Source organism: Somniosus microcephalus, chromosome 8 (assembly GCF_052327205.1).
Source record: "Somniosus microcephalus isolate GS21.2 chromosome 8, FLI_Smic_1.0, whole genome shotgun sequence".
Taxonomy (NCBI): Eukaryota; Metazoa; Chordata; class Chondrichthyes; order Squaliformes; family Somniosidae; genus Somniosus; species Somniosus microcephalus.
Window position 1 is genome coordinate 233277091 of NC_140994.1, and position 72089 is coordinate 233349179.

General features: G+C 46.7%; 1 long non-coding RNA gene across 1 annotated transcript; it reads right to left on the reverse strand.

Annotated features, from left to right (window-relative positions):
- Positions 1-8044: 8044 nt before the first annotated feature.
- On the reverse strand, positions 8045-36106 carry LOC147114151 (uncharacterized). Its single transcript, XR_015079361.1, has 4 exons — positions 34359-36106; positions 29538-29748; positions 26964-27104; positions 8045-8363 (listed from the first exon to the last, which is right to left on the reverse strand). It is a non-coding gene; the product is annotated as an uncharacterized LOC147114151 (long non-coding RNA).
- Positions 36107-72089: the final 35983 nt, after the last annotated feature.

The following is a 72089-nucleotide window of genomic DNA, read 5'->3' on the forward strand; positions in this document are numbered from 1 at the left end:
GATTTCAAGCAGATGGCATTTAGCTGTTATTTCTTCAGAGTTTCTTTACTCTTTTTTTAACTCGAGGTGTTTTTGGCTTCCATGTTTTATCCTACTGTTGTAGGTAAACCCCAGCTCACTATGTCCCAGAAAAAAGTGTTTGCACTTGCCCAGATAGTTAGATAGGTTTGTGGCATGCGCACGGAACAAACAGAGAACCCCCTTGAGTTTATTTCGACTACTGGTTTCATCCTGTGCTTTCAAATGATCTTTCAAGTCCTCAGAAGGCAGCACAATAATACTGCACTAGACTTTGACATCAGCTTTAATTGCCAAATGAATTTGTTAATTTTTCTGAGTCAGAAAGTTGTGGGTTCAAGTCGCACTCCAGAGACTTGAGCGCAATAATCTAGGCTGACACTCCAGTGCAGTACTGAGGGAGTGCTGCACTGTCAGAGGTGCCGTCTTTCGGGTGAGACGTTAAACCGAGGTCCTGTCTGTCCTCTCAGGTGGACGTAAAAGCTCCCACGGCACTATTTAGAAGAAGAACAGGGGAGTTATCCCCAGTGTGCTGGCCAATATTTATCCCTCAATCAACATCACAAAAACAGATTTTCTGGCCATTATCCCATTGCTGTTTGTGGGAGCTTGCTGTGTGCAAATTAGCTTCATTTCCTACATTACAACAGTGAATACACTTCAAAAAGTACGTAATTGGCTGTAAAGCGCTTTGGAATGTCCGGTGGTCGTGCAAGGTGCATTGTAAATGCAAGTCTTTCTTTTTTAAACAGTAAATGAATAAAGTGAATAGTACCAGTGATATATATTTTTTTTTACAGTAGTTAAGCTTAACTAGATCCTTATGTGGTAAAAAATAGTTTGCAACTGCTATGCTAACCTATAAATAATGGTTACAAATTTTGGGTCTGCTCTAGATATTCTCTCAGGTTCAGTGCCAAGGATTGGACAGTCAAGCTGTCAATCAAGCCTGCTTTATCTCTCCTGAGCTTCTGGCAGCTACTCCCTTCCCCTTCACTGGACTCAAATGAACGAAACTGTTCCAACATATTAATGTATGAGCATTACTAGAGATCTGAACAGACCCCTCAAGCTTATGTGGTATGCGAGAAACACCTTTCCTCCAGTCACTTCATCTGGATCTAATCTACATCCCCGAAGCTTGTGTGTTGAGTGGATTTGACCTCTTGTGAGCTGAATCTCAAAATGTTATTATAAACTAATCCGAGCTCCCTCCTAAGCCAAATAGTCAAAAGTCCTCAAATATGACAATAGTATTCCTGTGTGAGGATTCTTTTCCTTTTCTCACCATCTACAAACGTTACCTGGTCTCACTATTTCTCTCCAATTTGAAGAAGACAGGCTGAGAAATACTTTCAAGAAAGGACCAGGAATGAGCTAATTCTAAATAACTGTTCAATTCAAAAAATGCTGCTCATCAAGCATATTTGAACAAGTGCCAAAGTATGTTTTTATTTGCAGTGAATGGCTTGGTACCTCGCATAGACAAATTGTTGCAACAATCTTGTGATGAATTAAGCCGGGAGATGACGTTTGCAGGTGTAGCTATTTCTTTAACACTGTGACAGAATTGAAGAAGCCAGTGCCAAACTACTGTAAATATTACACAAACGTGCTTTCGTTTTTGTCGTAGTAATGTTTGTGCAAGTGAAGGAAGAAATTGAATTACACTCACTGGTTGATGCAAACTGCAAATTGAACAGTCTGCATCAAGTGTTTCCTTTTCAAACTGATTAATGTAACTGTTTTAGGCATTTGATGGTCTGGTGTTTAGATCCCAGTAGCAATTCTGACGTTTGGGACTGAAAGTATGGCGAGTGACACTTTGCCAATAAATGAGGTTGTCAAGGAACAATTTTCACTCAACAGTAAGACTGTCGTATGCTGCGAATGTCATTGTACGGCCAGCATGCAGAAACATGCCAGCATTAGTTCCCCACTGACCTAAAATGAAATTGAGCAATTATGTTTGAAATCAAGCCAGTAGCAACCACTATAAAATAAAATGCATTTGGATTTTGATGTATTAGCCCTCGGGAGGATTTATGGGGGGTGGAAAAGAACAATGCTGATAGAAATTTGATAGAACCTATTGTCTGACGTTAAAATCAAAAAAGAAATTAAGCTGGCAGGCTCAATAGTGCAGCTTATTGGCATAGCAACTACTGTGGCATGGTCTGCCACAGGTTCTTGTCTACAGTTGTGTTACACATATTGAGGTCTCTGGTAGCCTATCAGAAAGACATGAGAGAGGAAGGTTCCTAAGGTGATTCAACCAACATTGCCCTAACTTGGGCCTCATAACTTTCCAGTTCAAGAGCAGCATTGGTACAGGTCAGTTAGCAAGTTACTAAAAGGCAATAGGTGGAGAGTTTACTCATGTTTACATGAAAAGGATAACGAGGAAAAATAGAAAAGCCGAGTATTTTTTAAATGGTGAGAGATTGGGAAATGTTGGTGTTCAGAGGGACCTGCGTGTCCTTGTACACGAATCACTGAAAGTTAACATGCAAGTACAGCAAGCAATTAGGAAAGCAAATGGTATGTTGGCCTTTATTACAAGAGGATTTGAATATAAGAGTAAAGACATCTTACTGCAATTATATAGGGACCTGGTGAGACCACACCTGGAGTATTGTGTACAGTTTTGATCTCCTTACCTAAGGAAGGATATACTTGCTGTAGAGGGAGTGCAACGAAGGTTCAGCAGACTAATTCCTGGGATGGGGGGATTGTCCTATGAGGACAGATTGAGTAGATTAGGCCTATATTCTCTAGAGTTTAGAGGAATGAGAGGTGATCTCATTGAAACATACAAAATTCTTACAGGGCTTGACAGGGTAGATGCAGGGAGGATGTTTCCCCTGGCTGGGGAGTCTAGAACCAAGGGTCACAGTTTCAGAATAAGGGGTCGACCATTTAGGACTGAGGTGAGGAGAAATTTCTTCACTCAGAGGGTGGTGAATCTTTGGAATTCTCTACCCCAGAGGGCTGTGGAGGCTCAGTCATTGAGTATATTCAAGACAGAGATCGATAGATTTTTGGATGTTAAGGGAATCGAGGGATATGGGGATAGTGCAGAAAAGTGGAGATGAGGTAGAAGATCAGCCATGATCTTATTGAATGGCAGAGCAGGCTCGAGGGGCTGAATGGCCTACTCCTGCTCCTATTTCTTATGTTCTTATGAGGAAGAAGGGAACAACGAGGAAGAATAGAGTAATGAGGAAGAACAAGGAGCAAGAAGATGAAGAAGTAGATGATGACAAGGAAGGTTAGAAAGATCTTAAGAGAATATCTCATGAGATAAGTACTATGAATCATGATGGTGATTCAGAATACTTTTCCCATGATTTTTTCTTTTTAATTAAGATCTTTTCAACCTTCCTTGTCCTCTTTTTCTTCAAATCCTCTTCCTCAACTAATCTATTTCAATCAGACGTGCCAACGTTAACATACTGCTGAAAAAAACAGAAGCAATCGGTCAAATTTCACCTAATTTGCTGGTTCAATACCAAGCTGTCTTCCTACCACGAACAATAACCCTCATGTAAATAAGGGAGGATTGAGGTTTCTAAATAGAGCAGATGGGGCCTGTGTTGCTAATTAGAGGAGGTAGTCGGACTGAGTTTGTCAATAAAGGTGTTTTCATACCGCTGCTAATAAAAATCCAGTTTCACTAGAGCTGGATTTATACCAACCTCACAGCTCCACTCTCACCTGTTTATTTTATCTAACTTGCCACATGGTCCCATCGGACACTGATTGTAAATATATTTCCTGCGCATTCACACAGAGAAAGGGCACCATAGGGGGTCAACCGTAGCATTTTAATTGGGCAGCTTGATCCTACAGATATTAGACACATTAAACCAGTACTGTGCATTTAGTGGGCCAGAAGTATCGCCAGTGAATCCAGTGACAGCTCATCAAAACACCAAAATAAGTGAAACTCCATTGCCACCAGGCGAACAAAGGTCAATCTTTATATTTATACGTGTACCAGCAGTGGGAGAACCACCTTTATGGTAGGTGGTAGGGTTAAGTTTGTAGAGTGGGTGGCATGTGCGCGTGTTGCCACGTCAATCCAGGATGTGGTTAATCACCGGCAGTTGAACAATCCTGTGCTTACAAAGTTAGAACAAACGGTAGGCACAATGTTAGAACAGCTGAAGCTGACAGAACAAACCAAAAATTACTGCAAGAGCACATGTTAATCAGTGTCATTGTTCAGCAGAACAGCGGTAATCAACACAAAGCTGTCATCAGAATACACGAATGATTCTGAACTATAAACACAAACTGATGCATACGTTTCTTTGAAGATCCGAAGCAATCAGAGATTATCACAAACTGCAGTATGCACTATCAATGGGGTGGGTGTTGATGGCACGGTGGTGAGGTGTGGGGAGAAGGATAGAATAATGCATTGGCAAGGGGAATGTTGCAGTGAAGGAGCAGTATTGTGCAAAGGGACAAAAGAAAATCTTTGTAGATAATAAATATTAGTCCCAATTAACTTAAAGCAGGACTTGAGGACATCATCTAAGCTGGCACAGCAGCGTAGCACTGAAGGAGTGCTGCATTATTGGAGTTGCCTCCTTTTGCATGAAACATTAAACTGAGGCCCCATTTGCCTGTTCAGATGCAGCTAAAAAGATTGCATGGCCAATATTCATTATCTCAGCCAACATCACCAAAACACATTGCTGTTTGTGGGAACTTGCTGTGCACAAATTGGGTACTGTGTTCCAATGGGTTTTTGTTCAATTATTTAATGGGGAAGAAGCCATCAATCTGAGGCCAAGTGTTGTCCCACAGGGTGGGAGCAAGAGGGAGGGTCACTCACCCTAGGATGATCTCAAGTACCATCTTGGGGTTAGTTCCAAAGTAAGAATCAACAGAGGCCTGGAATTTTGGACAAATTCAAGCTGGACGGAACTTAGTTTAAAGGGAAAAAAATTCAAGTAGAAAAGATGCAAATAATAATAAATGAGTAAAAGCCAATTCATGGGGCTAAAAATTCGGTGGCGCCGTGTTTGGGGCGCCAAGCTCGCCTGGGTGCCGGAATTTGCGCTCCGGCCAGAGCCGCTTGCGCCCTCCCGATATTCAGTGGGAGCGCCCCAAGAGGGATTCGGGGCGCTGCTCGAGGCTCCCCACGTCCCGCTTGGGGCGCTCAAACTGAATATCGCCGCGCTACGTGCCACAGCGCCACATGCTGTGGCATGGCGCGCTGCTGTACTGCAGGCCTTCCTCCCCTTCTTAAGGGGGAGGGGCCTGCACCAGCGCGATCACCGATCGTGAGTGCCAGCAAAAGAGCCCAACACCAAGGAGAAGTGCCGGGCTTTTGGGACACAGCCGGCACTGCCCGGGGGGTGGATCAGGAGGCCGGGGAGGGCGGCGCGAGGAGGTGCTGGCAGGCGGCCACCGGAAAAAATGGCCGCCCCGCACCTCCACCTTAATTTGCGCCACTACCGCCACAGGTAGGCCCTGTGAACCGGTCATGATTTGCGACCGGTGTTACAGAGGCGGGCGCGACCAAATATCGCGATCGGGGCGGGAGTGGGGCGCTGCGCACACCAATGACGTCATCGGTGGCGGCGCAGCGCTACAAGCAAACGCCGCCATTAGCGCCCCGCTAAATATCGCGGGAGGCGTGGCCAGTGGCGCTAAAGCCACTGAGTGCCCTCTTTGGGTGCTAACTGGTGGCGCAGCCCACTGAATTTCTAGGCCATGGTGTTTTAATTTGAAAGAAACACTTATTGGACACATTACTAAAATTATAATCTACAGACTCTTGGCGATGCTATAACCTGCCAGCAGCCTAATCCAGGAGTTCTAGATCCCAAGTTTACTGCTCCACTTAATTCAAAAAAACAGTAAGGTGAGAAAGGTGGGATGTGGCAGGTTCTCTGGATATGTAGGCTTCGCAAAATTGGACTTTATATTAATAAGGGTCAAGTGGCAGAAGAGGCCATGATTTTAAAGACTGTTTTAAAAGAAGCCCAGAAAAAGGGGCATACAAAATGGCCGCCATACCATGTGACCAGCTTATTGGGACATTTTAAAATGGTTCCTGCGCAACCTCAGACAGATTTGTGGATTCAACCCACAGTAAGTTCTGGAAGCCGTTTCTGAGAGAACGAAACCAGACCCACACGTATGCATATGGATTAGATGCAGATCTAGTCAAGATCGGCCTGGAGACAGAGGCCATCTAAATGTTGCCCCAGACAAAAGGGACAATTTCATATTTATGAGAACAGCACCCAGGACTAGATAACGAGATCAGCAGGACATTAAAAACAATGAAGGTAATTCCAGACCAGAGATGGGCCTTTTACCAGCCGTTTAGGACATTTTAAAATATAATAACTACCCCGCTGTGCTCCCAGCCCGCCAAAAATAAAACAAAGACTAACCTGATTTTGGGCGGGAGATGGAGGTTGCTGGAAGAAAGTATATCTGGAAGACTTTTCGGCAGTTGGGGCAAGCGAGTTGGAACGCAGACAGTTGCAAGCCTGCAGCTTGAGCTCAGACACACAGCTTGAATCCGGACAGCCAGAAGAAGAAGCAGGCAATTGCAGGAGGAAGAAGAAAGCCAACATCGAGAAGGCCGTATTGAAACCGGCGTTCCACCCCGGGGAAGCACATCGGGAGATCATCGACCGTCCCCGGGCCGTTGCCGGAACGAGAGGCCATCGACCCAGCTTGGGAGAAGAGACAAAAAAAATAAAGGTCCCAAGAGGAGAAACCTTCCAGCCACCCCGGCTCAGGAGAAGAGAAAAGAAACTGAAGAAGCGATGGGAGCCAGCCCAAGGCTTCTCTAACTAGGGTTGAGCCGACGATCCTCGACCCCGCCGACATCCAGGCCCGCCGGTGTCCAGCCGCCCCCGACCCCCACCTCAGGAGAGAGGTGTGGCGCAGCTCACAGGGATCCCATGATCCACGTGGAGACGAAACGCCTGAAAGGACCAAACACAGACTCGATTTCAAAACCTTGCACTTCCTAGTGGGATTGGTGAGCATGTTTCTGGCCCTTCACAATCAGATCTAGATAGGTTTAATAAGGGGGTGGATTTAAGGGTACAATTAACATGAGTTGTTGTCCCTCGATGTTCCGTGTGTTTCCTTATTTCATGATGATCTTTGTCGAGTATAAGATGCCTGTATTTGCTTTAGTTAGTACTGTGTCGTTATGATTTGTTTGTGTGTTTTTCCCTCCCATGTACTATCTTATCTGCTTGCATTTGATTTGATATTTTTCCTTATGCAATAAAATTTCATTTTGTTTCATCAAACTTGGTCTACAAGAGTTTTCTCTACATTGTAGTTCCTGCGCCTAAGTCCAGAGTATAGAATCTAAGGGGCGAGTGGGTCAAACCACTCAAGGTTTTACTGTGCAAGAGAGAGGCCTCTAGAGAGAGAAACCTCAGGGAAATCTCTCAAGGAAAACCCCTTACTGATATTGTGCAGTTTCTTATTATACACATATAAATAATGCATCCTTGGAGAGCTACAAAAAAATCAGGGTGACTTAGAACAAAAAGAAATGGAGTTAGAAACCCTCCATAGGAAACACTGAACAAAGAGCACTGAAAGGGGTCTGATATGCCACTCAGGGGAACTAAACAGACAGTTCTGACGAAAGGTCATCGACCTGAAACATTAACTCTGTTTCTCGCTCCATAGATGCTGCCTGACCTGCTGAGTGTTTCCAGCATTTTCTGTTTTTATTCATGATTTCCAGCATCTGTAGTATTTTTCTTCTGTTATCAGTGAATGCTGAAAAGCTCCTCCAGTACTTCAAAGGCAAATACTGTAAACAGGGAAAGTCAGGGAAGTATCTCACACACAACCCGACAGCAACAAATGCAAAAAATGGAACTGTTCCATCAATGAAAACTGATGGCAACTGTTAAGTCCATGAATGATTGAGACACGGACCAGCAGGAGTGAAAACAAACAAGTCTTTACTGGTGGAAGTCAATAGTGAAAGTAACAAACAGAGGCTCTCTAGCGCCTTTTATACAGGGGTGGTCACTGCCGGTACTGCAGTCTGAGACCAGTTATTCTCTTAAAGGTACATACACAACAATTCCTCCCCTTTTAGATAAACAGTACATAACATTCATTTAACAACTAAATGATAACGAATTACAATCACAATTACTGTTGCTAGATACATTGGTTAAGTTTAAGCAATTATAAGTTCAGTCTTTGAGGAGGCTTCCTGATTCTGTCTGGATAACGCCTCTTTGGGGTATCAGGTTCTTCTTGCAATGTTGCGTCGGGATCAATGTCTTTGTTTGGTTCATCTGCTTCCAATATTACCGGTTCTGCGGTAGCTGCAATTGGAACGTCAATTTCATTACCAGGTGTATCAGATCGTGGTGTGGAGTTGACGTTTTCCAGTGACTCTAGAATCTGGTCAGCATGGCGTCTTACAATGCTCTCCCCAATGTCCACGGTATACATGAGAGGTCCTTGTCGTGTACAAATCGTTCCTGGCTGCCATTTCTCAGTGCGGTAGTCCCGGGCCAAAACTGGTTGACCTATCTTAAAACTCCTGGTCGGCCTTTCATTCATATTCTGAAACTGCCTGTTCTCCACATCTCTTCGGACATTTGGCTTAACCAAATCCAAGCGGCATCGTAGTCTTCGATTGAAGAACATCATGGCTGGAGTTTGGTTGGTAACCGCATGTGTCGCATTCCGGTAGGCAAACAAGAAGTTGTCCACCTTGTGTTGTAGGGGTATATCTTCATTACACATTGCCTTGATAGCCTTCTTGAATGTTTGGACAAACCTCTCGGCCAATCCATTAGTGGCTGGATGATATGGGGCAGATGTGTAATGCTTAACGCCATTGTTCTTTAAGTACCTCCGGAACTCTTCAGACACAAACTGTGGTCCATTGTCAGAGCAAATCTGTTCAGGCAGCTCATTCCTGGCGAATATGGTTCGCAAAACTGTGATAATTTTTTCCGTGGTGGTTGAGGACATTTTTATTACCTCTGGCCACTTTGAATGTGCATCCACCGCAATTAAAAACATCGAGTCCATGAAGGGACCAGCAAAATCAATGTGCACCCGTTGCCATGGAGATGAGGGCCACCCCCATGGATGCAGAGGAGCTTGTGGTGGGGCGTTTTGGACCTTCTGGCATCCTGCACAGCTCTTGGTCATCTCTTTGATTTCTCTATCGATTCCCGGCCACCACACAAACGCTTTGGCTAAGTTCTTCATTTTTAGCCCACCCAGATGACCCTCATGAAGCTCATTGAGTACTCTATCCGTCAACTTAGGTGGAATTACTACTCTGGATCCACACATCAAGGTTCCTCTGCACACTGACAGCTGTTCTCTTCTCGGCGAGAATGCTGGCAGTAGTGGTTTGCCATGTGCTGGCCATCCCTTCACCGTTAAATCATAGACCCGTGATAGTGTCGGGTCATTCCGTGTTTCCTTTTCTATGTTTGCATTCGTCACAGGGAGACATTCGACTATGGTCGAGTGGAATAGCTCCATTGGATCCACTGCAAGGTCTTCTTCTTCCACCGTCGGCAACGGTAGGCGTGACAATCCATCAGCATTTCCATGCTGTTTAGTTCCTTTGTACTCGATGTCATATTGGTGTGCCCCTAGGAAAAGGGACCATCTCTGCAGCCGTTGTGCTGTCATTATTGGTACGCCCTTCTGAGGGTTGAAAATGGAAACAAGAGGTTGATGATCGGTTAGTAGAGTAAATTTTTGACTGAGCAGGTAGTGATTGAACTTCTTCACCCCCCACACTAGGCTGAGGGCCTCTCTGTCAATCTGGGCGTAGTTACGCTCGGCAGAAGTTAACGAGCGTGACGCAAAAGCTATCGGCCTCTCTAAACCATCAAGGAATTTATGTGACAGTACCGCCCCAATGCCGTAGGGAGACGCATCACACGCCAGCCTGATTGGCAGTGCTGGGTTGTAGTGAGCCAATACTTCCCTTGAAGTGATTAAGTCCTTACTCTTCTGAAAAGCACGCATACAATCATCGTTCCATTTCCATGCTACCCCCATTCGTAGCAGGGTGTTCAGTGGGTGCAGAATTGTCGACAAATTCGGCAAAAACTTATGATAGCAATTCACCAACCCGAGGAATGACCTCAGTTGCAACACATTTTCAGGCGCTGGGGCCTTAACAACAGCTTCAATTTTGTCAGGGGACTTATGTAACCCCGCTTCATCAATCACGTCGCCACAATACAATATCTGTTTCTTAAAAAATTCGTACTTGGGGCGGTTGTCTCGCAGTCCATGTTCCCGTAGTCTAGTGAGCACCTGTTCTAGGTTGTTAAGGTGTTCATTGTCATCTTCACCTGTTACAAGGATGTCGTCCAAGTAAGACTGAGTCCCCGGAATCCCTTGCAGGACTTGTTCCATCGCTCTTTGCCATATCGCTAGAGCCGATGCTACTCCGAATACCAATCGATGATACTGGTAAAGACCTTTGTGAGTGTTTATCGTGAGATACTTCCTAGAGGACTCTTCAACCTCCATCTGCAAATATGCTTGTGCTAGGTCAATTTTTGAAAAACGCTTCCCTCCAGACAGTGAGGCGAAGATGTCTTCTATCCTTGGAAGAAGATATTGTACTGTGTGAAGGACAGGGTTCACCGTCACCTTGAAATCCCCACAGATGCAAATCTTCCTTGGCTCTCCGGACTTATTGCTTAACGTTTTCTTCATGACAGGAATGATGGGTGTTGCCCACTCGCTCCAGTCGACCTTAGACAACACGCCCGCCTTCTCCAGATTCTCCAGCTCTGCCTCGACGGCTGGGCGAATTGCATATGGTACCGGTCTTGCTTTGAAAAACTTGGGAACTGCATTCTCTTCTATTTTTATCGAGGCGGTTACGCCTTTAAGCGTGCCCAGTTCTTGTTGAAATACCTCTTTGGCGTTAGCTAAGATTGTTGACAATCGTCCAGGAGTGACGTCTTCATCTTTTTTACCATCCACCGTCATTGCATGAATGGAATGCCAATCTAAGTTTATCTTCCTGATCCATTCCCGTCCCAATAACGGTGGTCCACCATTTGGCAGTATGTAGAGATGCCATTTCCGTATTTTCGTGCCATTGCATTCGACAGGCACCCTTATTTTTCCTCTGGGGTATACTTTTTGCCCCGTATACATCGTCAAGACGATGGATGTCTCTCTCAAGGGTATGTGTGAAAATAGCCGCTCGTAGTCTCGTCGATTCATGACGGTTAGCGCTGATCCTGTATCCAATTCCATTTTAACTTGGGACCCTGCTATCGTGAGGGTGACCCAAATGGTTCGGTGATCCTCTTTTGCGATTACATTGTGAAGTTTGAGACAGCTTAGTCTCCTGTTTCCGGATTCACTATCGCTCATCTGGTCTTCGGAACTACTGTCCGTCATCTTTTGTACTTTCTTGTACGGTTCCTTAGTAGCCTTTTTGTTGTCGCTGGTCTTCTTCCTAGACCTGCAAACTCGTGCAATGTGTCCAATCTTCCCGCATTGTCTGCATATCTTGTCTTTGGACCAGCGGCCCTTCTGGTCATGGTTAGTTCTGCCGCAGCGATAACATTTTGCAAATCCCCGTGTCATTTCGTGGGTGCCGTATTCCTGTGGTTTTTGTTGAATTTCTGCAGCTCCCCTGGCTGCTGCTTCATACGATACTGCCACGCTGAAAGCCTTATCTAGCGTCAGCTCTTTTTCTGAGAGTAACTTCTTCTGTGTTCCTTCACTCAGGAGTCCACAGACAAATTTGTCCCGTAGGGTATCTGCCAGTCCTGCTCCGAACTGGCAGTGCTTTGATAGCTTGCGTAGTTCCGTAAGATACTCAGCATTGCTCTCAACTTTGTGCTGAGTTCTCCTGTGGAATTTAAATCTTTCTGCTATCAACAGCGGTGCAGGGTTTAGGTGTTCCTGTAGGACAGCAACAATTTCGTTAAAACTCTTCGCCTTCGGTTTGGCTGGAGTAATCAGGTCCCGCAATAGGACGTACGTTCTAGCGCCCATTAAGTTTAGCAATATCGATGCCTTTTTCCCCTCCGCTATTTTGTTTGCCTCGAAATATACCTCGACTCTTTCCACATACGTGGTCCAGTCCTCTATTGTATTATCAAAAGCAATGATACAGCCAGTCTTCGGCATCTTGCAAATCTAAAATGGCACCTCCCGCGCTTTGCCTTCTTCCCCGATTTAACAAAATGGCGCCTCCCGCGCTTTGCCTTCTTCCCTGCTGTTGTTAGCGCTGCTTTCCACGGTTTCTTGCGCGTTAAATATTGATTCTTTTTCTTTTATTATTTTCCCATCGTGGAGCGGACCCTCTGGGACACTTCCCTCCCTCTTCTTAGGTCCGAACGCTGCCCGGCTTCGAAGCACCGGCCGCGCCCTGTGTGCTCCACCCTCTCTCTCTCTCTTTGCTTCCCGACTCACTGCCCGGCCCCGTTGAAAAGCCATCCGATCGAGCTTCAGCCCGCCGCAGCCCAGGAAGGATCAGAGCACTACCTGCCACCAGCCCGATTAGATGGGAAACCACAGACCGAGGAACCCAGCCTGGCTCTGGAAAGTCTCTCCTGCAAGTTTTCAAACCGATGATTGATGGTCGACGCCCGTTTCTCGAGTTTCTTTGGACTCTATTTTTTTTTTTTCTTTCTTCTGGCTCCGACCTTCAACAACGTCATCTGAGGTGCTGCCGAGTTGCAGGTAAGTTCGTTTCTTACTCGTCGCCAGTGTTAAGTCCGTGAATGATTGAGACACGGACCAGCAGGAGTGAAAACAAACAAGTCTTTACTGGTGGAAGTCAATAGTGAAACTAACAAACAGAGGCTCTCTCGCGCCTTTTATACAGGGGTGGTCACTGCTGGCACTGCAGTCTGAGACCAGTTATTCTCTTAAAGGTACATACACAACAGCAACCTCAGTAATGTCACTGAGATAAGCAGAGCATTAACAAACTACTATACCTTGCCTCATATCTCTGAGCCCTAGGCCATAGAATAAGAAACTGCACAATATCCAGAGAACCTGCCCCATCCCACCTTTCTCATAAAGACCCACAGGGGTTTGATGCCTCAATCTCGGCTGGACAGATTCAGCATGCAGCAAAAAGACTCCAATCTGGAAAAGCCCCGGGACCCAATGGCTATCCTGCTGAATTTTACAAGGCTGTATTCCCTGACCTCAGCCACTTCTGCTGAAATAGGTTCATCTTGAGTTGGAAACAAGCTCCATCCCAAAAAAACAAAACTTCCAGCCACAATCATGCTAATACATGAAAAAGCAACTCGTGTGACACAAAGATCCACATCCATCCTCAATGCTGACCACAAACTATTGGACAAGTTCTTGGGTTCCAGGTTAGATGTACTTTTCAGATGTGGGTTCAGGAGGTGTAATTTTCAGATGTGGGTTCAGGAGGTGTAATTTTCAGATGTGGGTTCAGGAGGTGTAATTTTCAGATGTGGGGTCAGGAGGTGTAATTTTCAGATGTGGGTTCAGGAGGTGTAATTTTCAGATGTGCGTTCAGGAGGTGTAATTTTCAGATGTGCGTTCAGGAGGTGTAATTTTCAGATGTGGGTTCAGGAGCTGTAATTTTCAGATGTGGGTTCAGGAGCTGTAATTTTCAGATGAGGGTTTAGGAGGTGTAATTTTCAGATGTGGGTTCAGGAGGTGTAATTTTCAGATGTGGGTTCAGGAGGTGTAATTTTCAGATGTGGGATCAGGAGGTGTAATTTTCAGATGTGGGTTCAGGAGGTGTAATTTTCAGATGTGGGATCAGGAGGTGTAATTTTCAGATGTGGGTTCAGGAGGTGTAATTTTCAGATGTGGGTTCAGGAGGTGTAATTTTCAGATGTGGGTTCAGGAGGTGTAATTTTCAGATGTGGGTTCAGGAGGTGTAATTTTCAGATGTGCGTTCAGGAGGTGTAATTTTCAGATGTGCGTTCAGGAGGTGTAATTTTCAGATGTGGGTTCAGGAGCTGTAATTTTCAGATGTGGGTTCAGGAGCTGTAATTTTCAGATGAGGGTTTAGGAGGTGTAATTTTCAGATGTGGGTTCAGGAGGTGTAATTTTCAGATGTGGGATCAGGAGGTGTAATTTTCAGATGTGGGTTCAGGAGGTGTAATTTTCAGATGTGGGTTCAGGAGGTGTAATTTTCAGATGTGGGTTCAGGAGGTGTAATTTTCAGATGTGGGTTCAGTTGGTGTAATTTTCAGATGTGGGTTCAGGAGGTGTAATTTTCAGATGTGGGTTCAGGAGATGTAATTTTCAGATGTGGGTTCAGGAGGTGTAATTTTCAGATGTGGGTTCAGGAGCTGTAATTTTCAGATGAGGGTTTAGGAGGTGTAATTTTCAGATGTGGGTTCAGGAGGTGTAATTTTCAGATGTGCGTTCAGGAGGTGTAATTTTCAGATCTGCGTTCAGGAGGTGTAATTTTCAGATGTGGGTTCAGGAGCTGTAATTTTCAGATGTGGGTTCAGGAGCTGTAATTTTCAGATGAGGGTTTAGGAGGTGTAATTTTCAGATGTGGGTTCAGGAGGTGTAATTTTCAGATGTGGGTTCAGGAGGTGTAATTTTCAGATGTGGGTTCAGGAGGTGTAATTTTCAGATGTGGGTTCAGGAGGTGTAATTTTCAGATGTGGGATCAGGAGGTGTAATTTTCAGATGTGGGATCAGGAGGTGTAATTTTCAGATGTGGGTTCAGGAGGTGTAATTTTCAGATGTGGGTTCAGGAGGTGTAATTTTCAGATGTGGGATCAGGAGGTGTAATTTTCAGATGTGGGTTCAGTTGGTGTAATTTTCAGATGTGGGTTCAGGAGGTGTAATTTTCAGATGTGGGTTCAGTTGGTGTAATTTTCAGATGTGGGTTCAGGAGGTGTAATTTTCAGATGTGGGTTCAGGAGGTGTAATTTTCAGATGTAGGTTCAGGAGGTGTAATTTTCAGATGTGGGTTCAGGAGGTGTAATTTTCAGATGTGGGTTCAGGAGGTGTAATTTTCAGATGTGGGTTCAGGAGGTGTAATTTTCAGATGTAGGTTCAGGAGGTGTAATTTTCAGATGTGGGTTCAGGAGGTGTAATTTTCAGATGTGGGTTCAGGAGGTGTAATTTTCAGATGTGGGTTCAGGAGCTGTAATTTTCAGATGTGGGTTCAGGAGCTGTAATTTTCAGATGTGGGTTCAGGAGCTGTAATTTTCAGATGTGGGTTCAGGAGGTGTAATTTTCAGATGAGGGTTCAGGAGGTGTAATTTTCAGATGTGGGTTCAGGAGGTGTAATTTTCAGATGTGGTTCAGGAGGTGTAATTTTCAGATGTGGGTTCAGGAGGTGTAATTTTCAGATGTGGGATCAGGAGGTGTAATTTTCAGATGTGGGATCAGGAGGTGTAATTTTCAGATGTGGGATCAGGAGGTGTAATTTTCAGATGTGGGATCAGGAGGTGTAATTTTCAGATGTGGGATCAGGAGGTGTAATTTTCAGATGTGGGTTCAGGAGGTGTAATTTTCAGATGTGGGTTCAGGATCTGTAATTTTCAGATGTGGGTTCAGTTGGTGTAATTTTCAGATGTGGGTTCAGTTGGTGTAATTTTCAGATGTGGGTTCAGGAGGTGTAATTTTCAGATGTGGGTTCAGGAGGTGTAATTTTCAGATGTGGGTTCAGGAGGTGTAATTTTCAGATGTGGGTTGAGGAGGTGTAATTTTCAGATGTGGGTTCAGGAGGTGTAATTTTCAGATGTGGGTTCAGGAGGTGTAATTTTCAGATGTAGGTTCAGGAGGTGTAATTTTCAGATGTGGGTTCAGGAGGTGTAATTTTCAGATGTGGGTTCAGGAGGTGTAATTTTCAGATGTGGGTTCAGGAGGTGTAATTTTCAGATGTGGGTTCAGGAGATGTAATTTTCAGATGTGGGTTCAGGAGGTGTAATTTTCAGATGTGGGTTCAGGAGGTGTAATTTTCAGATGTGGGTTCAGGAGGTGTAATTTTCAGATGTGGGTTCAGGAGATGTAATTTTCAGATGTGGATTCAGGATCTGTAATTTCCAGATGAGGGTTCAGGAGGTGTAATTTTCAGATGTGGGTTCAGGAGGTGTAATTTTCAGATGTGGGTTCAGGAGGTGTAATTTTCAGATGTGGGTTCAGTTGGTGTAATTTTCAGATGTGGGTTCAGGAGGTGTAATTTTCAGATGTGGGTTCAGGAGGTGTAATTTTCAGATGTGGGTTCAGGAGGTGTAATTTTCAGATGTGGGTTCAGGAGGTGTAATTTTCAGATGTGGGTTCAGTAGGTGTAATTTTCAGATGTGGGTTCAGGAGGTGTAATTTTCAGATGTGGGTTCAGGAGGTGTAATTTTCAGATGTGGGTTCAGGAGGTGTGATTTTCAGATGTGGTTCAGGAGGTGTAATTTTCAGATGTGGGTTCAGGAGGTGTAATTTTCAGATGTGGGATCAGGAGGTGTAATTTTCAGATGTGGGATCAGGAGGTGTAATTTTCAGATGTGGGATCAGGAGGTGTAATTTTCAGATGTGGGATCAGGAGGTGTAATTTTCAGATGTGGGATCAGGAGGTGTAATTTTCAGATGTGGGTTCAGTTGGTGTAATTTTCAGATGTGGGTTCAGGAGGTGTAATTTTCAGATGTGGGTTCAGGAGGTGTAATTTTCAGATGTGGGTTCAGGAGGTGTAGTTTTCAGATGTGGGTTCAGGAGGTGTAATTTTCAGATGTGGGTTCAGTTGGTGTAATTTTCAGATGTGGGTTCAGGAGATGTAATTTTCAGATGTAGGTTCAGGAGGTGTAATTTTCAGATGTGGGTTCAGTTGGTGTAATTTTCAGATGTGGTTCAGGAGGTGTAATTTTCAGATGTGGGTTCAGGAGGTGTAATTTTCAGATGTGGGTTCAGGAGGTGTAATTTTCAGATGTGGGTTCAGGAGGTGTAATTTTCAGATGTGGGTTCAGGATCTGTAATTTCCAGATGAGGGTTCAGGAGGTGTAATTTTCAGATGTGGGTTCAGGAGGTGTAATTTTCAGATGTGGGTTCAGGAGGTGTAATTTTCAGATGTGGGTTCAGGAGGTCTAATTTTCAGATGTGGGTTCAGGAGGTGTAATTTTCAGATGTGGGTTCAGGAGGTGTAATTTTCAGATGTGGGTTCAGGAGGTGTAATTTTCAGATGTGGGTTCAGGAGGTGTAATTTTCAGATGTGGGTTCAGGAGGTGTAATTTTCAGATGTGGGTTCAGGAGGTGTAATTTTCAGATGTGGGTTCAGGAGGTGTAATTTTCAGATGTGGGTTCAGGATCTGTAATTTTCAGATGTGGGTTCAGGAGGTGTAATATTCAGATGTGGGTTCAGGAGGTGTAATTTTCAGATGTGGGTTCAGGAGGTGTAATTTTCAGATGTGGGATCAGGAGGTGTAATTTTCAGATGTGGGTTCAGGAGGTGTAATTTTCAGATGTGGGTTCAGGAGCTGTAATTTTCAGATGTGGGATCAGGAGGTGTAATTTTCAGATGTGGGTTCAGGATCTGTAATTTTCAGATGTGGGTTCAGGAGGTGTAATTTTCAGATGTGGGTTCAGGAGGTGTAATTTTCAGATGTGGGTTCAGTAGGTGTAATTTTCAGATGTGGGTTCAGGAGGTGTAATTTTCAGATGTGGGTTCAGGAGGTCTAATTTTCAGATGTGGGTTCAGGAGGTGTAATTTTCAGATGTGGGTTCAGGAGGTGTAATTTTCAGATGTGGGTTCAGGAGGTGTAATTTTCAGATGTGGTTCAGGAGGTGTAATTTTCAGATGTGTGTTCAGTAGGTGTAATTTTCAGATGTGGGTTCAGGAGGTGTAATTTTCAGATATGGTTCAAGAGGTGTAATTTTCAGACATGGGTTCAGGATTTGAAACTTTGGGCTAAAAATTCAGTTTGGGGCGCCCAGCTCGTGTGGGCGCCGGAATTACCGCTGCGCGCGGAGCCACTTACGCCAGCGGGATATTCAGTTTCAGCGCCCCAAGTGGAAGCCGGCCGCTAAACAAGGGTTTCGGCGCCCCGCTTGGGGCGCTGAAACTGAATATCGGTGCGCAAAGTGCCGCAGCGCCACCCGCTGCGGCACGGCAGCCTGCGGTACTGCAGGCCTTCCTCCCACTCTTAAGGGGGAGGTGCCTGCAACAGCGCGATCCCCGCTCGCGAGTGGATGCAAATGAGCCCGGCACCAAGGAGAAGTGCCGGGCTCTCGGGAAACAGCCGGCAATGCCGCGGGGGGGGGGGGTTGTAGGAGGCCGGGGACGGAGGTGCGGGCAGGCGGCCGCCGAAAAAGCGGCCGGCCGCACCTCCACCTTAACTCGCCCCACTACCGCCACAGGTAGGCCTCTGTGTACCGGTCGCTGTTTGCGGCCGGCGCGGAGGAGGCGGCAGCGACCAAATATGGCCAGCGGGGCGATAGCGGGGCGCTGCGCACACCAATTACGTCATCGGTGGCAGCGCAGCGCTACAGGCTAACGCCGCCATTAGCGCCCCGCTAAATATCGCGGTAGGTTTGCACAGTGGCGCAAAAGCCCTCTTTGGGCGCTAACTGGTGGCGCAGGCCACTGAATTTCTAGGCCATTACATTTTACCAATTTCACTGCTGCATTTTTAAAAATTCACAGTTAGAACAAATTACTTTAGCCAAAGAGGCACTTTATTAACTTAGAATTAAAGCAGTTATTTTACGAAGAATTTTGCAGGATTCATTTATAGTACATTACAACAGTGACTATATTTCAAAAGTACTTAATCGGCTGTAAAGCGCTTTGGCAATCCCTGAGGTCGTGAAAGGCGTTATATAAGTGCAAGTTTTTTTTACAATAAATACAAGGGGGAAAACATGCCGCTGAGGCGGCGGGGGCGGGGGGTCTCGCACTCTCCTGCCATAATTTTGATAGGAATATAGGAACAGGAGTAGGACATTCAGCCCCTGGAGCCTGTTCTGCAAAGAAGGTTGGTGGATGACTTGAATAACTCAGGCAATCGGAAGACCCTCTGCGGAAATTTTACCCCAACATGTCAATAAGTTTTTCAACAAACTAAGTTCCCAATACAGGCCTGTTTCTGCGCAATAACATTGAACAATTCTGTGTTTCCCTATCAAAACCTGATAATGCCACCACTGGCACAAAATGCCAAGGAAAGTCAGGAATTTTCCCATACGAATAGAAAACTTTGGTTCAAGCCATACAACAAAATTCGTGGACCGATGTCATGTCTTGAAATGGCGCAGTACCTACTTTCTGCCACTAGAAGACCTGCACTTCATGTAGCTCGCTGAGAGGCTCTTGTGATGGAAATCCAGTACTGCAGCATTTGAATATGATTATTCCAATGCCATTCCTGAAGCCACCATACCAGGGTTGCCAACTCTGGTTGGACATAGTCCTGGAGGTTCCATCACATGACACCCATTACCCCTCCACCACCAGCGCCCCCCGCCACCCCGTCTCTAACTGCCCCGTCCAGTAAAGCAGCCTTTTCTCCTATCTCCAATATTTTATAACCTCATAAATAGAAGTGTTCAAAGAAATTGGAAAAAAAAACATATATTTTTGTTTCATGCCCCCCTATGATTTTTTTTTCCTCGGGTTGCTCGCAGCAGTGTCCAGGAGATTTGTCTTCAATTCCTGGAGACGCCAGGAGCAACCCTGGAGGATTGGCCACCCTGCACCATACCCGCAGTATATTTCTCTTTTGTCATGTGTCAACGGCCAAATTAATAACTGTTCGGTGCGCAGAGTATTCAGATTCCTAGTGGCTCTCTGTTAGAGTTTACAGGGCCGAGGTTCCACGGGTCACGACTCTGAGCCCGGCAACTACACCGGGAGATTGGCTGCCGCAGCCCTCCAACACTGAGCTCGCCAGAGTTTGCAGAGTCAGTGGGAGGACATCTCAATAGCATGGGGCAGGTGGGCACAAACCCCACTTCAGGCACATCTATGGCTTCTGCCTATTCCATGGTGGTCAGAAACTCCACCACCCACCTACCCTTTTTTTCTTTTTGGGTGGGAGCAGAATTGCCCAGGTCATGATATTTTCAGTCTCCTATATAAGGGAGCAGATCTTAGAATAGGATGTGGTCTACATTCGCTCTTCTGAAGGCTGGTATGCTTCAACTCAGCTATCGTGCTGAAGGCTTGTGCTCCAGAACTGGCCACGCCTCTAGCCAAGCTGTTCCAGTACAGCTACAACACTGGCATCTATCCGACAATGTGGAAAACTGCCCAGGTATGTCCTGTCCACAAAAAGCAAGACAAATCCAATCCGGCCAGTTACCGCCCTGTCAGTCTACTCTCAATCATCAGCAAAGTGATGGAAGGTGTCATTGACAATGCTATCAAGCAGCACTTACACACCCATAACCTGCTTGCTGATGCCCAGTTTGGATTCCGCCAAGACCACTCTGCTCCCGACCTCATTACAGCCTTAGTCCAAACATGGACAAAGGAGCTGAATTCCAGAGGTGAGGTGAGAGTGACTGCCCTTGACATCAAGGCAGCATTTGACCGAGTGTGACATCAAGGAGCCCTAGTAAAACTGAAGTCAATGGAAATCGGAGGGGAAACTCTCCACTGGCTGGAGTCATACCTAGCACAAAGGAAGATGGTTGTGCTGGTTGAAGGTGAATCATCAAAGCCCCAGGACATCGCTGCAGGAGTTCCTCAGGGCAGTGTCCTAGGCCCAACCATCTTCCGCTGCTTCATCAATGACCTTCCCTCCAACATAAGGTCAGAAATGGGGATGTTCACTGATGACTGCACAGTGTTCAGCGTCATTCACAACTCCTCAGATAATGAAGCAGTCCATGCCCGCATGCAACAAGACATGGACGACATTCAGGCTTGGGCTAATAAGTGGCAGGCAACATTCATGCCACACAAGTGCCAGGCAATGACTATCTCCAACAAGCAATAGTCTAAGCACCACCCCTTGACATTCAAAGGCATTACCATCGCTGAATCCCCCACCATCAACATCCTGGGGATCACCATTGACCAGAAACTTAACTGGACCAACCACATAAATACTGTGGCAACAAGAGCAGGTCAGAGGCTGGGTATTCTGTGGTGAGTGTCTCACCTCCTGACTCCCCAAAGCCTTTCCACCATCTACAAGGCACAAGTAAGGAATGTGATGGAATACTCTCCACTTGCCTGGATGAGTGCAGCTCCAACAACACTCAAGAAGCTCAACACCATCCAAGACTAAGCAGCCCGCTTGATTGGCACCCCATCCATCACCTTAAACGTTGCCTCCCTCCATCACCAGCGTACCATGGCTGCAGTGTACCATCTACAAGATGCACTGCAGCAACTCGCCAAGGCTTCTTCAGCAGCACCTCCCAAACCTGCGACCTCTTCCACCTAGAAGGACAAGGGCAGCAGGCGCATGGGAACACCACCACCTCCAAATTCCCCTCCAACTCACAAACCATCCTGACTTAGAAGTATATCGCCGATCCTTCATTGTCGCTGGGTCAAAATCCTGGAACTCCCTACCTAACAGCACTGTGGGAGTACCTTCACCACACGGACTGCAGCGGTTCAAGAAAGCGGCTCACCACCACATTCTCAAGGGTAATTAGGGATGGGCAATAAATGCCGGCCTTGCCAGCAACACCCACATCCCATAAACAATTTTTAAAAATTCACTCAGCGTACCAAGCTCCATGGATACAGCCTGATTGAGCCAAATGATCGACCCATTTGCAACAACAACTTGCATGTATATAGACTCATAGAATCATAGAATCATAGAATTGTTATAGCACAGAAGGAGGCCATTCGGCCTGTCCAGCCCATGCTGGCTCTCTCCAAGAGTACTTCAGCTAGTCCCACTCCCCCGCCCCCACCCCTTCCCTGTAGCCCTGCAGTTTTTTTTTCCTTCAGGTACTTATCCAATTCCTGTTTGAAAACCATGATTGAGTCTGACTCCACCACACATTCAGGCAGCGCATTCCAGATCCTAACCACTTGCCGCATAAAAAAGATTTTCTTCATGTTGCCTTTGGTTCTTTTGTCAATCACCTTATATCTGTGTCCTCTGGTTCTCGACCCTTCCGCCAATGGGAACAGTTTCTCTCTACCTACTCTGTCTAGACCCCTCATGATTTTGAATACCTCTATCAAATCTCCTCTCAACCTTCTCTGCTCTAAGGAGAACAACCTCAGCTTCTCTAGTCTATCCACGTAACTGCAGTCCCTCATCCCTGGAATCATTCTCGTGAATATTTTCTGCACCCTCTCTAAGACCTTCACATCCTTCCTAAAGCGCGGTGCCCAGAATTGGACATAATACTTCAGTTAAGGCCGAATCAGTTTTTTATGCTTTTTAAACCACTTTCTCAACCTTCCCTGCCACCTTCAATGATTTATGCACATATACCCCCAGGTCTCTTGGTTCATGCACCCACTTTAGGACTGTACCCTTTAGTGTATCTTGGCTCTCCTTGTTCTTCCTACCAAAATGTATCACTTCGCACTTTTCTGCATTAAATTTCATCTGCCACGTGTCCGCCCATTTCACCAGCCTGTCTATGTCTTCTTGAACTATGTCTTCTAGCGCCTTGAACAAAGTAAAACATCCCTAGCCACTTCACAGGAGTGTTATCAAACAAAATTTGACATGCGCCACATAAAAAGATATTAGCACAGGTGACCAAAAGCTTGGTCAAAGAGGCAGATTTTAAGGAGCATCTTAAAGGAGGAGAGGGAGGTGGAGAGACTTAGGGAAGAAATTCCTGAGCTTAGGGTCTAGCAGCTGAAGGCCATCAATGGTAGAGCAATGAAAATCAGGGATGTTTAAGGGGTCAGAATTGGAGGAGCTCAGAGATCTCATAGGGTTGTAGGGCTGGAGGAGGTTACAGAGATAGGGTAGGGTGAGGCCTTGGAGGGATTTAAAAACAATGCAAATAGAAAGCTTCCAGAAATGATACAACAACTGGTTCTCCCTTGTTTTCTAGGGGGCTCCACTGGTCTCCCACCAGATGATACAAGTTCAGCAGAAGCCATGTAATTTCAGCCCCAATTCTTTAGAACTGTTCAGAGCACAATAGCATTTTTTTCAGAGCTGACTACTGAAACCAGCACTAATTGTGCTAGAAATGTGAAGTTATCCACTTTGGTAGGAAAAATAGAAAAGCAGAGTATTTTTTTAAACGGTGAGACATTGGGAAATGTTCAGAGGGACCTGGGTGTCCTTGTAGACGAATCACTGAAAGTTAACATGCAGGTACAGCAAACAATTAGGAAAGCAAATAGTATGTTGGCATTTATTACAAGAGGATTTGAGTATGAGAGTAAAGATGTCTTACTGCAATTATATAGGGCGCTGGTGAGACCACACCTGGAGTATTGTGTACAGTTTTGGTCTCCTTACCTAAGGAAGGATATACTTGCCATAGAGGGAGTGCAACGAAGGTTCACCAGACTGGTTCCTGGGATGGGGGGATTGTCCTATGAGGACAGATTGAGTAGACTAGGCCTATATTTTCTAGAGTTTAGAAGAATGAGAGGTGATCTCATTGAAACATACAAACTTTTTACAGGGCTTGACAGGGTAGATGCAGGGAGGATGTTTCCCCTGGCTGGGGAGTCTCGAGCCAGAGATCACAGTCTCAGAATAAGGGGTCGGCCATTTAGGACTGAGATGAGGAGAAATTTCTTCACTCAGAGGGTGGTGAATCTTCAGAATTCTCTACCCCAGAGGGCTGTGGAGGCTCAGTCGTTGAGTATATTCAAGACAGAGATCGCTAGATTTTTGAATATTAAGGGAATCAAGGGATATGGGGATAGTGCAGGAAAGTGGAGATGAGGTAGAAGATCAGCCATGATCTTATTGAATGGCAGAGCAGGCTCAAAGGGCCAAATGGCCTACTCCTGCTCCTATTTCTTATGTTCTTATAATTATAACCACTAGATATCTAATTACTGCAACTTCCTGGCATTCTCCTTGGTGAAAATGTTGTGCCCTCTGCTCGGTAACTCTGCACGTTAGTTTATAATCACATCTTGTCTTCAAGCATCATAAGTGACAGTATGTTTGCATGGATGTGGTGCATGTTTGACAAAAGGAGCACCTATCCAAATTTGCGGCCACCAACTATTGTTTACTTAGCAATGTTTACAAAGGAAACCGTGTAGCATTAAACATTTTTTAATTAAATTTCATTATTTGGTTTAAGAAAAAAAAATTAGAACAAAAACTAAACAGGATTAATTTTTATTTATATAAATGATTTTACTTCCTTCCCGCAATAAACACCGGCTGTTTCATTTAATTTTTAAGATGCACAAAACCCTTTTGTTTTGATTAAACGTAATCCTTTAAGCCGCTGTCTTCCCAGAAAAATAAATATTCTCTTAACTGATTTTATTAATACAATACAAACAGCAAAACAGCTTTGGATTGTAATGCAATAATGTAGTGAAGCAATGTATTGAAGGAAAGTTTTTCTTCATAGTTTAAAGAAATTGCTTAAAGCAGATCAGGGCTCATGACATCCAGTGGGACGGGAATTATGATTTATTGTACCTAGGGACAAAATTCGCTTCTTATTCTTCCATTGAATACTGAAACAACAATATTGGCTACAACAATAATTGATAATGCCTCAGCAATTTTTTCAGTGAGTAGCTGAGCCATAGAGGACCCAGTTTTGATGCCCAGACAGGTCCCAGCAGGGTTAACATTAGGAGTACTATTTCGGTGCTCACTAGTCAGAGAGCAGCTGGATAGAATCTGTGGCCTAGAAATCGGAGCAGGCCGGAAACCATCCGATGTCACCACGGGCTGAAGTTAACGGCCGCCCGAAATAATAACGCAGGCAGCACTGGTATTTTGGTGCTGCCTGCTAATTTAAATTAGCACAGCGCAAAAGCTGGAGAACATGACTGGTTTTCCGGTGGTACTCTGAGCAGGAGGCCCAATGTGGCCTGGCTGTAGCATCCCTGGAGCAAGAGCAGTGTTGTCTTAAAGCAAGGCTGTCATTTTAGAAAGCAGTGTTGGTCCTTTAAAGGGGAACTGCCTTCTAAAATGAAAAAAAAATCATTTAAAATAGGCAGTCTTTAGCCCTGAGTGCTCAACTGCCTTGTGAAAAAAAAAATTAAAAAGAATTCCCAAATTGCAATCTTCAGCTCTTAAAGCTGAACTGCCTTCTGAATGTAAAAAAATGGTAAAAGTGCTTAAGCACTAACACAAATGGCTCAACAAGCCAGGGAAGGGGCACTAAGGTCTCGCAAGCAGCACTCCAGATTTGTGCAGAGGTCAACACTGCAAGAGAGATCCTCTACTCACAGGGGCCAGGAAGGCCTCCAGAAAGAACGGTGTGAGACCAGATCACCGAGGCCATCACTGCCAGCAGTGCCGCCCCTATGACCTGGCTTCAGTGCCCAAAGAAGCGTCATGATCTCAAACCAGTGGTCAAGGCCAGTGAATGCATCTTCAAAAGCTGTCTCCTACCAACTGCACAACTGGCCTCACACACTGCTTATTGCATGACCCCCCGCCCATCACTCGCCTACCGACAATCTGGAGGAAACACGAGACACACCTCCCATTCCTTGCTTCAACTCACCCCCTTGGAGGAGATGGTGCAGGTCATTCTTGGCAGGGGCATGGCTGAGCCCTTGGTCAGCGGCGGGGCTGAAAGGATACAAGATGCTACTATCCTCATACGTTATCCTCCTTCTCACATCCCATTTCCCCCCCCCCATCCCATAATATATTCTGATTTACAAGGTGCACACCACAACTCTACCCTTGTGCCTTCCTTATTTCAGACATCCAAGGAATCCAGCCTGCCCAACCAGTGGTTGACCAAGAAGAGGGAGAGGAGAGTGAAGAAGAAGAAGAAACACCATCACTCAATTTCACACTCACAGCCACCAGCTCTTCATGGTCATCCTGCAAGGCCATCTGCAGTGTCCCCCACTGAAAGTCAGCAGCCTTCCACCAGCCATGCTGCAGCCACTGGGGTAGCACTGCGTGACATCAGTAGAATAGACAAAGGCACACACAGGACAGTCATTAAGGGACTGCACAAGGGTGATTAGTTGATATCTTGATGTCATATTGGATGGATAGATGTAGAAAGTTGGATTGGAAAGTTTGCTTTGTGGTGGCTTTTATTTCAGCATTGTGGCCAAGAGGACACTGTGATGGTCAGTAACAGAGGGAAGGGAAGGTGTGGGACAAATATTGAAAGGGGAATTGAGGTTGTGGTCACTGGTACTGCAGGCAGATAATTCCATCCCGGATATTCCAGCCAGAAAGGGGCTGCCTCAGTTGCATCCTTCCTTCCACTTTCTCCTCTTCTGCTTCTTCCTCTTCCTCTTCTGCATCTCGACCTGAGACGTGAACTCTGTTTTTCTCTCCATGGATGCCGCCTGACCTGCTGAGTATTTCCAGCATTTTCTGTCTCTCAGAGGCCTTCCTTTACTATCCAAAGTCTTGCAAGCATCCAGCAGCACCACCTGCACTCCCTGCACACTTTAACAAACTTTTAACATCTATTGCACCAAGCCACTATTTCAAGAAAATATTTAAAAAGCCCAAAAGCTAAAATTCAAACTTATCTGAAAGACATGTGTGTCACTTTAAGAAGCGCTGACAGCGTCTCTGCAGGGCTGCTTCATGCTCACTTTTCCGAACGTGCTTACCGTTAAACAGAGAAAAGGTCAAAGTTTGCAGAAGTGGCGTTAAGTCGGCGTGTGACATCACACTCTGCTCATTTACATTTCCGGGGCCATTGGCAGCGCTATGGCCCTTACCAAAATGGTGCTTGCCGTGTCCTGCACCGGCAGCGGGCAAAAGTGAGACAGCCGCCATTTTATTTGCCGAAACGGGCCTTAACGGTCACGCAAACGCTTCGAATTTCTAGGCCTGTCTGTTTTGCTGTTCCGAATTGCTATCAAGCAACTTCTTCTGAAAGTACTTACCTGACAGCCACAGGTGAGGGCAGGATCATACATAGTTGTAGGCCCCCTCGTATTTGAATAACCTGAATCATGGCCATTTGGGCGATGTGTCAGGAGGTGCATTGGTGCCTGTAGAACAGTAATCCAATTTGCAGTCAAGGCCTTCAGAGGAGGAGGGGAGAAAATTGACAAGAGAAAATTATCAAGGACACGAAAAAGAGTCAACGTGAAACTCAACCATATAAAGCAGAAAGGTCCCAGGTTTGATCCACAGTTTGCCTCAGTGTCCTGCACTAGGGAAAAAAGGTGGGGGGGAATAGTCAAGTAGGGTCCTCACTCATCACAAGCCAGTGAGCCTGCTGCAAGTTATGTGCATGTGGACATCAGATAAAGATACAACCAGGCTTGGCTGTGATTCCCTTCCTTTCCTTCCCCTCCACCCACCTCCATGGCCTGCCAACACTCATTGTCTTGGATGAAACTTGAAGAATGACCATTTGTGCAAGGTAGTTAAGGACATTCAGCACCCATGGAAACCTACACCAGCATGAGTGGACGTAGATGGAAGAAAATTGCAGGAAAAATCATTAACAAAAATAACAGTTAGGAAGGAGAGTTCAAGCTGCAATTTAATCATGGAATCATAAACCATAAGGTAAATTTGAAATCAATCTTTGGATTTTTTTAAATTCATTTATGGAATGTGGGCATCACTGGCAAGGGCAGCATTTATTGCCCATCCCTAATTGCCCGTGAGAAGGTGGTGGTGAGCCGCTTTCTTGAACCGCTGCAGTCCGTGTGGTGAAGGTACTCCCACAGTGCTGTTAGGTAGGGAGTTCCAGGACTTTGACCCAGTAACAATGAAGGATCGGCGATATACTTCTAAGCCAGGATGATGTGTGACTTGGAGGGGAACTTGGAGGTGGTCGTGTTCCCATGTGCCTGCTGCCCTTGTCCTTTGGGGGTTTGGGAGGTGCTGCCGAAGAAGCTTTGGTGAGTTGCTGCAATGCATCTTGTAGATGGTACACACTGCAGCCACGGTACACCAGTGGTGGAGGGAATTAATGTTTAAGGCGGTGGATGGGGTGCCAATCAAGCGGGCTGCTTTGTCCTGGATGGTGTCAAGCTTCTTGAGTGTTGTTGGAGCTGCACTCCTCCAGGCAAGTGCCTTGTAGATGGTGGAAATGCTTTGGGGACACTCACGGCAGAATACCTAGCCTCTGACCTGCTCTTGTTGCCACAGTATTTATGTGGCTGGTCCAGTTAAGTTTCTGGTCAATCGTGACCCCCAGGATGTTGATGGTGGGGGATTCGGCGATGTTAATGCCGTTGAATGTCAAGGGGCGGTGGTTAGACCCTCGCTTGTTGGAGATAGTCATTGCCTGGCACTTGTGTGGCACGAATGTCACCTGCCACTTATCAGCCCAGATATTTTGTGATCCCTTCAAATGAATAAATACTGACCATCGTTCTTTGTAATATATACAGTACTTTTACCTCAATAAAATGGAAACAATGTGGCTGGTACTTAAAAGTGGTATGAAAGTTAATTATTTTAAAATATGTGGCGGGCTCTTGTGATATTACTGCAGAAACACAACACTCCTTGACTCATAGAAAGATGAAGTAGGGAGTTAATTTGCAGATGGGGTTTCCGATATAGCATTTTAGTAAGTGTTGCAAACTTCATGTACATTATCAATTCAGAGATATGTTGTATAACAATTAACAGTGATATGATGAGAAGAAATCAGTCCCGCATGTCTTAATCATGTTTGATTAACAAAAATGGAAATATCTCATGCACACTAATAAGTGCCTCAGCCAATGGCCTTGCAGCTGTTTTTTGCCAAGTGCATGCTGAGGTTCCTCTATTTATTCAAACTGTAACAGGTTTACAACAGTATGGATAGTATGGTTTACAATAGTATGCAGTACCTCACAAGGACCACACAAATGGCTGCCGGGTCCTCAGGGGTCATGTTAACCTAACTCACCGGGCTACAATGGAGAGTAAAAATCGGACCGAGTGTAAAACCAGGATTGCACCCAATTCCATCAGTTTCCTGACAGGCGGGTCAGGTTAAAATTGCCCCCTCTATTCCTAAAGACACCTAAAAAAAGGGCTCACTATGTCACATTACTTAATACCTTAAAGTTTAGTGCAGAAGGGGGCACTAATGTAATGTAGTACTCCTGCACCACATAATGATAGGATGTGGTTCCTGCCCATCATTTCCTATACTGTGACTATCAAATCTGAACTATGTTATTGTGGGAAGGTTCCAACTGAAGGGTAGGCAGGAGAGTTGAAGGCCCTGTCACTCAAGATCCCTACAGTACACATCCTAGTGATTAGCTGTAGCACAGCAGTGCTGCAGTCTTAGGAGCAAGCCCCCAGCCAGTTCTCACAGCCACGGAAGGTCTGTGGCTTAAGGAGGACACAGGAAGGGAAAAGAGTAAAGAAATAATGACACAAAGAAAAACGAAAATGGTGCCAACTGCATTACACTGACTACTTTCACCTGGAAAATAAGCATTTGGAGCTAAACACAAAATAAAGAAAAACAATAGTTACAGGACTGCTGTTCCTACCAGTATCTGAGAAATGAAGAAGATTTGTTGTGAATTAGGCACTGGGATAGGCAGTCTTATGTTTTCTCAGAAGATTCAAACAATGAGCTCTCATGAGAATTGGTCATTTTTGTTTCACATTAATATAGTAATTCTCGGTCCAAATCGGTTTGGTGTCTTCAATGATCTGTGGTGTCATCAAAGTCATGTTCATGTTTGACCAAATCTTCATCTAAAATACAAGCAGAGACTGAATCAGTATTCACAACCTCCACTAGTGCCATACATGAGATCAGCTAACATTACAAAGTAAGACTGATGAAAGGTCATCAACTTGAAACGTTAACTCTGTTTCACTCTCCACAGATGCTGCCTGACCTGCTGAGCATTTTATTTCAGATTTCCAGCACCCGCAGTATTACAGACTAAAAGCCTTTCCGATCAATATGGCTTAGGAGAACGCCACATGGTTCATTTATCCACGAAAGCATTGAAGACACAGAGTTGGACTTTAAGCGTGTGCCATCAAGGGAGGGTTCTTCCAATTTGGCTGAAGCAGCTTTTCATTTTGTTGCCACAGAAGGGTGGGGGGGTGGAAGAACTTGTTTTCCACACCTCTTTCAATGGCAAGCTGGTACCAGCAGCAATTGATGCCTATTACCTCCCCCTGTTAACTCTATCCAGCCGGAAGCTTATTCAAACAACCAGTGATTGGGTGCTGCAAGCACAAGACTTGCCCCTCTAAAGACAACCAAGGGCATGTCCATGTGTAATGGTTGAGTTGACACATTACCAGAAGTTTAATTCAAACACTTTACAACACTAACATTTTGAAGCATTATACCTAATACAGCATCAATAGTTATAGCATTTTATTCAAGCCGTTACATAATACTCTTTTAAAACTTGTGTGTCCTTGGGAACAAAAAGAAAAGTAAATTTGTTCAGACGGTGCAAGATCAGACTGCACAGCAATAGATTGCCTGTCAAAATCACATCACTTAATTCAAACAGGTCTTTTTTTTCTCTGATTAAATACTGTACCTGAAGGCCTTTTCTAATCTAACCATACTTTTCCATTCCTTAAACTAGCAGTTAAATCTTGCAATATCTGACTATTCTTTTTAAGCTCTGAGGATTTGCGTACATTATCTAGGCCCATCCGTAGGCTATCCGTCTGCCTCAGTAATATGGATTCCCACATCTGATTAATGTCTTCCCACCTATCACTTTACTACTACCAAAACAAACCCTGTTCATGTACTTGTCTAAATCATTCCCAATGCCACTTCTACAGCTTTCCATTAAAAGACTCTTTCCAGTCACCTTACTCCTAACTGCACATTAGTACCTTCATTGGGCTACCTTTCTATAAAGGCTTAATTTAATAGCTGGTGTTAATCTGATATCCGTTGTTATTCTAACAAGTTGCCCATTGCATAGAACATGATGGTTACCATTGTTTGTGTACCAAAAAAAATGCTATATCAACATAGAAACATAGAAGATAGGAGCAGGAGTAGGCCATTCGGCCCCTCGAGCCTGTTCCGCCATTTAATGAGATCATGGCTGATCATCCAAATTCAGTACCCTGTCCCTGCTTTCTCCCCATATCCCTTGATCCCTTTAGCCTTAAGAAATATATCTAACTCCTTCTTGAATATATTTAATAAGTTGGCCTCAACTGCCTTCTGTGGTAGAGAATTCAACAGGTTCACCACTCTCTGGGTGAAGAAATTCCTCCTCATCTCAGTCCTAAATGGCTTACCCCTTATCCTTAGACTGTGACCCCTGGTTCTGGACTCCTCCACCATCAGGAACACCCTTCCTGCATCTAGTCTGTCTAGTGCTGTTAGAATTTTATAAGTTTCAATGAGATCCCCTCTCATTCTTCTAAACTCTAGTGAATATAAGCATAATCGACCCAATCTCTCTTCATACGTCATTCCTGCCATCCCAGGTATCAGTCTGGTGAATCTTCGCTGCACTCTCTCCATGGCAAGAACATCCTTCCTCAGATAAGGTGACCAAAACTGCACACAATACTCAAGGTGTGGTCTCACCAAGGCCCTGTACAACTGCAGCAAGACATCCTTGCTCTTGTACTCGAATCCTCTCGCTATGAAGGCCAACATACCATTTGCCTTCTTAACCGCCTGCTGCACCTGCATGCTTACCTTCAGCAACTGGTGCACAAGGACATCCAGGTCTCGTTGCACTTCCCCTTTTCCCAATCTATTGCCATTCAGATAATAACCTGTCTTCCTGTTTTTACCACCAAAGTGTTTACCATTGTTTGTGTACCCAAAAAAATGCTATTTCAACATAGAAACAGAAGATAGGAGCAGGAGTAGGCCATTCGGCCCCTCGAGCCTGTTCCCCCATTTAATGAGATCATGGCTGATCATCCAAATTCAGTACCCTGTCCCTGCTTTCTCCCCATATCCCTTGATCCCTTTAGCCTTAAGAAATATATCTAACTCCTTCGTGAATATATTTAATAAGTTGGCCTCAACTGCTGTCTGTGGTAGAGAATTCCACAGGTTCACCATTCTCTGGGTGAAGAAATTCCTCCTCATCTCAGTCCTAAATGGCTTACCCCTTATCCTTAGAAGGAAGGCAGCAGGCCAGGACAAATAATATAGGATGCAAGGTAAGATAATTAAGTATTATAATGTTTCATTGAATGTATCTTGGCAGGAGACGATTAAGAGAACATTCCAGAACCTTTTCTAAGGTGATTCAATAAGCAAGTTATAGTCAATTATAAAGCAGACTGCACATGGTCCATGGGATGAGTGGGCATTTTCGGCTGAATGTTTATTTCTTGTTACATTCTTTACGTTCTTACTTTAAAACTCCCAGGGGTTTCACTGTGCACTATTCTAAGTCAACTGCTCTGACCAGGCACTAAGCATGTGTCTTCAAGTTTTTTCTCTAGTAGGAGTATGATACCTTTGTGCCAACTGAGTGCCAATGATGCTGATTTCATCTTTCCTGCTATTGTTCACATTCTGTAAAGGTTTACACGAACCAATCATGTCTAGCTTGTTTCAATAGCTGACGAGGTAGTTTCGTTTTTTCACACATCATTAAGTAAATTAAAACTGGACCAGTAAACTCCCAATTGATCAATAAAAAGAAAAGACAGATGTACTGGTTCTACACATCTTTAACGATGTCCGATATCTGCATATTGCGGAAAGGAGCAACAATTCCCGGCTATATTTAGAAATAATGGCCTAGAAATTCAGTTGGCTGCGCCAGCCGTTAGCGCCTTAGGAGGAGTAGATCTCGAGCGCCAGGCGCTTAGCGCCCGGGCGCAGCGCGATCTGCGCCTCGCCCCAACTTCAGTAGACATTTAGCGCCGGCGCAAAGTCATTGCGCGCGCTCATCTGCGCGCGCAGATCATGACGTCATTTCGTCGTGCAACGCCCTTTGTGCGCCCGGAACTGGAACTTCACTCGCGCCGCCCCATTGTGCGCCGGGCGGCCCGAACGACTGTGAATTGGAACGGTACACAGCCGAGGCGGGCCGCGGGGAGCGCAAATTAAAGGGCACTCCTGCAGTAGAAAAGGCAGCCGTTTTGCAACGACGGAGGAGGAGGAGGAGGAGGAGGAGGAGGATCCCCAGAAACACAAATACACTAGTCTCGGCCTGTCAAAAAAACAATCCACCCTCCCCCTTTAAGAGCTCGTGTCTGCCGGCAATCAGCAGCTCGCCGCACCTGCCCTGCGCCCAACTTCCGGTGTTAGCGCCCCGGCCTGCCGGCTTAGCGCCTAATGATAGTCGTGCATCGCCTGTTTTAGCGCAGCAGCAACCTCTTAGGGCGATGCAACTGAATATCTGCGAAGGGGGCTCGACTTTGCGCCGGGCGCAAACTTTAGCGGCCGCCCGACTTTACCGCCCCAAAAGTGGCTATACTGAATTTCTAGGCCATTATGTTATTTTCCTCTCTTTCCTCCAAAAGTATTTCTTCCTCTTCTTCTGCTTTTCATTGTGGTCTCTGATTCATTCTACCTTCAATACCTGATGTTTAAAAAATTATATTGCCCACTACCAGCTACTAGAAAATCATAATAGGGTAGGGTTGATTGCAATCTCTTCAGTACAGGCCGCAACTCGGGCCCAGCACCTTCCCCTATTAATTGTTAGGAACATAGGAGCTGCTAGCCGAAAATGACCAAGGTCCATCTAGTTCGTCTTCCACCATCCTGGTAGTGGCATGATACAACCACAATGGAGTTGTTGACTAATCATAGCAATCAGCCTCTATCAATTAGTCTACAACAGACCCAGACATGACACGAGGAAAACCCCAGTGGTAGAAAACATTGGGAACCACAGGTCCAAAGTCACCTGTTCCTCCCAAGTGTGCTACATGTCACAAATTACTCCTATACTATATCCCACATTATTATTTTTTTCAAATTACCTGCTATAAAGCAAAGAAGGTTGAGAAGAATTACATCAAACAGAGCCCTCATTGAAATACTTCAAAAGCCGTAACATTTTGAAACATATGCTTCAGACAATATCAAATTGTAAAGTATTTTATTAAACTTAACACAATGCTTCCTCAGTCTTTGAAAATGTCTTCCAAGATGATCAGACAGTTATGTTTGACTAATTTGGTCCCAGTTTTGATTCATCTACCCTGGCAATGCTCTTGGCCCACTAATGTAGCGTTTATATGGCAGAATCACTTTTGCTTGAAATATTTTCTCTAATCGCCTTGGCACCTGTGGTGTGGAATTGTTGCTGTTTACATAGATTTCACAGCACCATTAACAACAAATAACAATTGTGCATGCACAGATGTTTAAAAGTCAGAAATTTTACCTTTTCTTTCTGTTCTGAGATTTTCCCTGATGTCTGGGAAAAGTCTCGATCTGCCAGTGGAGTAAAAACTGTATCGATGGCTCTATGTGAGGAGTCGCTTCTGTCTTTGCCTCTTTGACTTTCTGCTTCTCTGTGTCTCTGTATCTGTGATTACCTGTCTCTCTCTCTGTCTGTACGATGCTCTTTCTGTGAACCTTCTGTCTATCGAACTGTCCGACTCTGTCTGTCGTCTCCCTGTGACTCCTTGTCTTAACCATCTGGGTGTTCGGCACCAGCTGGGTGGCACGCAGAAGGGAAGGTCTGACTGGGAGGATTGCATGCTCATTGCAGAACCTGCTGGATTTTCCTTCCGTTAATTTCACTTGAAGCACTGTGCACGCGCTCACTGCTCACAGACGTTCTGACAAGGCGACATCATAAGAATTTCCACGGTCAAGCCTATTTCACAAGACACAGCGAGCTCCTGAGTCATATGAAGCCTGCCATTGGGAGACAAAGATCTGTGTGAAAGTAATGAAGCAGCACGGAGTGCAAACCCTTTTTGCAGCTGACGACGTGGAAGTGTTGCTGCGCGTGGTGGGTACGATGAAGGTTGCCCCACTTCCAAGGCCCGCTCCCCAGAGAACAGCATTGCAGCATGCCTGGCAGGGGGTGGAAGTGGGCTCAGTGATGCATACATGACTCACACAACCTGGGAATAGATAACAACAAAAACAACAACAACTTGTATTTATATAGCACCTTTAATGTAGTAAAACATCCCAAGGCGCCTCATAGTATTATAAGACTAAAAATTTGACTCCGAGCCACATAAGGAGAAATTAACGCAGATCACCAAGAGCTTGGTCAAAGAGGTAGGTTTTAAGGTGCATCTTAAAGGAGGAAAGAAAGGTAGAGGCGGAGATGTTTAGGGAGGGAATTCCAGAGCTTAGGGCCAAGGCAACAGAAGGCACAGCCACCAATGGTTGAGCGATTATAATCGGGGATGCTCAAGAGGGAAGAATTGGAGGAGTGCAGATATCTCAGGGGGGGGGGCGTTGTGGGGCTGAAGGAGATTACAGAGATAGGGAGGGGAGAGGCCATGGAGGGATTTGAAAACAAGGATGAGAATTTTGAAATTGAGGCGTTGCTTAACCGGGAGCCAATGTAGGTCAGCGACACAGGGGTGATGGGTGAACGTGACTTGGTGCGAGTTAGGACATGGGCAGCCGAGTTTTGGAATGACCTCAAGTTTATGTAGGGTAGAAAGTGGGAGGCCAGCCAGGAGTGCATTGGAATAGTCAAGTCTAGAGGTAACAAAGGCATGGATGACGGTTTCAGCAGCTAGATGAGCTGAGGCAAGGCTGGAGATGGTGAGATGTGGAAGAAGATGGCACACATCAAAGAAGCTGTCGTGGTAAGACTACACAACAGTGCCATTGACCAAGGTAATTGCCCCAATTATGCATGCCACAAAGTATTGCCTGTTAACTTCTTCTATATTTACTGCTGGTCTGTGCCTGAGCCTCACACAACCTTACCCTTGTTTCATTACTTATCTTTCATGTCCGTACTCCACTTGAGAGAGCAGACAGGGCCTTAACATCTCATCTGAAAGACGGCACCTCCAACAGTGCAGCACTCCCTCAGCACTGCCAGCCTAGATTTTTGTGCTCAAATTCCTGAAGTGGGACTTGAACCCACAACCTTCTGACTCAGAGGCAAGAGTGCTACCCACTGAGCCACAGCTGACATCCAATGTAAATGACAGCAAAGAAACCAATCAGCATCCCTGCCTCCTTTTGCCCTGACAGCATCGGCGGGTGCTCATTCAGTGCACCCCCAAAAATATCTGGACCTTAAGCCCCAAGACTAGCTCCGCTCAGCTTGGAGGATCTGTAAAGGCAGCAAGAAGATGGAGACATGGAAAAAGTGAAATACCTTTTTCTTCCTCAAGGTACTGGACGCTATCTTCAGGACTGAAGGCTTTCTCTCTGCTATTTTTAGACCGATGCCAAAATGCCCTGGAGCTGGTAGTCCTTACCTGCCTGGGAGAAGACCTGCACTGGAAAAGGTTTGGCCTATTTAAATAACCTGAACCCAGATATACAGATGGGTTCAGGTCATGTCAAGGATGTGCATTTCAGGTGCACTGCATCTGACTGGCATCCAAGTGCAGGGAGTAGGGGGGAATGTCAGCCCATATAGTGTATTTAAGTTAAGCAGAGTGCAATTTTAGGTTGGCTGAAACGTCATGCTGAATACAAAAGTGGCACAGATCTAGCTATATGACACCACACCTGAGTTTCTGTTCCCGAATTGCCTGTTTTACTCCTGAAATCCAGAAAATATACCCTGTAGTTCTTCATTCTCATGCCCTTGTGCACAAACCTGCAACGGTGCCCCATAAAACCTACATGTCTTGCACACAAAGCAAAATTCATGTCCTGATCACTTTTATGGGAAAGGAAATTTCACCAGGCACGAACTAAAGGGAACAGTTCAACATTACCAAGTCCTGGGCATAGTGTCAAACTTCCCACAGCTGCCTCCCGGGTAATGTATAAAGAACCTGGCACTAACATTTCGTCCAATTATTTCACTCCAAATGAAGTCTTTTCTCCTGTACAATTAATCAGACAATGAAATTGATAACGCTCAGAATGATCTGGGAGCACGTTAATCTTGGATGCTTACTGTGCGCCGGAATAATTATTGTTTAAAGCCTGATTAACACTTCTGCTTCACTGCTCCAAATTATATTTACACCAACTCTAAGCTCCCTTATTTATATGATCAAAGATGGGTGGTCTCACGTGACCTGAACAGTTTGTCTCAATCGTGAAATACGTCATTTAGACCTGGATAGTATCGGCAGTAGGCGATAGGAGTCTACTGTCAGATTCTCGCCACAGGTGTTTTTCGTTGTCAACACTAAAATATTATTTAAAGAACTAAATAAAGACTTGCCGATGAGCGCGCACTTCCTGTTTATGTGGCCATCAGTTTCTTCCTGTCTTGCTATTTTGTCACACCTACCTGTCATGCATAAATGATACCTACCTATTGTCATGAATCTTATCATGACTCATGAAGTAACACTGGGCGGCCAGCTGATGGTGCCGTCCAAGGAGTATGGGCGTGGGCCCAGCTTGCTCAGGATGTTTCTGTAACCAGGAACTAGTGATGTAACTAGAATCTCCTGGTTGTGAAACAGTTGATTAAAGCCTTGTTTTATACTCAAACCAAGCGCTCAGTCGTCTTGTTACATCACCTATTCTTACCATGTACTTACCATTAAATGAATCCTCCCAGTATCACAGTGCCCCTGCCTGTGACCTAGTCAAATGCAGCCTCTTGTTGCCCCTCCCTGCTCCTGCTGGCACCAGACCCCTTTGTCACATCACCGTTGCCACTGTTCCCAAACCCCACAACCCCCTCCACCCACTGTAATCCTGAGCCACATTGGACCATTCCGCCAGCCATTGTCCCGATTCCCAATTCCTGTGCCCCATGCTGAGAGAAGTTGAAATCCTGGATTTGGAAATTCCAGGATTGTTGGTTAAGCACATTGAGTGCTGTTAGAGGCATTATGGCCCTCTTTTGGAAGCACTTGGCTAATGTAAAGACAGTTCTCGGTCACAGCCAGGAATGCAGCTTTTCTTACCACAGAGGTTTTGTCACAGTTGGGTTGGCATAGCAAGTGGGAGGGAAAAGCATGGGCGCTTGAGGTGGCAGGAGAGGCAAAACATGACAAGAGCAGGTAGAGGTAAAGATATGGATGCTTAGTGGCACTCAACTTCCCCCTCATTGCTCCCTCCAGCCATCTCTCGCTGCTTCCATGCCCCCTACCCTGAGCACCCATGCCTTCCCCACCGCTGCCAGCTTCCCAGTCTAGGACCCCACACACATCGCAACACCAGTGTCATTGTTGATCAGCTCAAATCTAATTCCAAGTGTGATCTCCAAGCCTGGGACTATTCATGCAGCTGCCTCCACCACCACCTCCGTTTTCACTACTGCACTGTGCTGACCATACCCAGCTCCTTACTCACCCTAGCCAGATTCATTCTGCAACTTCTGCCTCATCTCTCCCTTGTACTCACCCATCCCAACTCTTCCATGGCATTCATTCAATCCCCTCCCCACCCAACTCCTTATCTTTTCTGCCCACTATATGCTTGCCAAAATAAAAAATGACTCATTCTCAAACATTGTCCCTCCCAGTTTCAAAACCCATCATCACCCTCCCCCTCCAGATAAAGTCCACCCTTAACCTATTTGTCCTATCTGGTTACTGCCTCAGCTCACTAATGCCCTTTAGGGAAGGAAACCTGCCATCCTTACCCGGTTTGGACTTTCAGTGACTCCACTGCCACACCAACTTGGTTGACTCTGAACTGCCCTCTGAAGCAAGCCACTCAGTAGTTTCAAACTGCTACCACCTTCTCATGGGCAACTAGGGATGTGCAATAAAATGCCGGTCTTGCCAGTGATGCCCATAACCCTGAGAATGAATAAATAATCTCTAACCTCTCTTTCTTCTCCAAGATCCTTCATAGATTCATTGCCTCCTAGCTCTCTGCTGACTGGTCCCACAACTCTCTTTTCCAACCTCTTCAGTCTGGCTTACACAGTACTCCCAGCAGGGAGACGGCTCTGATCAAAGACATCACAACATATTGCTGGTGAAATTTGCTTGAGTGGTAGCACTTAACGGGTGACAATGAAATTAGGCCCCAACGTCACCAACATAACGAAGCAGCGGGAATTTAGAACTGCTACTTACATTTAAATAAATTAATTTCCTGATGTGTTAGGCATTGCTTGGTGTGGTACTCGCCATATGGACCAGAAACTCCCAAGTTCGTTCTCCAGTCTGCGGGGAATTAGCCGTCAGCCTGGGCAATAGCTTTGTAACAAAACTTACCCACATTACCAGTCAGTGTCCACTGCTGGAATGTACGGGTGTGGACACTGGGCAGAATCACGGAATGATACAGCCCATCATGCCTGGGCCAGCTCTTTGAAGGAGCTGTCCAATTAGCCCCACTCCCCGGCTCTTTCCCCATAGTCCTGAAAAATTTTCCTTTTCAAGTATATATTCAATTCTCCTCAACTTCCCTCTGGTTCTTTTGCCGAATTACCTTAAAACTTTGTCTTCTGGTTGCTGACCCTCCTGCCAGTGGAAACATTTTCTCCTTATTTACTCTATCAAAGCCATTCATAATATTGAACAACTCTATTAACTCTCCCCTTCGCCTTCTGTGCTCTAAGGACACAACACCAGCTTCTCTAGTCTCTCCACATAACTGAAGTAAAGAAAGAAATGGGCTCTGCTGTGATGGCCTCCATGAACAAATAACCTGACCACACTCATCGCCTTGGCTCGCAAATGTAGACGGCATTTGGCAAGGCATGGCAGGGCTACTGGTACTAGGGTACAGTACCAGAGTGCCCTTATAAGGACAAAGGAAATTAAAAAAAGAAAATGTCGAAGCTGGTGACTGATGATATGGTTCCATAGAAATTAGAATTAATAAAACAATCTAATTGTCTCAACCCTGAATTAGCATCTGAACACTGATTTAGATTCAAAATACATTTGACGCTTCAATCAGGTTTGAAACCTCACCATATATTCTGCCAGCTGAATTAATTTTCTGATTCCATAAAAGATTTACTGTAAAGTTTACCGTCTGTTTTTGTGGGATTTTACAAGCTTTAATTAGCTCAAGTTCAGGTTTCGTCTAGCGATTAAACATTAAACCACTTGGCAGATCCAGAAGACTGATGTTCTCCTGCATTCTCAGTTTCTTGGCTAAATTTGCAGTTTAAATTAATATGCCTTCAGTAACATTTTAAAATGGATCAAATAATTTGTGTCCATCTAAGGACTCTTGGGCATACATCAGTTGTACACTTCAGTTACATGGTAAATGTGAGAAGGAAGGTAATAATATACCCTTGCATTATTAGTTCACTGTGGTTGTTTTTTTTAAATATTATTAAGGAGCAGGCATGTGAATTCCTTTGATTCAGACTGACTGCATTTATTTATTGCACATTCACCCAGTGGATATTTAGATTTTAGAAGATTTTAATATCCATAAGTTTAGAATTCAGCACTTTCATATTTAAATGCATGGCTTTCAGGCGGTGACTTTATAAATGCAGTGGAATTAATATTTTAAAAAACTCTTCCAATTTCACCCTTTCGATCAGTTTAATAGCTCAAAGCATAGTTTTCTGTTGTTCATTTCGATTTCATTGAAAGCCCTTTGCATAGTTTCCTTTTGAGGGCCTGCAATATAAAAGGGGCAGTAGTCAGTATTGGAAGTCTGCTTTAGGAAGCAACATAAGTGTGCTCTTGCAATATTAACCCCCGACAGCCATGGACAGACCAAGATGGCAGCATGTCTGCTGGGTTTGTTTGGGTGAATTTGAGGTCGCGAGGTTGCAAGATCTGGTTGCCAAATGCCTGGCACGGGATGCAACTCATCTACCCACCTTTTCTGGCTTTCAAAATGGTTGTAAGTGTGCGTCCAGGATCGGGCTCATCTCCCATCTCTCTTCGGCAGTCCCTCGGAACCGAGGATGACTTGCTTCCACATTAAAAATTAGTCCTCAGGTGACTGATGAGTCCAACGCGGGACCTACAGTCTCTTGTCACAGGTGGGGCAGACGGTGGTCGAAGGGGCAGTTGGGTGGAGTGCTTGGGTTGCCATGCGCTCCTTGCGCTGCCTGCGCTTGGCTTCCGCTTACTTCCGGCGAAGAGACTCGAGGTGTTCTCCCATCAGTGTGACCATAACAACTGAGTCGATCTCATCCGTCGAATTTCCGGGAGACTCCATCACAAACGTGCTGTAAGTCTGAAAACTCCATAAAGAGAGACTTGAAAGACAACTTGCGCAGAAGGAGCAAAAAGCTATTCAACATCGAAATGATTTTGATAAAATTTCGAGATAAAACGTCGACCTTTGGAAATGACTGTCGCTGATATTAGAAGCCTTGTTCGTGTGACATTGCCTTGACTGTAAATATAGTGGAGGTGTTATGCCAGTTAAAATAAACAGGTTAACACCTCCATCAATACAATGGAATGTTACATGTACGAGGCAGGTTTTTGTCTGGTAATCCCCAGACTAATAACTTTCTAAAAATCAAAAACGCCCAACGCAATTAATGAAAATTAAAATCTCGGAGGAACATTAAGAATGAATGGAAACCTCATTAAATTACAACAATGCACTGTCTCTCTGTAATACACTGGAACTGTTCTTATTTGTATAATTTACTTAGGAGCAGGGGAAGTATGTACCCTCTGTAGTTTATGGTGTAAATCCAATCACTGGGAACTGTAATTTAATTACTATTTTCAATCTTTTAATATCCTTACTTCTATTGGGTTTTCTCCCATTGATATGGATTTTACAAATTCACAAACAGATGTGCATCCTGGATCCTTCAGTGTTTCATTTCCAAAATTGCAGATAAATCTGAAACGATTTCTTGCACACTGAGTTTGAGGAAGGGCTACTGTTTATGTTATCGGAATAAAGGAACATTCACAGAGCAGATGCCTGAATCTCAATCCAAGACCCAGAGTCTGAATCCCACCTTGGCTTTCGTCTGAACTCAAATGCCCTCAATTTATTCTCTTTCAAAAGAGAACAAGTCAACAGGGAAAAAGAAGATGCTGTACGGGATGAACCCGGTAGCAAAGAGCGACAAGATTAAAGGACAGCCTTCAGGAGGGCATAAAGAGAACAGCTGCATCGGAAGGCACAAAAGGCAATTCTTAGTATACAATCCCTGATAAAAAGGTTGTAGGTTAGCTGTAATGTGCAAAGCTTAACCATTATAAACAAATCAGATTAAATATCTGGCACCAATACAAATAGGCCTAGAAATTCAGTATAGCCACGTTTGGGGCGCTACAGCCGGGCGGCCGCTAAAGTTTGCGCCCGGCGCAACTTAGCGCCACCTTCGCTGATATTCAGTGGCATCGCCCCAAGAGGTTGCTGCTGCGCTAAAACAGGCGATGCACGACTATCATTAGGCGCTAAGCCAGCGGCCCGGGGCGATACCCCTGAGGGCGGGCGCAGCGCAGGTGCGGCGAGTTGCTGATTGAAGGCAGACACTCTGGCGCCGGTGAGCTCTTAAAGGGGGAGGGTGGATTTGTTTGGCTGCCACGCCCTGCACACTGCAGCCCTGAAGCAAGGCCTGACCACTGCTGCTTGATCTGTACAACGCCCAGGACTATGGAGAAGGCCAGGGAGAGAGCGCAGCGCTTCAGCGAGGGTGACCTGAGGGTGCTGGTTGGCGCAGTGGAGCGCAGGCGCCATGTTCTGTTCCCTGAAGGTGGCAGGAGGCCGCTGCCCAGCACCTATCGGAAAGCCTGGAGGGAGGTGTCAAACAGGGTGACCTCCAACAGCGTGGTTGCCAGGACTCCTGTACAATGCCGAAAAAAGTTCAACGACCTCACTCGGGTTGTCAGGGTGAGTACCCTTTCCAGTGTCCTCCTCATCCCTGCATGTGCACCTCAGTTTATGGGCAAAGGGACCTGAAAGCCCTAATGCCCAGCCCTCATCCAGCAGCTATGGGACTGTCATGAAAATCACTTGCACATTCAGGACTTTACACACTGTCAGGGCTATTCCACCATGGGAGGCAGTGCAGACAAGATCAGGGCTTCACACTGTCAGGGCTAGTCCACCATGGGAGGCAGTGCAGACAAGATCAGGGCTTCACACTATACTTAGAGGCCGTCCTTTCTCTTGCAGGGCAAGGTGGCGCACAACTGAAGGCAGCAGCATGAGACCGGGGGAGGCCATCCTGACCTCAAACAGCTCTCCGACCTGGAGCAGCGTGTGGAGCGCATTATGTCAGGCCGGCTGATTGGCCCCGTCGCCAGTGAAGATGCCGACCCTGTTGTGGGCCCCAATGGTAAGGGCATCACCTTTTTGACCTCTCTCTTTCCACTTGCGCCTCAGAACAGCATCCTTTGCCACTGTCGGACCAATGCAGTGCATAGCAGCACTCATGCCTCCCTCGATGTCGCCCTGTCCTCACTCTAAAGCAACTCTTGTGCCTCCCTGCTTTCAGATGCTGAATCGCCAGGTGAGGAGGCGGGCCCTCAAGCTGGCACTGTGAGTGAATCGGAGGGTGAGGAGGAGGAAGAGGAAGCCGGACCATCAGTGCCACCCTCAGCCGAGGCAGCCCATGGCGATGATGGGGACACATTTCCCTGGAGGGGAGCAGGGGGGAAGGGTTGGAGGAGAGTGAAGCTCCGGGGCCCAGCGGGCTGCAGCAACGCGGGAGGGGTGGGGAAGCTCGGCGGCCTTCTCCCCGGAGGGTGAGTGCGGCCTCCAGTCCTGCTACGGTGAGCGCAGAGGAGGTGCGGCTCCTAGCGGAAATGGCCACCCAGGCTGAGCGCAGGCACACTGAGCTCATGGCTGCAGTGGCAAGGATGCCTGACTCCATAGAGTCACTGTCAAGGAGTGTGCAGGAATTCGGGGCAGCACAGGCCAGGAGTCTGCAACAATTCAGTGCAGCACAGGCCAGGAGTCTGCAGGACTTCGCGGCAGCACAGGCTAGGAGTCAGCAGGACTTCGCTGCATCACAGGCGGCTTCTAGCCAAGTGCTCAGTCGTGCCGTGCATTCACTGGCTGGTGTCATGCAGACACAGACCAGGGCCACACGGGCACTAACTGCTGCCACCCTCGCTGGATCGGCCAGGCATCGCCAGGGCACTCGCCGCGCCGCAGCAGCCCAGCAGTCTGTGCTTCAGCAGATTACTGCGCATGCTGCAGTGCTGGCCCGTGCGAGTGCCAATGTATCAGCCGACCAGGGAGTACCTGTGATCTGTCAGGTTGGCAGCATTCCTGCAGCCAACACTGTCACTCCTCCATTGCAGCTGCCACCAGCCGCTGGACAGACTGCTGCCGCCCAAGCAGAGTTGGAGCAGTCAGCAGCCGGCCCCTCCAGGCCCAGAGCTGGTCCAGGCCGACCCCCAAGGGCATCTGCCGTCTCGCCATCTGACCCTTGATATGCCTATCAATTAGTCCAATAAAAGGCGACGAGTTAAGAACGTAACTGAAGGTTTTTATTGGCTAAATAACAGAGCCCACCCTCGTGGGTGATCCGATCCAACAGGGAGGAATACTAGCCAGTCAGCTACCTTTATACCTGGGCAGGTAATGGGCGGAGTCGGAGGTGGTCAGCCCAGGTATAACAGTGCGACAAGAGGCGACCTCGTGTAGTGATGTGACAGTGAGAACAGTGAGAACAATATACAGTGATAACTATAACAGTGGTTTACCACATTCACCCCTTGTTTAGATTAGAGTCCGGCGGGGTGAAGTGTATTACCAGCTCTGGTATGTCAGTCTGTCCGGAGGCTTCGTTAGCCTCTCCGATCGTCGCAGCGGCGGTGTTACATTATCCGGTGTTAAAGCTGGTGTCTGCGTAGTCGGCAAAGGCTCGTGGGGTTCCGGCATGCCGTCTACCTCGGCTGGACTCGGGGGGTTGGGAGGGGGGGGTGAGGGTGCGAGGTCTCGTAAGGAGACAGTGTCCTCCCGTCCGTCTGGGTAAGCCACATAGGCGTACTGGGGGTTGGCGTGCAGGAGGTTCACCTTCTCGACCAGGGGGTCCGTTTTATGGGCCCTCACGTGCTTTCGCAGCAAGACGGGTCCCGGAGAGGTCAGCCAGGTTGGTAGGGTGGTTCCCGTAGTCGACTTCCTGGGGAAGACAAACATTCGGGCATGGGGGGTGGTGTTAATGGCAGTGCAAAGTAGTGACCGGATGGAGTGCAGCGCAATCGGGAGGACCTCTTGCCAGCGGGAGGTTGGGAGGCCCTTAGACTTTAAGGCTAAGAGGGTGGCCTTCCATACCGTCGCGTTCTCTCTTTCCACCTGGCCGTTCCCTCGGGGGTTGTAGCTGGTGGTCCTGCTTGCTGCAATACCCCTCTCCAATAGGAACTGACGGAGTTCCTCGCTCATGAAGGAGGCGCCCCGGTCACTATGTATATAGTTCGGGAACCCGAACAAGGCGAAGAGTTTGTTCAGGCATTTAATGACCGTGTTACTGGTCATGTCTGGGCAGGGGAAGGCAAAGGGGAAACGGGAGTACTCATCAACGATGTTGAGGAAGTACACATTACGGTCGGATGACGGTAGGGGCCCCTTGAAGTCGATGCTCAGACGCTCGAAGGGGCGGGTGGCCTTGATCAGGCTTGCTCTGTCCGGCTTATAGAAGTGCGGTTTGCACTCAGCACAGATCTGGCAGTTCCTGGTCATGGTCCTGACCTCCTCGATGGAGTATGGCAGGTTGCGGGCCTTAATGAAATGGTAGAGTCTGGTGACTCCGGGGTGGCAGAGGTCATTGTGGAGGGTCTGAAGTCTATCACTTTGCGCGCTGGCGCATGTAATGCGTGAAAGAGCATCAGGGGGGTCGTTCAGTTTACCGGGCCGGTACAAGATCTCATAATCATAGGTGGAAAGCTCGATTCTCCACCTCAAGATTTTGTCGTTCTTGATCTTGCCCCTCAGCTTGTTATTAAACATGAAGGCAACCGAGCGTTGGTCGGTGAGGAGGGTAAATCGTTTGCCTGCCAAGTAGTGCCTCCAGCGCCGTACTGCCTCCACAATTGCCTGGGCTTCCTTCTCGACCGACGAGTGTCGGGTCTCGGGGCCCTGTAGGGTCCTTGAGAAGAAGGCTACCGGCCTACCCTCCTGGTTAAGGGTAGCGGCTAGGGCGAAGTCGGATGCATCGCTCTCCACTTGGAAGGGGATTGACTCATCCACTGCGTGCATTGTGGCCTTGGCTATGTCTCCCTTAATGAGGGAGAAGGCCGCGCACGCCTCTTCCGTGAGGGGGAAGGATGTGGTTTTCAGGAGGGGTCTGGCTTTGTCCGCATAATTGGGTACCCATTGGGCATAGTAGGCGAAAAGCCCCAGGGTTCTCCTAAGTGCTTTTGGACAGTGGGGGAGGGGTAGCTCCATGAGGGGGCGCATTCTTTCGGGGTCGGGGCCGATGACTCCGTTCTCTACTACACAGCCAAGGATGGCAAGGCGCGCTGTGTTAAACACGCATTTCTCCTTATTGTAGGTGAGGTTCAGCCGTTGGGCCGTACGGAGGAATTTCTCCAGATTCACGTCGTGGTCCTGCCGGTCGCGGCCGCAGATGGTGACGTTATCTAGGTAGGGGAATGTGGCCTGCAGTCCGTTCTGGTCAACCATCCGGTCCATCTCCCTTTGGAAGACCGAGACCCCGTTGGTGACACCGAAGGGGACCCTAAGGAAGTGGTATAGGCGCCCATTCGCCTCGAAGGCGGTGTACTGGCGGTCCTCGGGGTGGATAGGGAGTTGGTGGTAGGCCGACTTAAGGTCGATGGTCGAGAATACGCGGTATTGTGCAATCTGATTGACCATGTCAGATATGCGGGGAAGGGGGTATGCGTCCAGCTGGGTGTATCTGTTTATGGTCTGGCTGTAGTCGATGACCAGGCGATTTTTATCGCCGGTCTTAACGACCACGACCTGGGCACGCCAGGGGCTGTTGCTCCCCTCGATGATGCCCTCCTTCAGGAGACGCTGCACCTCAGAGCTAATGAAAGCTCTGTCCCCAGCGCTGTACCGCCTGCTCTTGGTAGCGACGGGTTTGCAGTCGGGGGTGAGGTTAGCGAACAGGGAAGGTGGCGGCACCTTGAGGGTGGATAGGCTGCAGGTGTTACGCGGTGGGCGGTTTAACCTTCGCTGGTTGTCGACTGTGAGTGGGGGGAGGGGTCCACCGTATGCTAGGGTTACACTTTGGAGGTGGGATTGGAAGTCCAGCCCTAGTAGGACGGCAGCGCAGAGCTGGGGGAGGACGAGGAGTTTAAAGTTTTTATACTCTGTACCCTTAACCGACAAGGTCACAGCACAGTAGCCGCTAATGTCCGTGGCGTGGGACCTCGATGCCATCGAGATTCGGTTGCGCGTTGGCAGGACAGGGAGGGAGTAGTGGCTCACCGTGTCTGGGTGGATGAAGCTCTCCGTGCTTCCGCTGTCGAACAGGCAGGTCGTGGCGTGGCCGTTTACTTTGATGTCCATCATCGACTTGGACAGGTGGTGTGGGCGGGCTTGATCCAGAGTGACGGAGGCTAGCGTGTAGGTAAGCGAGTCGTTGTCGTCTGCGGGCGAGGCGGTCGTCGGGTCCGGGGGCCCGGTGGCAGTCGGGCGTGGTGTGTAAAATGGCGTCTCCCACGAGGTAGGACAAAATGGCGGAGAAGATGGCTGCCCCCATAACTCACATGAGGCACTATTGGGGTCGGTTGCCTTGATCAAAGATGGCCGCCCCCATGACTCACGTGTGGGGATACTGGCCTCAGTTGCCGTGAAAGAAGATGGCCGCCCCCACAGTTCGCATGAGGCACTGCTGGCCTCTGAAGATCCGCTCCTGCAGGCCTTAGAGAAATGGCCTTTCTTCCTGCAGGTTCTGCAGGTAGAGTTCCTGGCTGGGCAGCGCGACCTCGGGTGCTTCTCCTGGCCGCAAAAGAAGCAGCCGGCGGCCCGATCGCGGGTGCCCGATGTCGGAGCCGGTACCGGGGGTGGCGGGCCCGGTCGGGTCCGGGACGCCGACGCTGAGGTAGGTCCCGGGGGCGGCGCTGCGAAGGGTATTGCGGTAGGGGTCGGGCCCGAGTCCCAGGGTCGCGAGCAGTACCTGGAAAACGCCTCCTGGTCCTGATGGGCCACCTCCAGGGAGAGAGCGAGGGCTTCAGCTTTGTCCAGGTCGAGGTCTTTAGCTTCAAGCAGTCTTTGCCGTGAGTAGTCGGACCGTAGGCCTTTCACAAAGGCATCGCGGATATTATCTTCCGTATTTTCAACAGCCGTCACCGCTTTAAAGTCACAGTTCCTGCCGAGTGCTCTTAGCGCCCGTAAAAATTCAGCTACAGACTCTCCTGGCTGTTGCGGGCGGGATCTTAGGAGGTGCCTGGTGTACATGTAATTTACCGGGCTGCGGTACTGCTGTTTCAGTAGGTTGATAGCGGCCTCGTACGTAGTCGTGTCCTGTATGAGTGCGTATACTCTCGGGCTCGCTTGGGCGTTCAGAAGTCTTAGTTTGGATCTCTGCGGGGCGCCGGATTCTTCCAGGTAGGATTCGAAGCAGTCCAGCCAGTGTTTGAAGTTGAGGGCTGCGTTTGGTGCCTGTGGGTTTAGATCCAGGTATGGTGGTTTCAAGGCTTGCAGCCAAGCCGGCTGGTGTGGCCCGTTGTCTGGAGGCTGCTGTTGCTGTGCTGCTGGGTGAGCTCCTTGCTGTTGCTGTTCATTATCAGACATCTTTAAAATTTAGCCAATAAAATTGATATGCCTATCAATTAGTCCAATAAAAGGCGACGAGTTAAGAACGTAACTGAAGGTTTTTATTGGCTAAATAACAGAGCCCACCCTCGTGGGTGATCCGATCCAACAGGGAGGAATACTAGCCAGTCAGCTACCTTTATACCTGGGCAGGTAATGGGCGGAGTCGGAGGTGGTCAGCCCAGGTATAACAGTGCGACAAGAGGCGACCTCGTGTAGTGATGTGACAGTGAGAACAGTGAGAACAATATACAGTGATAACTATAACAGTGGTTTACCACAACCCTCAGCAGCCTTCCCCCAGCCTTGCTGCAGCCACTGGGGTCCCATTGAGGAGGAGCTGCAGGGCGGGCAGGGGCCAGTCACGGATGCGAAACGCATCACCCTCGCAGGGGAAAAAGTAGAAGGTGTGGCCAAATGTTTTGTTTCACTTGTAAAGGCCGATACTGGTGTCTTTGTTTTACTTGTAAAGGCCGAGACTGGTCTATTTGTTTTTTTGGAAAGGCCGAGACTGGTCTATTTGTTTTGTTGGAAAGGCCGAGACTGGTCTATTTGTTTTTTTGGAAAGGCCGAGACTGGTCTATTTGTTTTTTTGGAAAGGCCGAGACTGGTCTATTTGTTTTTTTGGAAAGGCCGAGACTGGTCTATTTGTTTTTTTGGAAAGGCCGAGACTGGTCTATTTGTGTTTCTGTAAAGGCCGAGACTGGTCTATTTGTGTTTTGGGGGGGGGGCTTCTCTCCATTAGTTTGTTATGTGGGAAGGGCACAGAGGTATCAAAGTAATACATTTTCTGAAATCGCACTGTCCATGCTTTCTTTTGGAAGTCCTGGTTGCCCTGCTCGGCTGACGGCTTGTGGAGCGGCGACATTCATCTTGTGCCATTGGCACAAGCCATTCCCTGAGAGGGGGCCTAGAACCGACGTGCAATAAGCCGCCGACGGGCGGCCCTTGCACTTTCTGCCTCCCTCCTGTGCTGGTCCTCCTCCTCCTCCTCCTCCTCTGGTGGTCCTCCAATGTCTGGTGGCAGTGGCTGAGTCCTGCGGATAGCCAGGTTGTGCAGCATGCAGCACACGACAACGAAATGGGAGACTCGCTCAGGCAAGTACTGTAGGGCTCCTCCGGAACGATCCAGACAGCGGAACCGTTGCTTCAGGACGCCGATTGTTTGCTCAATTATGTTCCTGGTTGCTTGATGGCTGTCATTGTATCCCTCTTCAGCAGGGGTGCGGGGCGCACGGAGCGGGGTCATCAGCCAGGTGCACAAAGGATAGCCTTTGTCCCCGAGAAGCCATCCTCGTGGGTGAGGCTGGGCCTGGAACATGTCTGCCACAGAAGTCTGGCGCAGGATGAAGGCATCGTGGCTGCTGCCTGGAAAGCGGGCATTGACAGCTAGGATGAGCTGCCTGTGGTCACACACCAACTGCATGTTGAGCGAATGGTAGCCCTTCCGGTTGCGGTAATCCTCGGCATTCTCTAGAGGTGCTCGCAAAGCCACATGCATGCAGTCAATGGCGCCCTGCACCATGGGGAAGCCCGCTAATGCTGCAAAGCCCATTGCACGCTGTTGCTGCTTGTCAACGGTCATGGAGAAGGAGATGAACTGACGTCTCCTTCTGGAAAGGGCATTGGTCACCTGGCGGATGCAATGTACCGCAAACTGGGAGATGTTGGAAATGTCCCCAGTAGCGGATTGGAAGGAGCCGGTGGCATAGAAGTTGAGAGACACCGTCACCTTCACTGCCACCGAGAGAGACGTCCTGCTCCTCAGCTGTGGCTGCAGATCTCCGCGAAGCAGGTGGCAGATCTCAGTGACCACCGCCCTTCTGAATCGCAGCCTCCGAACACACTGCTCGTCAGACATATTCAGATATGAGAACAGCTGGCGGTATACCCTGGGTGGGTAAGGCCTCCTTTGCCGACGCCTGTTGCCCCTTCTCCGTCTGGCCATGACTGGCACTCACTCACGGCGTCTCTGAGCCCTTTGAATGCAATGGAGAAGCCCAACGTTTCCACCCATTGCAGCCCCCATTATATGTTTCCAATCAATGCTATGGCTCTGAAGTTAAAGACAAGTGCAAAGCTGTGGCCTGAAGCCACAAGTACCTGTGCGAGTGTTGAGCCAAACCAGAAAGCTCTCTACCTTTGTCTCTCGCCAAAGATCCGTCTCTCACAAAGAAGGAGTGTTGCAAAATGGCTGCCATTTCTACTGCAGGAGGAGTGCCCTTTAATTAGCGCCCCCCGCGCCCCGCAGCAACTGGGAACCGTTCCCCTCTACCAGTCACTAGGGATGCCAGGCGCACAATAGGCCGGCGCCACTGAATTTCCGGTTTGGGGCGCACAAAGGGCATTGCACCATGAAATGACGTCAGGATCTGCGCGCGCAGCTGAGCGCGCGCAAAGGCTTGGCGCCGCTGCTAAATCTTAACTGAAGTTGGCGAGAGGCACAGATCGCGCTGCGCCCAGGCGCTAGCCGCTTAGCACCCCACATCTCCTCCTCCTAAGGTGCCAGCGGCTGGCGCAAACAACTGAATTTCTAGGCCATAATCTTTTGTACAGCAGTTCATTTTTTTCACATTGTTCCCTTATAAAGACAAGAAAAGAGAGGAAAGAAAGACTTGCATTTATATAGCGCCTTTTATGACCACTGGACGTCTCAAAACACTTTACAGCCAATGAAGTACTTTTTGAAGTGGAGTCACTGTTGTAATGTGGGAAACGCGGCAGCCAATTTGCACACAGCAAACTTCCACAAGCAGCAATGCGATAATGACCAGATAATCTGTTTTTGTTATGTTGGTTGAACGATAAATGTTGGCCAGGACACCGGGGATAACTCCCCTGCTCTTCTTCAAAATAGTGCTGTGGGATCTTTTACGTGCACCTGAGAGAGCAGACGGGGCCTCGGTTTAACGTCTCATCCGAAAGACAGCACCTCCGACAGTGCAGCACTCCCTCAGCACTGCACTGGAGTGTCAGCCTAGATTTTTTTGAATGTGCTCAAGTCCGTGGAGTGGGACTTGAACCCATAACCGTCTGACTCAGAGGTGAGTGTGCTACCAACTGAGCCACAGCTGCCACTGACGGAAAGAGATGGAGGCCAGAATTTTCCCATCGCTGAGTGAGTGGGTTTGGGAGTGGGTCGGCAGTTAAAAGCACAGAAATTGACAGCGCGTCAGGGTCCCGCTGTCATCCAGCACCACAGACTGGCTCAGAAGAGGCGGGCAACCTCATTAGGTACTTAACTGCTTGTTGAGAGGCCTTTAACTACCTTTTTAACATCAAGTTTTGACTTTAACTTGTTGCGCACGGGATTCATGCACCCCGGGAACCTCGCCTGTGAAGGGGAGGCGGAAGCTCAGTGGCCATTGTGCGAGTCCATTAAGCGACAGCTGGGAAAAACATATAAATGCTCACACCTTACTGCTTCCTTGCCTAATGGAAAGGCTCTTGCTGACTCCATTTTGTGCAGAGATTTAGCTTTTAGAAGTTTGCATGTCATTTCTGCAATCTCGGAAGCCACTCTCACCACATCGTCGGCATCGGTGGTGCTCATGTTGGAGTTGGACTCTGTACAGTTGCACACATCGTAGCTGCAAAAGCTGCTGCAGCCACATGCAATTATTGCTGCCCCTCCAAGATCACCCTCTTTCTCGATGGCCCCCGAGGTTCAGCTCAGCAGAGCTTGGAGCGTCCTGCGCCCCCCAGCAAGGAGTCTCCACTGCTGTCCCTGTCTCCACCATCTGCTCTTGCTCACTTGTGATGTGTGAGACACCAGGTGACAACACCAGGTGACAACACTACTCTATCTCTCACAGGATCCACCGAGGTGTGCGTACCTGCGCTGGTGCTGGGAGCGCTTGGATCTGCTGACGTTGCACCTTCAGAGAGTGGACCTTCCTCTGAGGAGTTGTCTTCCTCCTCCAGCTGGACAGTGGGGTGGTGGGGGGGGCACCTGATGGACCTGTGGGAGAGTAAAAAGATGAATTAAAAGTGTTGTAAGAATGGGTAAAGTTAGCATTAGGCACATGATGACATTTCACTGGCTGCTGGCATCATAAGAGTGACTGTTGTATGTCATGTGGCTGTATGAAATTTAATTCTGTCAGCAGGTTGCTGGGAGGTCCCCCTCTCTCCAGCTCCCACCACCAGCAGCTCTGCAACTGCAGAGATTTCTAGGGGCTCCTCCTCTGCTGGATTCAAATTTGTGAATATTGGAGGGTCACCTCCGGTTCTCTGCCTCTCCCTATTGCTCTTGGCTCTCTTCTCCTGCAAGGAGGGAAAGAAGAGAAGTTTGAGTGAGAGTGATGGAATGAGTGTAATGAATGGATGGGCTACATTTGTAGAGAGTGACTATGAGGGAATAGCATGACATTGCCAAATGGCCTCCTTCTGTGGTGTTACTTGCTATGATTGCATTAGGATGAGGGTGAGTGTGAGGGGTGGTTAGTCAGATGGGGATGTGAGTAGGTGCATAGACAGAGAGGGATGAGTGGACCTGCAAGGCAGGTTGGTGTGAGTAGTGATGTGCAGGAGTAGGGTTGGGGAGGCAGAGTGATGAGGTTGGGGTGACAGGCACATCAGGATGAGGGTGAGTGTGGCATTGCACTCACCTTTCCTGACATTATGAGATCATTGAATCTTTTGCAGCACTGGATCCACGTCCTCCTGACAACATTCCTGCTGCTGACCTCATCTGTGATCTCTAGCCATGCCCTCTTAGTGTCTTTGGCTGGTCTTTTCAGCCATCCGCAGGGAAGAGGACCTCCCTGCATGCTCTTACTCCCTGGACCAGCACTTCCAGGGAGGCATCTGGGAATCTTGCCGCTGCCCTCTGTCTTTACAGAATTCTCAATTTTATTCAGCAATTTTTAGCTTTTGAAAGCACCATGAACACTCCTACAGCAACCTTCAAATGAGATGTGTGCAAAGCTGCTTTAGATATCAATGCTGAAAATGAGTCATTGGTGACATCATCAGACCCACTCCATTTAATTGGGCCGGGAAACGCACATGACTCTTTCAATTGCTGCCATTGAGTTGAACCCGCAGTGCAGAATGACGACCCGCACGCACCCGACCCGACTCCAAGGTAAAAATTCCGGCCAGAGTGATATTTTTCATCATGATTCAATCAAAGATTCCAAAAGTATCATGTTCAATTTGAGTCCAATATGGAGTTACAGCAGGACAAAATTTGGTACAGTTCCAATGGGCCGCATTTTGCTCTCAGCTTCAAACGAACAATGCCAGCCGTTCATTACACTTACATATATGCCCACAGACTTTCTATTGGATTTAACATTGAAACTTACTGTGATTAGATAGCTGTTTTGGCTCAGTGCCCTCTACAGGGGATCTGGGACCTGTATGAACAGGGCAAGCAACGGTGCGTCTCCTTAAGCAATCAGATTAAAGTATCATTAACGAGGAGCACAGCGTCTGAACCAGGAAGCGTAAGTTAGAATATTTAATTCAATGTCAAATCAGGTACAGAAAGTGAAATAAAGAGAGGGAAAGAAAGATAGGATTAAAAGAGAGATAAAAGAGACAGAAAGAAAATGCTAAAAAAAAAATGTAATTACTTTTTTTACAATAATTAAAATCTGAAGGAATGAGACTCCACACTTGTAAAAATTTAATTTTTAGTGCCAGAAAGGTTGTTTGGCAGTAATTAGGACTTATTATGGTGTTAAAAATTTACTTACACTGGAATTGTCATGCCCTAACTTTTTCTGGCAATTTTAGTGTGCATCAATCACGTCAGTACAGCAAATTCACCTTGATCCTGACGCCAGGAGTTCCTGCCTGAAACAGGTGGAAGCCTCATTTGTAAATGTTAATTAAGGTCAGATGGCACTGGAAGGACCACCAAAGCCATTTTAAAAAAAACTCTGCCCACATTGCTACCACCTCTTGCTGCTCCTGAAGTGACCATTGTCAGTGTAATTTAAAGAAATCCTCCACTGCAGTCAGATGGAGGTTTGGGACACATTTTTATTGCAATCATTTGTAGGTTTTGAGCCGTAAAGTTTTACAAATTTACATACTGCTGTCGATCTCCAAAAAATGTTGCCTACTGCTCTGAAGTGCTGCGTGTTTTCCCACCCGACACTTCCAACAATAACAACCACTTGCATTTATATAGTACTTTTAACGTAGTAAAACATCCCATAGCACTTCACAGGAGTGTTATCAAACAAAATTTGACACCGAGCCACATAAGGAGATATTAGGACAGATGGTCAAAGAGGTAGTTTTTATGGAGTGTCATAAAGGAAGAGAGAGAGGTAAAGAGGCAGAGGGGTTTAGGGAGGGAATTCCAGGGCTTAGGGCCTCAGCAGCTGAAGGCACGGCCGCCAATGGTGGAGCGATTAAAATCGGGGATGCTCAAGAGGCCAGAATTGGAGCGGCGCAGAGATCTTGGAGGGTTGTTGGGCTGGAGGAGGTTACAGAGATAGGGAGGGGCGAGGCCATGGAGGGATTTTATAACATGGATGAGAATGTTAAAAAGGAGGTGTTGCTTAACTGGGAGCCAATGTAGGTCAGTGAGCACAGGGGTAATGGGTGAACGGGACTTGGTGCAAGTTAGGATACGGGCAGCTGCTGCAGTGCATCTTGTAGATGGTACACACTGCAGCCACGGTACGCCAGTGGTGGAGGGGGTGAATGTTTAAGGTGGTGGATGGGGTGTCAATCAAGTGGGCTGCTTTGTCCTGGATGGTGTCGAGCTTCTTGAGTGTTGTTGGAGCTGCACTCATCCAGACAAGTGGCGAGTATTCCATCACACTCCTGACTTGTGACTTGTAGATGGTGGAAAGGCTTTGGGGAGTCAGGAGGCGAGGCACTCACCACAGAACACCTAGCCTCTGACCTTCTCTTGTTGCCACAGTATTTATGCGGCTGGTCCAGTTATGTTTCTGGTCAATGGTGACCCCCCAGGATGTTGATGGTGGGGGGCTTGGCGATGGTAATACCGTTGAATGTCAAGGAGAGGTGGTTAGACTCTCGCTTGTTGGAGATAGTCATTGCCTGGCACTTCTGTGGTGCAAATTTTACCTGCCACTTATCAGCCCAAGCCTGAATGTCGTCCAGGTCTTGTTGCATGCAGGAATGGACTGCTTCATTATCTGAGGAGTTATGAATGGCGCTGATGAAGCTGCTGAAGATGGTTGGGCCTAGGACACTGCCCTGAGGAACTCCTGCAGTGATGTCCTGGGGCTGTGATGATTGACCTTCAACCACCACAACCATCTTCCTTTGTGCTAGGTATGACTCCAGCCAGTGGAGAGTTTTGCCCCTGATTCCCATTGACTTCAGTTTTACTCGGGATCCTTAATGCCACACTCGGTCAAATGCTGCCTTGATATCCAGGGCAGTTACTCTTACCTCACCTCTGGAATTCAGCTCCTTTGTCCATGTTTGGACCAAGGCTTTAATGAGGCTTTCAAGACTGAGATGGATAGATTTTTTTTAGGTAAGAGTATCAAAGGATATGGAGCTGAGGCAAGTAAATGGAGTTGACGTACAGATCAGCTATGATCTAATTGAATGGAAGAGCAGGCTCAAGGGGTTGAATGGCCTACTCCTGTTCCTATGTTCCTTTGAGAATTCATTTAAAGAATAGCTGGACTTTAAGGCAGACCTTATTCCATACTAGGAACAAAAGGATTGCTACAAATGCCCCTCATCATTCTGTATCAATTCAAAAAATTGAGCAGATGTCAGTGATGAAACTTCCCTTCTCACTTCTGCCTATGATATTTCTCCCTTACAGAGCTGTGCCTTATATGCAGAATTTCAAGGACAGAATTAACCATCACTTGGAGCGTGCCTTAGGCTATAGGAAATATGTTGTCCATCATTACACAGGCTAATTTTTCTAAATTCTCTGCTCTTCAGCAACCATCAGGGTAAACTTGATGATATGTTTGCCTTCACTGCAGTATCCTCTGGCTGTATCATTGTTATCTGACTGAACCGGGGAAAAAAAATCACCGTTAAATAATGCAGATGACAATCTGGAAGCTCAGGTCCCACTGCTCCACAGATGAAACCCTTCAATCATTATTCAGCGACAAGCAATCATATTTAACCCAAGCAGAAATAAAGATTTGACATTTAAACTTCTTTCAGGATACCAGAGTTCCCCTTTAAATGAATCAATTATTACTGCATTAACTGCAGCACTGTGTCACCACATTTGTGACCCACACTGCTGGGAAAGATGTACCAAAAGGGACTCTGGAGAGTGGCTTACGGTCTTTGTTCACACATTGACAAGAATGAAATCTGCTTAGTGGTCAAACTGCCTCTGGGAGGCATGAGATATACCCCTGCTGTTAATGCAGACATAAGAGATTATATTTATGTTATTTTGTCGATCTTGATCAGAGCTCTTCTCACATTAAAGAAGCAGTGCGCGTCATTTTAGGGAGAAAAAAAAGAGCTACTCGAGTACGTCTTTAATCCAACCACTTCCCTCCTTGCTCTCCAGATCACTTGGAGTGGAAGGCGCAGACAGTAACAGTCTATGACAGTTCTGTGGGACTGCCCCATCTGCTGCCTGGAAAGGAACTCAGGTTGGAGGTGTACTGCCATTCCCTCAGTCTGTCCATGTTGGAAAACATGTGACTGGCAAGATGATTGCAGTGTTAATTGACAGGATTAAAGGGTTGCCTGAGCACTCTAATTAAAAGGCCCTAACTGTCAGATTCGTTATTTAAGGCCATCTCAATTTTTGGACACTTTCACTCAGATTTGCCATGCCTAGTTCGTTATAATACAGGGCCACCATCTTCATGAAAAGGTGGTGATTGTGTTTACAAACACAATGCACAGTAACTTTATGAGGTAAATAGCAATAAAACACATCATATCATCATCTTATCATTTAAAGATGACAATCACAATGAAAGTGAAATTCTGGCTTTTCCTCCTCCCAAATAAAAAATGTTTATCAAACCCTTTGTCATGAAGCTGGTGCCCCTTTAATACTTGAGCCTTCAAATCCTGTAAACTCTCAGCTAATCTCAGTTCATCATAGTCTTGCATGACTGAGCTCTTCTCAATACCAAGCTTCTAAGCGGATTTCTGTACACAAACATGTCTTTTCTATAAACTGAGAGGAGAAGGTAAAACAATTTAAACTGTCTGCCGGATTATCCTTTTGAGGAAGAATGATTTCAATGGTTTAATCTATTTAACGCAAGATCGGACATAAGCTAAAGCTCACGAATGTTGAAATGTTGATGTGCCATTGCAAGAGGAAATGCAGAGCGAGCAGATCCGAACTGGCAGTATTGTCTAACTGTGCATTTGGAGGATCACTTGGAGAAATATGCCAAAAACTGTCAGTATCTGGAGAAGGAAGATGAATATCAATGTCTAGCATTGTACCTCATGCAATCAAACCATTTTACATAATAAATCAAACTTGTCTATATAATAAATCAACCTGTCCACACAGTAAATCCAACTAGTGGAGAAGACTAAATGATGCAAAAATTGATAACATGAGGGTGGTTTCGTGAAGCTGTCTCAAAAATTGGAAGTCATTTTGTATTTCAATCCAATTACAATTCAATAACTTAAGTAGAATGTGACAGAAGGTTTACATGAATACTTAAGCAGTTAAATTGAATGGTATGTATGTATTTGTAAGTCATGCCTGAAGTCTAAGAAGTTTATATATATATATATATATATCTTTCTAATTCTTCCATGTGTAGAAATGATAACATAATCTAATTTATTGGGTGTGGTGAAATATCCTTATAGCTGGAGTCCCACCATTAGAACTGTTACAATTTGGGTCTCTTCCCAATACTTGTTTCTCAAAAAGGCAAAAATTCCACTTCCATAGAGCAAGTGCTTCCTATGGCCCAAATCTTGACATTATGCTTGAAGAATATGAAATAGCATGTCACTGGTCAATCAATGAATCTTTCTACTGTTGGAAGTTGTACCAGAGATTGTATGGTCTACCCACTATGTCCTTGGGATCACTCCAAATTGGTGAAGAACACCATGCTAATAGATTAGATGACTCAGGCTAAACTATTAAATGTAATTTAAAATCATTAGTAAAATTATACAGAATCAAAAATGAATCAGCAAACACGCATAGCACAGTACTCTTCCATAATAATAAAGTTCTGACACTTAGTAGTTCACTTTAATAACTTTTTGAATGCAAGTACAAGATAACATAAGAGATTTCTAAAAAAGATTTTCTTCCCAATCAAAAGGCCCACCACAGTGGCAGTCCAGAGATAAAAAGGAAACCACAAATATAAACAAGTTCAAAGTTTGTGTATTTGTCTCTTATGATTCATTCACTCTCATTTCTTAAGGGATTATGTAATAACTTTTATAATACCTTTAATCCATCACTTGTTTGTAACAATGCTGACGATCAGGACAACTTTAATTTGTCATTATTATATACAATACCCCTAAACAGAAGAATATATTCTGCCTTTGTCTGACAGTGCTCAAGCAAAGACAAAAGAACTTTACCAATCACACAGTTGTGGCTTCCACTTTAAACTTTCGTTGCTAGGCCAAAAGACAACTTCATATAAAAGGTATTATATAATTCATTATGAAATGAGAGTGAATGAGTCTTAAGATCCATCACACTAACCATCAGGAACCCTTTAATCCAGTCAATTAACACTCCAGCCATTTTGTTGGTATCACATTTCCAGTGTGCGGAAGAAAAAGCATCGTCAGCATAAAGATAACTGATACTCCAATCTCCCTTCCTCCTTCTCTTCTTTTCTGTTTTCCACCTATAAAAGGTCTGGTTACCTTTTATTTTTCAATTCTGAGGGAAGGCTTTAGACCCAAGCATTAACCATTAATCTTTTCTCTTTACAGATGCTGACTTACCTGCTGTGCATGTCCAGAATTTTCTGGGGTTTTTTTCTTTTAACATCAATTGTGGGGAAGTTATTAGAATCTATCAACAGGGACAGAGTGACTGAGCACTTGGAAAAGTATGAGCTGCTCAAAGAGAGTCAGCATGGATCTGTGAAGCGCAGGTTATGTCTGAGTAATTTAGTTGAATCTTTGAGGTGGTCACTAACATGGTGGATAGGGGAGTGGCTATGGATATCATCTATACAGACTTCCAAAAGGCATTTGATAAGGTTCCGCACAAGAGATTATTAGAAAAAAATAAAAGCGCACGGAATTAGAGGTAATTTTGTGACATGGGTTGGTAATTGGTTGAGAGGTAGCAAACATAGAGTAGGGATAAAGGGAATGTACTCTGATTGGCGGGATGTGACAAGTGGTGTTCCCATGGGATCTTTACCGGGGCCTCAATTTTTTACCACATATGTTAATAACTTGGATGAAGCAATAGCCTACATTACAACAGTGACAACATTTCAAAAGTACTTCATTGGCTGTAAAGTGCCTTGGGGCATCCTGAGGTCATGAAAGGCACTATAGAAATGTAAGTCTTTCTAAGTCTATCTTTTAGAGAGCTGTTTATCCAAGTTTGCAGATGACACAAAGTTAGGAAGCACAGTAAGTTGTGTAAGATGGGCATAGGAAGTTACAAAGGGACATAAACAGGTTAAATGAGTGGATAAATTGTAGTAGATGGAGTTCAATGTGGGCAGTGCAAGGTCATCCACTTTGGATCCAAGAAAGACAATGGTGAGAGACCAGGAACTATGAAGAAGCGAATAGATTTGGGTGTCCATGTACACAAATCACTAAAAGCTAATGCACAGGCACAAAAAGTAATCAAAACAGCTAATGGAATGTTGGCCTTTATCTCAAGGAGGCCAGAATACAAAAAGGAGGAAGTTCTGCTTCAGAGGTACAAAACGTTGGTCAGACCCCATCTGGAATACTGCGTTCAGGTTTGGGCACTGCACCTTAGGAAGGATATATTGGCCTGGGAAGGGGTAAACTGTGCATGTACATAGATCCCTGAAGGCAGCAGGACAGGTAGATAAGGTGGTTAAAAAGGCATATAGGATACTTGCCTTCATTAGCCAAGGCATAGAATATAAGAGCAGGGAGATTATGATGGAGCTGTACAAAACACTAGTTAGGCCACAGCTGGAATATTGCGTGCAGTTCTGGTCGCCACACAATAGGAAGGATGTGATTGCATTGGAGAAGGTGCAGAGGAGATTCACCAGGATGTTACCTGGGCTGGAGCTTTTCAGCTATGAAGAGAGACTGGACAGGCTGGGGTTGTTTTCCTTAGAGCAGAGAAGGCTGAGGGGGGACCTGATTGAGGTGTACAAAATTATGAGGGGCATAGATAGGGTAGATAGAAAGGAACTTTTCTCCTTAGTAGAGGGATAAATAACCAGGGGGCATAGTTTCAAGGTAAGGGGCAGGAGGTTTAGAGGGGATTTGAGGGAAAAAAATTCACCCAGAGGGTGGTTGGAATCTAGAACTCACTGCCTAAAAGGGTGGTAGAGGCAGGAACCCTCACAATATTCAAGAAGCATTCAGATGAGCACTCGAAACGCCATAGCATACAAGGCTACGGACCAAGTGCTGGAAAATGGGATTAGAATAGATAGGGCTTGATGGCCGGCGCTGACACGATGGGCTGAAGGGCCTCTTTCTGTGCTGTATAACTATGGGGTCGATTTTCATTGATCCGTGGAGTCGGGATTGGAGGCGTGCAGGGGGTTAAAGTCCCGAATTCGGGGGTCCCGACACCATCCCGCCCCCAACCCGCCTCCATGTAAATTTCAAAGGAGGCGGGTAACCGCCCCACACTGGGACCCACCTACCCGAGGCGGGAAGGGATTAGTGCCAATTAACTGCCTGTTAACAGGTAGTTAACAGGCAGTTTTTAGCCTAATCCCTATTTTAAAACATGAAGTGTGGGATTCCCGACGGCTCCAAACCACGCCAAGTTCGAGGAGTCAGGCCGTCGGGTTGAAGGACTTGGAGGGGTCGAGATGTCAGTGTTCAGGTGAGTGATAGGTGTATGAGTGCAAAGGTAAGTGTGTTTGGTCTGTCTAAAGTGTGTAAAGAAGTTTAAATTACCTGTACTTACCTTTACAGCCTTCCTTCCTCTAGGTTTTGGGAGTCCATCATCTAACCAGCACAGAAAGCAGAATGGCTGCGATCTGTCAAAAGTGACAGCCTGCAGCTTTCTGTGCCGGAGAGATTTCTAACTGAGTCTGTGTAGAAGAACTCAGGTTAGAAGTAAGACTGTCAGTGTTTGACAGCTTCAAACAGCTGTGAAACATTGATATTTCATCTGTCAAAACATCTTGACAGATGAAATTTCAGTCTGTGACGTCACCTGTTGCCGGGTGGCCCTTAATTGGCCTGCTGAGCCCACTGGGCGGGCTCAACAAGGTCAATCAAGTTAAAATCGCATGGATTGGCTGCATCTCGATGGAGGCGGGACTACAACCCCGAAAGTTGTAGTCCTGCCCCCTTCCCGACTTCTGAATGAAAATCACCCCCATGGACTCTAAATTCCTAATTAACCAGAATGAACCCAGAGCTTAAAGTGTTAAATAGGTTACATAACCTTGGATTGTATTCCCTTGAGTTTAGAAGGTTGAGTGGTGGTCTTATTGAGGCCCTTAAAATGATAACACGATTCCATAGGGTGGGTACAGAGAAACTATTTCCTCTGGCAGGGGAATCCAGAACTATCTTCAAATTAAACCTTGGCAATTTAGGAGTGGAATCAAGAAGCACTTTTTCCACACAAAGGGTCGGGAAAATCTCTCCCTCATAAGGCCATTGAAACTTTCAAGACTGAAATCGATAGATTTTTCTTGGGTAAAGGAATCAAGTGATAGGGATCAAAGGCAGGGAAATGGAGTTGAGGTACAGATCAGCCATGATAAAACCGACCGAGCCTCCTTGCTACCGATCCCGGAAGGGCACGCAGCTCGCTTTTCCGCGCTGCGGCCAGGAATTAAAATCGAGCCCATTCTTTCCATCAGGTGCTATTGACTAGCAATTAGGAACAAAAACTTTGGGCAATTTTTCCTGCTGTCTCGCCCAGGGATGCTGAGGCCCAATGGCAGTGTGTGTAACACCGACTGAGACCAGCTAACTCAGCACGAACCAGGGATTGAGAACTGGAGTATTCATGATCTATATAGTTAAGTTTGATACTAGACATTGCAAACTTCCCAAGTAAGTCAATGGGGAAATTCCTTTGTGACCTTTGAGTAAGACTCTTAAATGTGTGAAATGTACCACCAAGTCTGAGGGTGGGCTATATAAGCTATTTTCACTAATGATCTTGATACTTCTGCCTCATTCTCTCTCTATCTCCAAGTATGAATGAATGGAATGAGATGTCTTTCTCTGGTAACTCGTATGTGATGTTTGAATGTGATTGGAAAAAACTTTCAGAACATCTCAAAAAATTGAAAACCAAGTGCTTGCCAAGGGTACTGCCTTCAGTGTTCTGCTGTCAACTTACTGTCAAATCTGTATTGCCAATCTGGAAAATCTCAATCACACTGTGGTGTTATTGCATTTATTTATTTTTAATGTATAAAATGACTATATTTCCTCCCGAAGGCCATACACTGACCTAGACACAGATAGCCTGCCAGGAGGTGTGCGTCAACACTACTTAGAAACTGGCTCCTTAGAGGACTAGCTAATGAACATCTTCCTCCCGACCCCAGCCATCAATATCCCAATTGCTGTGTATTGGTGTACCTTGTCATTTCATTTAACATGCAGTATTTAAAGTAGCAGTGAGCTTTATCTTATTTTGTAAATTGCTCTTTTAATAAAAAAAAGTTAGCTTGTACCTGCCGCTCTCCAGAGGGTACTGGAGTACTCCTAATTACATTTGTTACAGTTGATGCAAGGTGTCTCTAATCCTGCTCATCACGTACTGAAGTAACATATGCCAGGGAATAATAAGATATTAGTAAGTGCTACTTGCATTTATTTAGCCCCTTATTAAATACAAACATTGCAAAGCATTTCATACAGTGAATTACGTTTGAAGTGCAGTGACTGTTTTACAGTGGCAAACACACGACTAACATCCCACAACAATGAAATGAATGATTTTTTCATACATTATTTGGTGGTATCAGTTGAACGGAAATGTTGGCCAGGACATCAAGAGAGCTCCCTGCTCTTCTTTGAATAGTGCCACAGACCTTTAATCTTCACCTAAACAGGTAGGGAAGACCAGAGTTCCATCCAAAGGATAGCACATCAAGTGACACACCCTAATGTAAGGCTTGTATCCAGAACCTTTTGTCTCAGATACAAGAGTGCCACCAACTGAGCTATCTATTTTTGTTAGAATTATATAGGATTGGAGGGGGTAAGATCAAACTGGTGGGAGTCTGGACAGCAGCCCCCCCCTCTCATATTCAAAATGGCAGCCCAAGAAGTTTAGTTGCTCTCTTATGCACTGTAACTGAGGTAGTAACGGAGATCAGAAAATCATTCATATTTTCACAGACTTGCAAAGCAGAGAAGTGTTGTGTATGTACCTTTAAGAGAATAACTGGTCTCAGACTGCAGTACCGGCAGTGACCACCCCTGTATAAAAGGCGCTAGTAAGCCTCTGTAGTTTCAGTTTCCCGATTGACTTCAATCAGTAAAGACTTGTTTTGTTCAACTCCTGCTGTCCGTGTCTCAATCATGCACGGACATAATACTGGTGACGAGCAGATACGAACTTACCTACAGTCTGCACCACCTCCTGGGATCCATTACTGCAGCGAAGTGAGCAGAGGTCGAGGCCAGAAGGAAGAAAGAAGCAGTAGAAACGGGCGTCGACCGTGGGCATCCGCCCCTGTGTTAGCGAAGTTGAAGATTGCTGGAGAAGCTGTCGAAAGCGGGGCCTGGTTCCTGTCGACGGTGCTTCAGCTAATCGGGCTGGTGGCAGGTAGTACACTGATCCTTCCTGGGCTGCGGTGGTCTAGAACTCGAGCGGGTGGCTTGCAACGGGACCGAGCAGCGTTGTCAGGAAGAGGAGAGAGAGAGGGTGGAGCACACAGGGCGCGGCCGGTGCTACGAAGCCGGGCTGCGTATAGACCCGAGAAGAGGGAGGCAAGAGTCCCACAGGGTTGTTCCACGACAGGAAAATAATAAAAAAAAGAAATATTAAATGCGCAGGAAACCGCGAGGAGCTGCAGGTTGCAACAGAAACCGCGGAAAGCAGCGCTAGCAACAGCGGGGAAGAAGGCAAAGCGCGGGAGGCGCCATCTTAATCAGCGGGGAAGAAGGCAAAGTGCAGGAGACGCCATTTTGTTAAATCGGGGAAGAAGGCGCCATTTTAGATTTTCAAGATGCCGAAGACTGGCTGCATCACTGCCTTTGATAATGCAATAGAGGACTGGATCACGTATGTGGAAAGAGTCGAGGTATATTGCGAGGCAAACGAAATAGCCGATGAGAAAAAGGCATCGGTATTGCTAAACTTAATGGGCACTAGAATGTACGGCCTATTGCGGGACCTGATTACTCCAGCCAAACCGAAGGCGAAGAGTTTTAACGAAATTGTTGCTGTCCTACAGGAACACCTAAACCCTGCACCGCTGTTGATAGCAGAAAGATTTAAATTCCACAGGAGAACTCAGCATAAAGATGAGAGCAATGCTGAGTACCTTACAGAACTACGCAAGCTATCAAAGCACTGCCAGTTCGGAGCAGGACTGGCAGATACCCTACGGGACAAATTTGTCTGTGGACTCCTGAGTGAAGGAACACAGAAGAAGTTACTCTCAGAGAAAGAGCTGACGCTAGATAAGGCTTTCAGCGTGGCAGTATCATACAAAGCAGCAGCCAGGGGAGCTGCGGAAATTCAACAAAAGCCACAGGAATACGGCACCCACGAAATGACACGGGGATTTGCAAAATGTTATCGCTGCGGCAGAACTAACCATGACCAGAAGGACTGCTGGTCCAAGGACAAAATATGCAGGCAATGCGGAAAGATGGGACACATTGCACGAGTTTGCAGGTCTGGGAAGAAGACCAGCGACAACAAGAAGGCTACTAAGGAACCGTACAAGAAAGTACAAAAGATGACGGACAGTAGTTCCGAAGACCAGATGAGCGATAGTGAATCCGGGAACAGGAGACTAAGCTGTCTCAAACTTCACAATGTAATTGCAAAGAGGATCACCGAACCATTTGGGTCACCCTCACGATAGCAGGGTCCCAAGTTAAAATGGAATTGGATACAGGATCAGCGCTTACCGTCATGAATCGATGAGACGACGAGCGGCTATTCTCACACATACCCTTGAGAGAAACATCCATCGTCTTGACGACGTATACGGGGCAAAAAGTATACCCCAGAGGAAAAATAAGGGTGCCTGTCGAATACAATGGCAAGAAAATACGGAAATTGTATCTCTACATACTGCAAAATGGTGGACCACCGTTATTGGGATGTGAATGGATCAGGAAGATAAGCTTAGATTGGCACTCCATTCATGCAATGACGGTGGACGGCAAAAAAGATGAAGACGTCACTCCTGGACGATTGTCAACAATCTTAGCTAACGCCAAAGAGGTATTTCAACAAGAACTGGGCACTCTTAAAGGCGTAACCGCCTCGATAAAAATAGAAGAGAATGCAATTCCCAAGTTTTTCAAAGCAAGAGTGGTACCATATGCAATTCGCCCAGCCATCGAGGCAGAGCTGGAGAATCTGGAGAAGGCAGGCGTGTTGTCTAAGGTCGACTGGAGCGAGTGGGCGACACCCATCGTTCCTGTCATGAAGAAAACGTTAAGCAATAAGTCTGAGGAGCCAAGGAAGGTTCGCATCTGTGGGGATCTCAAGGTGACGGTGAACCCAGTCCTTCACACAGTACAATATTCTCTGCCAAGGATAAAAGACATCTTCGCCTCGCTGTCTGGAGGGAAGCGTTTTACAAAAATTGACCTAGCACAAGCATATTTGCAGATGGAGGTTGAAGAATCCTCTCGGAAGTATCTCACGATCAACACTCACAAAGGTCTTTACCAGTATCATCGATTGGTATTCGGAGTAGCATCGGCTCCGGCGATATGGCAAAGAGCGATGGAACAAGTCCTGCAAGGGATTCCGGGGACTCAGTGCTACTTGGACGACATCCTTGTGACAGGTGAAGATGACAGTGAACACCTTAACAACCTAGAACAGGTGCTCACTAGACTACGGGAACATGGGCTACGAGCCAACCGCCCCAAGTGCGAGTTTTTTAAGAAACAGATATCGTATTGTGGCCACATGATTGATGAAGAGGGGTTACATAAGTCCCCTGACAAAATTGAAGCGGTTGTTAAGGCCCCAGCACCTGAAAATGTGTCGCAACTGAGGTCATTCCTCGGATTGGTGAATTACTACCATAAGTTTTTGCTGAATTTGTCGACAATTCTGCACTCACTGAAAGCCCTGCTACGAACGGGAGTAGCATGGAAATGGAGCAATGACTGTAAGCGGGCCTTTCAGAAGAGTAAGGACTTAATCACTTCAAGAGAAGTATTGGCTCACTACAACCCAGCACTGCCGATTAGACTGGCGTGTGATGCGTCTCCCTACGGCATTGGGGCGGTACTGTCACATAAATTCCTTGATGGTTTAGAGAGGCCGATAGCTTTTGCGTCACGCTCGTCAACTTCTGCCGAGCGTAACTACGCCCAGATTGACAGAGAGGCCCTCAGCCTAGTGTGGGGGGTGAAGAAGTTCAATCACTACCTGCACGGTCAAAAATTTACTCTACTAACCGATCATCAACCTCTTGTCTCCATTTCCAACCCTCAGAAGGGCGTACCGTTAGTGACAGCGTAACGGCTGCAGAGGTGGTCCCTTTCCCTAGGGGCACACCAATATGACATCGAGTTCAAAGGAACTAAACAGCATGGGAATGCTGATGGATTGTCACGCCTACCGTTGCCGAAGGTGGAAGAAGAAGACCTTGCAGTGGATCCAATGGAGTTATTCCACTCGACCATAGTCGAATGTCTCCCTGTGACGAATGCAAACATAGAGAAGGAAACACGGAATGACCCGACACTATCACGGGTCTATGATTTAACGGTGAAGGGATGGCCAGCACATGGCGAACCACTGCTGCCAGCATTCTCGCCGAGAAGAGAACAGCTGTCAGTGTGCAGAGGAACCTTGATGTGTGGATCCAGAGTAGTAATTCCACCTAAGTTGACGGATAGAGTGCTCAATGAGCTTCATGAGGGTCATCTGGGTGGGCTAAAAATGAAGAACTTAGCCAGAGCGTTTGTGTGGTGGCCGGGAATCGATAGAGAAATCGAAGAGATGACCAAGAGCTGTGCAGGATGCCAGAAGGTCCAAAACGCCCCACCACAAGCTCCTCTACATCCATGGGAGTGGCCCTCATCTCCATCGCAAAGGGTGCACATTGATTTGCTGGTCCCTTCATGGACTCGATGTTTTTAATTGCGGTGGATGCACATTCAAAGTGGCCAGAGGTAATAAAAATGTCCTCAACCACCATGGAAAAAACTATCACAGTTTTACGAACCATATTCGCCAGGAATGGGCTGCCTGAACAGATTTGCTCTGACAATGGACCACAGTTTGTGTCTGAAGAGTTCCGGAGGTTCTTAAAGAACAATGGTGTTAAGCATTACACATCTGCCCCATATCGTCCAGCCACTAATGGATTGGCTGAGAGGTTTGTTCAAACGTTCAAGAAGGCTATCAAGGCAATGTGTAATGAAGATATACCCCTACAACACAAGGTGGACAACTTCTTGTTTGCCTACCGGAATGCGACACATGTGGTTACCAACCAAACTCCAGCCATGATGTTCTTCAATCGAAGACTACGATGCCGCTTGGATTTGGTTAAGCCAAACGTCCGAAGAGATGTGGAGAACAGGCAGTTTCAGAATATGAATGAAAGGCCGACCAGGAGTTTTAAGATAGGTCAACCAGTTTTGGCCCGGGACTACCGCACAGAGAAATGGCAGCCAGAAACGATCTGTACACGGCAAGGACCTCTCATGTATACCGTGGACGTTGGAGAGAGCATTGTAAGACGCCATGCTGACCAGATTCTAGAGTCACTGGAAAACGTCAACTCCACACCACGATCTGATACACCTGGCAATGAAATCGATGTACCAATTGCAGCTACTGCAGAATTGGTGATATTGGAAGCAGATGAACCAAACAACGACATTGATCCCGACTCAACCTTGCCAGAAGAACCTGATACCCCAAAGAGGCGTTATCCAGACAGAATCAGGAAGCCTCCTCAAAGACTGAACTTATAATTGCTTAAACTTAACCAATGTATCTAGCAACCGTAATTGTGATTGTAATTAGTTATCATTTATTTGTTAAATGAATGTTATGTACTGTTTATCTAAAAGGGGAGGAATTGGTGTGTATGTACCTTTATGAGAATAACTGGTCTCAGACTGCAGTACTGGCAGTGACCACCCCTGTATAAAAGGCGCTAGTAAGCCTCTGTAGTTTCAGTTTCCCGATTGACTTCAATCAGTAAAGACTTGTTTTGTTCAACTCCTGCTGTCCGTGCCTCAATCATACACGGACATAATAAGAAGGATAGGTTGTGCACCATGAAAAATCTTACATTGTTTAGATATGCTACACAATTACTAAATTGTGAAATGTAATGACTAAATTCAAATTTCACAAACTTTTCTCTTATTGGTGTAATGGACGGTGCTTAGTGGGATCATCCCCAAAAATTCAACCACATTGGGAAAATTTAGCCACAAGCCAAAGCTGCAATTGTGCACCCATTACTCTACATGGCCATTATAGTGGTGCTGACCAGTTTATTTTAAAGATACAATTACTTTTTAATTTACCAGTTTGATAAATGCAATTCAACAAAACTTTAATTTAAACATCAAGGACAGAGAGGCAGTCAGTGCCCGCTGTAAGGAGCACTTCGAAGATCTCCCTAACCATGACTCTGTCTTCAACACAAGTATCCTCAACTCCATCCCACAGCATGCTACCCACCACCATCGCAGCACAACCCCAGCCCGGCATGAGGTTGAAAAGGCCATCTGACAACTGAAGAACAACAAGGCCTCAGGAGCAGATGGAATCCCTGCCGAGGCACTAAATCATGGCGGAGAAGCATTACTGGTGCAAATTCATGAACTCATTTCTCTTATCTGGAAGGAGGAGAGCATGCCAGGGGATCTCAGAGACACCGTAATTGTGACCATCTTCAAGAAAGGTGACAAATCCGATTGCGATAATTACAGAGGAGTTTCCCTGCTGTCTGCCACAGGGAAAATCATCACCAGAATCCTCCTCAATCGCCTTCTCCCAGGGGCCGAAGAGCTCTTCCCAGAGTCGCAATGCGGATTCCGCCTACTAAGGGGCACAATGGACAAGGTCTTCACCACACATCAATTACAAGAGAAATGCAGGGAACAGCACCAACCGCTGTACATGGCCTTTGATCTCACAAAGGCCTTCGACACTGTCAACCATGAGGGATTATGGAGTGTCCTCCTCAAATTCGGCTGCCCTCAAAAGTTTGTCACCATCCTCCGCCTGCTTCACGACGACATGCAAGCCGTGATCCTGACCAACAGTTCCACCACAGACCCAATTCACATACGAACCGGGGTCAAGCAAGGTTGTGTCATCGCACCAATGCTCTTCTCGATCTTCCTTACTGCAATGCTCCATCTCACCCTCAGTAAGCTCCCCGCAGGAGTGGAGCTAATTTACAGAACAAACGGGAAACTGTTCAACTTCCATTGCCTCCAGTCCAGATCCAAGGTCGTCCCATCTTCTGTCGTCGAATTACAGTATGCAGCCGATGCTTGCGTCTGCGCTCACTCAGAGGTCGAACTCCAAACCATCATCAACACCTTCACCGAAGCGTATGAGAACACAGGCCTTACACTAAACATCTGTAAGACAAAGGTCCTCTACCAACCTGCCCCCGCCACACAGTACTGCCCCCCGATTATCAAAATCCACGACAAAGCCTTGGACAACGTGGACCACATTCCATACCTCGGGAGCCTACTGTCAACAAGGGCAGACGTCAACAACGAAGTCCAACACCGCCTTCAGTGTGTCAGTGCAGCCTTCGGTCGTCTGAGGAAGAGAGTTTTTGAAGACCAGGACCTCAAGCCCGGCACTAAGCTCATGGTCTACAGAGCAGCAGTGATACCCGCCCTTCTGTATGCCTCAGAGACATAGACCATGTACAGCAGGCACCACAAAGCACTGGAGAGGTACCACCAATGCTGCCTCCGCAAGATCCTGCAAATCCATTGGCAGGATAGGCGCACCAACGTCAGTCTTCTTGCTCTGGCCAACATCCCCAGCATCGAAGCTTTGACCACACTCAATCAGCTCCGATGGACGGGTCACATTGTCCGCATGCCCGATACGAGACTCCCAAAACAAGCGCTCTACTCAGAACTCCGACACGGCAAGAGAGCCCCAGGTGGGTAGAGGAAACGCGTCAAGGACACCCTCAAAGCCTCCTTGAAAAAGTGTAACATCCCCACCGACACCTGGGAATCCCTGGTCCAAGACCGCATAAAGTAGAGGAGAAGCATCCGGGAAGGCGCCGAACACCTCGAGTCTCTTCGCCGAGAGCAAGCGGAAACCAAGCGCAGGCAGCGCAAGAAGCGCACATCAACCCAAGCACCCCACCCACCCACCCCTTCAACCACCGTCTGCCCCACCTGTGGCAGAGACTGTAGGTCCCGCATTGGACTCATCAGTCACCTGAGAACTCATTTTTAACGTGGAAGCAAGTCATCCTCGGTTCCGAGAGACTGCCTAAGAAGAAGAAGAAGGAGTTGCTCTTTACATTTAACCAGCAGTATTTAGAGTTGCAGCGTGCTTTATGTATTTTGTAATCTGCTCTTTTAATAAAAAAAAGTTAGATGGTGTCCCATTTTACAACGAAATATAGCGTAAGACTAAGTGGGCAAAATTCGGTTGCTTTGCGCCTCCCTAAGAGGGCGCTAACGGGGCGCAAAGTGACTAGCGCCCAGGCGCGGCACTGCTAACGCCTCCCGTGAAATTCAGCGGGAGGTTAGCAACGGCAGCAGCCGGTAGTGCCCCACGGTCCTGCGCCTCTGGCGATGAAGTCATCGCCATGTGCAGCGCCCCGCTCGTGCCCCAGCTGCAAACTTCAGTCGCGAGCACTGACGTACCACCAGACGCTATGTCCGATAGGATCAGGCGGGCAAACATGCAGCCGGGGCAGCAATATTTAAAGTGAAGGTGCCTGGCCGCCATTTTTTTGCTGGCCGCCTGCCAGCACCTGCCCTCTCTGCCATCCCCCGCAGGGTGCCAGCAGCGATCGGGCAGCCCGGCACTCCTCTTGAGTGCCGGGCTCTTTTGCCGGCACTCCGGTCCCTGGTGGCCCAGTTGGGCCCCGGGTCACACTGCGCAAGGCAGTACCACAGCGCTGCTGCACTTAGC